The sequence below is a fragment of the Quercus suber genome, unplaced genomic scaffold (assembly GCF_002906115.3).
Source record: "Quercus suber isolate HL8 unplaced genomic scaffold, Cork oak 2.0 scaffold_298, whole genome shotgun sequence".
NCBI lineage: Eukaryota > Viridiplantae > Streptophyta > Magnoliopsida > Fagales > Fagaceae > Quercus > Quercus suber.
Window position 1 is genome coordinate 355675 of NW_027069754.1, and position 72089 is coordinate 427763.

At 33.2% G+C, this 72089-nt stretch overlaps 5 protein-coding genes across 6 annotated transcripts; 2 read left to right on the plus strand and 3 right to left on the minus strand.

Annotated features, from left to right (window-relative positions):
- The first annotated feature begins 9755 nt into the window (after positions 1–9755).
- Positions 9756–15045, plus strand: LOC112004541 (probable fructokinase-7). The gene is made up of 7 exons (XM_065782332.1): positions 9756–9973; positions 11398–11614; positions 12454–12666; positions 12779–12976; positions 13130–13270; positions 13440–13556; positions 14765–15045. The coding sequence occupies exons 2-7, from the start codon at positions 11474–11476 to the stop codon at positions 14897–14899; spliced, it is 945 nt and encodes a 314-aa protein (XP_065638404.1). The 5' UTR covers positions 9756–9973; positions 11398–11473; the 3' UTR covers positions 14900–15045.
- A 2827-nt stretch (positions 15046–17872) lies between these two features.
- On the plus strand, positions 17873–24156 carry LOC112004690 (uncharacterized). 2 transcript variants are annotated; one of them, XR_010632557.1, is made up of 9 exons: positions 17873–18108; positions 18179–18210; positions 19851–19948; positions 20066–20148; positions 20599–20676; positions 20766–20864; positions 22917–23274; positions 23715–23843; positions 23938–24156. XR_010632557.1 is itself a non-coding variant. In XM_024036925.2 (7 exons), exons 1-7 carry the CDS (start codon positions 18025–18027, stop codon positions 23208–23210), a joined length of 768 nt encoding a protein of 255 aa, XP_023892693.1. In that variant the 5' UTR covers positions 17873–18024; the 3' UTR covers positions 23211–23440. The 2 variants fall into 2 exon arrangements, 1 of the variants encoding a protein (XP_023892693.1); XM_024036925.2 differs by lacking the exons at positions 23715–23843; positions 23938–24156 and having other exon boundaries at positions 22917–23440.
- An 8684-nt stretch (positions 24157–32840) lies between these two features.
- LOC112004681 (uncharacterized) lies at positions 32841–36955 on the minus strand. Its single transcript, XM_024036918.2, has 4 exons — positions 36210–36955; positions 35945–36039; positions 34625–35761; positions 32841–33950 (listed from the first exon to the last, which is right to left on the minus strand). Exons 1-4 carry the CDS (start codon positions 36412–36414, stop codon positions 33264–33266), a joined length of 2124 nt encoding a protein of 707 aa, XP_023892686.1. The 5' UTR covers positions 36415–36955; the 3' UTR covers positions 32841–33263.
- An 8388-nt stretch (positions 36956–45343) lies between these two features.
- LOC112004651 (MADS-box protein AGL42) lies at positions 45344–52761 on the minus strand. Its single transcript, XM_024036886.2, has 6 exons — positions 52629–52761; positions 47206–47267; positions 47012–47111; positions 46868–46909; positions 46728–46769; positions 45344–45872 (listed from the first exon to the last, which is right to left on the minus strand). The coding sequence occupies exons 1-6, from the start codon at positions 52716–52718 to the stop codon at positions 45756–45758; spliced, it is 453 nt and encodes a 150-aa protein (XP_023892654.2). The 5' UTR covers positions 52719–52761; the 3' UTR covers positions 45344–45755.
- Positions 52762–70178: 17417 nt separating this feature from the next.
- Positions 70179–70916, minus strand: LOC112004622 (uncharacterized). The gene has a single exon (XM_024036866.1). It carries the CDS (start codon positions 70914–70916, stop codon positions 70179–70181), a length of 738 nt encoding a protein of 245 aa, XP_023892634.1.
- Positions 70917–72089: the final 1173 nt, after the last annotated feature.

Below are 72089 nucleotides of genomic sequence, written 5' to 3' on the forward strand. Positions count from 1 at the left end.
GCATGGCTGCCACGCGTGGTACATCTCCCAATTCCCAATTGCCAAGCACTAATCGATGGTTGGATGCCACATGCAAGTTTTTAATTAGATTTTTTGGAAGAATAAGTTCTTCCCAAAGAACATTCATATGTTCTCTCTCTCTCTCTCTCTCTCTCTCTCTCTCTCTCTCTCTCTCAGAAGCCGATTTTCATTTATGGTATTTTAGTTTTCTGGGTTTGTTTTTTGGTGGTTGGTTCGGGTTTATGGATTTATGGGTCTTTGATCTTTCTATTTTCCTTAACTGATTGAGTGCTTGAGAATGGGACTTCGTCTAGATCGAATCTCAAACTTGGGCTCTCTTCAACGATGGAGCTTTATGGACCAGTGAAGGTGGCCAACCACACTGAAATCGAAGACTTCGACACCTCCACTTGAAGACTCGGCTTCTAGGTTCAAAATCTCAGATCTTCGATGGACCAGTGAAGGCGGCCAACCACGCTGAAATCGAAGACTTCGACACCTCCACTTGAAGACTCGGCTTCTTAGGTTCAAAATCTCAGATCTTCGATCATGGTTTTAGTTTTACATGGGTTTGGGTTCTCAGTTTCATATGGGTTTGTTTGTATTGGGAAGTTGCAAGGATCGGTTGGGTTTGAAGGGATTTTGCTCTAATGGTCTTTGTTTGTTTCAAATTTTTCTAGTTTCTGAAATTTATGGGTTAATTTGTTTTCTAGGTGATATTTGTGGGTTTGCTCTAGATCTATTGTTGGGTTTATGTTGTGTTCTTGCTGGAGATCAGTTTGTGTTTGGTTTAAGTTGATTTTGTGTTGGTTTCTCGGAAAAATGAGAAAATCTGGGTTTGAGTTGTGATTTTGTATATCTGGTTTTGTGGTTTGAGAAAATCTGAGTTTTTTGGTTTGAGAAAATCTAAGAAGATCTGTTGTTGGTTTTGTGTTTGTGTTCTTGCTGGAGATCGATTTGTGTTTGTGTTTGTGTTTCTTACGTTTGGTTGACAAGAAAGGGCAAGAAAATGTGAGAAAATCTGGGCACGTGTTCTTATGTCTAAAATCTGGGTTTGTGTCCTTAGTGTTCTTGTTGAAGATGAATACAGATCTAAATTGATATATTTTTGGATTTTAATTTTTTTTTTATTACTTTTAATTTTTAATTCTGCTTTTTATTTTGGTAAATTGAGAAATTATTATTTTTTAATTTATATGCTGACGTGGCATTTTTTAATGTCAACAAATATTTTATTATTAATTAGGCCACGTGGACATTAAACAAATATTTATATTATTGCCGTTTGTCACGTCAGCAATATCCGTTTCTGATGTAACGGCAAGGACCAAAACGGAACCGTTTTTCAAGATAGGGACTAAAAGCGGTAAAAATAAAATTTAGGGACTAAAATAGAAATCGCCTAAAAATGTAGGGACTAAAATATGCTTTTCGCCTATATTATATTACTTTGCCGTGTCACTTTAGTGAATAGTGATGTTTTCAACCTTTGTCACTTGTCAGATACGACGTTGTTCACGCTTATTTGGTGATGTTCAGCTGCGATTTCAGTGAAAATTAACTATGACCAATCTTTTTTTTTTCCTTTTTTTTTTTTTAACCATGACCAATATTGTCTTAAAATCCTAATATATAAGAAATTATAGGATAAGTTTTAAGTTTTAAATTCATAAAAGATTAAATATGGAAGGGGAAAAAAAATTCAAATAAACAAAACCAACATTTTAAAGAAACAATAAAAGTCAAATGATAACGTATCAAAGACTTTCTAATGTAAAATTAGAAGGCAAGCAATCTAAAGAGAAATAAAAAAAAAAAATTTACTAACATTTTTTTCTTAAATTACTAAATCGGTGCTTGTTACAATTACAAAATCACATTATCTTAATCCATTGTTAACATTATTTTTATTAATTATTTATGAATCACAATAAATGAAGTCAACTGTTATGAAAATTTGGTATTTTTAGACTTATTTCAAAAAACTATTATTAATTTTATTAAAACAAATTTACAAACTAATGTGACATTGAATATGAATTGGTCACCTTCATATATAGTTATATGTATAACCTATACATTTTATTCTCTTGCTTTCGTTTTATGTTGCTTGCACAAAAGAAAAACATACAAGAAAAAAAAAGTTTATTCTCTAGCCTAGAAGCAAATTGCTTTTCTAGTTTCTAAAAAAATATATTGCCTTTTTATTTTCATCTTTCTCTTAATTTATTTCATTGTCTTATGATTTTTTTTTTTGAGAAAAAATCAGACCTTATTATGAGAAATTTTTTAAATCAGTAGATTCAACGATTAGGTAGAACATCCTCCATTCAAACTAAAGTTAGTAATTAGTACATATTCAACGCGTAGTGAATTGTTTGGTGTCTCACTTTTAAGTTAGTATTTTATTATATTTTCTTGTTGGTTGTGAACTAGTAATATAAAATATAATAATTCCCTCCAAATAATAATAATCACTAATTTCCATAACTTTAGTTGGCTCAAAAAAATCAACGATCCACTTTTTGAAGATTACTACTGTGGGGACAATTTTCGCTTCAAGGCTAAGGGCTAGACCATGTTGTAACCTAGGCAATTTTGTTGTCCCACATGGGAAAGCATTACCATACTAGTGGTACTCTTTATCCACTTGCTCATCCTTATAAGGTGTGAAGAGAAAGCATTTCTTTCTCATGTGGGGCAACAAAATAGACTAGGTTACACATGGTCTAGCCCTTGGCCTTGAACAAAAATTGTCCCCACAACTACAAATTTACAACCATCTCCTTCCTTTCTCAACAATCTTATAACAATCTCACACCAAGCCTTCTCTCTTCTCCTGCAATTATCGTTGCAGTAAAGCTTTGTTCAATCTCAGACTACTTTAGGTTCTCAGAATTTGAATATTGATTATAATCTTTTGGATAATTCTTCTTGATTGAATTTTACTTTCCATCAGAATTTGATCCCTCTCTTTATATATGTTCTGAGATTTCATATTTTGGTCATTTTGAGCTGGTTTTCAGTGAAAGATTGTTTCTTTATTTATAGGTATCTTTTATTTTACAAAAGAGCCTCTATCTCCTAATTTTTAAACTTACCAAAATTTTATCAAGTCTACAACCAGTGCACCAGTGTTATTTTTGGAGGGGAAAAAAGATTCTTTTGGCTAAATATTGCAAAAAATGAAATTTATTTGTGATATAGGTACTGTTCAAACTTATTTGGTAAAATGAGGAGAGAAGTTAATTTCAGCAACACAAATGCCGAAATTCTAAGAAAAAGTAGGAGAGAAGAGAGAGAAATGATGTGACGAATGGGGAGAGAGAAAAAGAAATTTCGGCAATGATATTGCCAAAATTGGAAGATTAAAAAAAAGAAAAAAAAAAACAGAATTGTGGCCAGAGTAATGTTACGGCCACACGCTATTTTATCATATTGTTTACAAACTGTTGTTTTGACCAATTTTTTACTTGTTCTTATTAGTGCCTACTAACAACATCACTTTTTATTTACTAATAATCACTCATCATATCAACAGTTTATGAAAGTTTTTGTAAAAAAGTTTGTAACTCTAGCATTTTGCCAAAGTGAGTGATTAAAAAAAAAAAAAACTCAATTGTGGCAATTGAATTGCCAAAATTGGAGTAAAAATAAAAATAAAAACCATGATTGTGGTAAGCTACAGCCACACTTTTGGAGGACTAAAGTTATCTCTATCATTTTACTCCAAAAATTGTGGCTGCATTAATCTTACCACAATCAAGGTTTTTTTATTTACTCCTTCAATTTTGGCAATTCAATTGCCACAATTTAGTTTTTTTTTTTAATCATTCACTTTTGGCAAAATGCTAGAGTTACAATTTTTTTACAACTTTCATAAACTGGTGATGTGATGAGTGATTATTGGTAAATAAAAAAGTGATTTGTTGGTAGGCACTAATGAGAAACCAATAAAAAATTGGTCATGACAACAGTTTGTAAAAAAATAATAAAATAACGTGTGGCATTAGCATTACTCTTGCCACAATTCTTTTTTTTTTTTTTTTAATCTTCTAATTTCGGCAATATCATTGCGAAATTTCTTTTCTCTCTCTCCATCCGTCACATTATTTCTCTCTCCTCTCTCTACTTTTTCTTAGAATTTTGGCATTGGTGTTGCCGAAATTCACTTTTCTCCTCATTTTCCCAAATAAGTTTGAACAGTAACCATATCACAAATAAACTTCATTTTTTGCAATATTTAGCCAAAAGACTCTTGCAAATGTCGTAGGTGAGAACTCTCTCAAATATATACATACATACATATATACACACACACACATATATATATATATATATATTGTACTAGATTTGTAAAACACCTGTAGCAGTGGAGCTAAATAGCTATATAGCTATTTTAGCTAACTATTTAGCTCCACCAAAACACAAAAAACCACCATCCAGCAGTGGAGCTAAATCTATATTTTTTAGCTTCATTGCTACAGTGCACATCTATCTATAGATGTGCACTGTAGCTAAGAGTTAAAAACAATAATAATATTTTATTAAATTTCTTTCTCTTCTTTTATTAATTTTTTTTTCTCTTTCTTTCTTTTCTCTCTCTCAGGCTTCTCTTTTTCTTCCTTTTCCTTCTTATTTTTTTTCTCTCCCTCATCTACTCTGTGCTCCTCCGATCTGTTCTGGATCTTCATCTTCATCGTCAATCTATTATGAGTTTGTCTTCATCGCCGATATGTTATGGGTTTGTTTCATCGCCGATCTTCATTTTCATCGCCCACGTTGCCGTCCCACGCCACCGACCCACCTCGCAGAATCCTCCATCTCCTTGCTCACCCAACGCCGACAAGCCTAATCCTCCATCTCACCGCCGATCCAAGCTCCATTGCCGACCTAAGCTTCATCATTGATTTAAGCTCCAACTGGCACTGCCTTCATTGAACTCAAGAGCGTCGTGGATTTCATGGCTATGACTAGATTTCATGGGTTTCTCTGGGTTTCATAATGGTGGTTTGGCTAGGTTTCATGGTGGTTGAATTATGTGGATCAGTGGTGGTGTGGTTGTGTTGGTGGTGATTTGTGTGGTGGTTTTGGCTAATTTGGATTTTTGGTAGTGGTAGTGGTGGTTGTTCTTAGATTGCTAGTCACTGTTGGGTGGTTGTGGGCAGTTGTTCTTGTTGGCAGTGGCTGTTAATTTGTTGTGGTGTTTTTTTTTAATTGTAGTGAGATGTATTATTTTATTGTAGTAGATATATTATTTTATTGTGATGTTTATATTATTTTAGTATGTTGAAAGCTAAAATAGATTCACGGCTGCAGCATGTGTGTAGGTAAAATAAATAAAGTAACTTTTTGTGGTGTCAAATAGCTAAATTTTTAGTTCCATTGCTGTAGATGCTCTTACGAATAAACAACAAAAAGAAATGTTTCCAATCAAAAAAAAAAAATCCAAAACAAAAAGAAATGTTAACACTATTCTAAGGTGTCCGTTAAATATGATTTATTGTAAAGTTCACATTGTATAAATTGATGAAAGAACTAAAAATAGTATTGAAATGCCAAATACAATTCAAAAAATTGGCTTATTGGCTCTACCCCTTATAAAATTGGTCAAAATTCTATAAAAAGTTGACTTTATTAATATGAAGTTGTTTGAGTACGCGTAAACACTACCCACAAAAAGAAAAAAACCAGTGTAACATTGATGGAATATTGAGTCCGGCTTGTGCAAGTTTTTTTGTTTGTTTGTTTGTTTTTTTTTTTTTTTTTTTTTTTTTTTTTTTCTGTATACATGCCCTGCAATTTTTTTTTTTTTACTGTATGCATGCCCTGCAAATTCTAAATTCCAGACATTAATCATTGACATTGACATTGTTTGAAATATTCCAGTAAAAATTCCTCTTACAGTTTGGGCCAATTCTATTGAGTCTTTTCAAGCGTACAAAAAAGCTTATCAAACTCAGATAGTGCACGGATCTATAATAGAAGCCAATATTGACAACTTAAAAGTAGATACTTGTGATTCGACATATAAGTTGCATATTTAGGTTTTGCTTTTCTTCTCCATGTCCATATCAACTTTTGTTACTTGGCCCTAATTCGTATACGTGTAGCGAAGATGCAAACATTTTAGTAGGTTCCGATAAGGTGATATAAAAAATAAAAAGATCGAAGAGATTCTTTTCTGATTTCATATGATATGATATTATTCATAAAAAATGTTTCATGATTATTGATAGTGGCGATAAGGCCCATAACTAAGAATACTGATTTTTTTTTGGGAAGGGCCTTGTAACTTTAATTAATACCTCCTCATGCACGAAGTATTTGAGGATTTAAGGGGGAGTGGGGGGAAGAGTTCAAGTTATGTAATTAGTAATATACCGTAAGTCCGTAACTATCTCAAATTAATAAAATAACCAAAAAAAAAAAAAAAAAAAAAAAAGAACAAGGAGGGAGGAATGGTGACGTCAATGAGGCTCAACCTATTACTCGACGGACCACATTAAGTAGGAGAGGAAGGAATAGTGACGTGAATGAGAAAATTTCAAGATTTCTACCAAGTATGGGCGAAGATATAGAACAACTCTCGAAAATGGGCGATTCTTTAAAATATGGGTCAAATGCGTTGTGATTGTACAGATTCCCATATGGAAACGCAACACTTGATTCATTAGAGTTGGGTTTCAATGCATTTTACATATCGCCAACCACCTCACAATCGTTGAAATTTGGCCAAAGCTTGAAAAGTCAGTTGGGTTATAGTGTGTGGGCTGGTTTTTGCATATATAAGGATAGTCCTAACTAAAAAGGGATCGCATCTTAAATTATGTAATAAGTCTTGAGACACTATTTTTTTCACAATCACTAACAAAAATTGTTGTGATTGATACAAAATAAAAATTGTGTTAGTAGTAGGTCCAAGTGACAGTGATGTTACTGAAATTATAAATTGCCAACTTAACAAGTTATAGATAGGCTAGATTGTGAAAACTATTCGTATATCACTATATCCTTAACATTAGTCTTAATAACGGCCGAGAAAATTACACCCATTTTACTTTATATTAAACCCTACCAAAAAAGAAAAAAAAAATCCTAATTCATGTATACGTGGTTTTGTTGGACTAGGTTTAGGCCTGTGCTAATAATTAAAGTAGAACTATACAATTTTATAGTTTTTTTTTTTTTTTGGATAAATAATATAGCTTAGTTATTCATGTATAGTTTTATAAAGTCTAATGTTTTTTTTTTCCTCCAAAAAAAAAAAAGTCTAATGTTTTTCTGTGCAACTGTACTTTTATCAATTTTAAGCAAGTAAATAAATAAGTTTTCAACCCAAAAAATAAATAAAAAGACAAAGAAAAATGATCCAATCGCAAAATAACTTATTACAATAATATTAATGCGTCATATACAGTTAATCCTCAACACAAACATGATTTGGACAGCTACATCCTAGGTGGCTAACCACTAACCTACATATACCTCATAACATAAACTACTCTTATAAATGCACAACGTTTTATTTTTTTTTAATAGTTTAAATATATGGTATTTACTCTTAATAATTGCTATTTATTATCAAATCAAAATATTAATTGAATTTTTGGTATAAATGATAATTTTAAATTTGAGATATTTTATTTCACGACAAATTTTCTTTCTCAATTGAGCTTAACTAAAACCGTATAAGTAATTTGGGTTCCAATTAACTCAATTAGTAAAATTATTGATAGTTGTATAAAAAATCTAAGATTCAATTTCCGTCTACACTAAAAATTAATTGATATTTTGATTTGAATATAAAAAACTACCATTAGAAGCAAACGTCATAGATTAAAACCCTCTTCCCAAAATAACATATAAGTCATCCAAAGAGTGTGCAATAATCACATGAGTTATTATATTACTGGTAGATGTGCTTGCAATTGTGGTCCAAAAGAAAATATATATATATTATATTACTTTGCCATGTCACTTTTGGAAAAAGCGATGTTTTCAACCTTTGTCACTTGTCAAATACGACGTTGTTCACGCTTATTTGGTGATGTATTTGGTGATGTTCAGGTGTGATTTCAGTGAAAATTAGCTATGACCAATCTTTTTTTCTTTTTCATTTTTAAAAAAAAAAACGATGACCAATATTGTCCTATACAAAATAAAATCAATAAAATCTTAACACATACATAAGTCTCTAGGCATGCACTTTATGCATGTTCAGAAATTATTCTATTTTTTTAGGTACAGGTTAATAATTTATATTTATTATAATTTGAAAAAATATATTTTTTATTTTTCAAACAAATAAAAATGATAAACTTTAAAAATAAGCAATATCAGTGATTTCTTTTTTGAGCGTTAAAGGAAAATAATTTTAAATTTTAGGAGTTTTCTTTTTGAATTCAAGATGAAATTTATTATTTAACATTTACAACATTTTTTCTAAATGAAGTTATTCTTCATTAATGAGAGTATTTTTGAACCACATAAAAGTCCAGTTGAAAGAAATGAATTCTTTTATATATAGTATAGATATAAATTAAGAAATTATAGGATAAGTTTTAAGTTTTAAATTCATAAAAGAGTAAAGATGGAAGGGAAAAAAGTTCAAATAAGCAAAACCAAAATTTTAAAGGAACAATAAAAGTCAAATGATAACGTATTAAAGACTTTCTAATATAAAATTGCAAAGCAAGCACTCTAAAGAGAAATAAAAAATTTTGCTAATTTTTTTTTTTCATAATTTACTAAATCGGTTCTTATTACAAGTTACAACATCACATTATCTTCTTTTTTTTTTTTTTTTTTTTAATACAAGATATAAATTTTAAAGTGTATATGTATGTGAATCTCTCTCCTGGAGACTTGAACCCTGACTCTTATCCCCCATACTCTACAAACACTTATACTTGTGGAGTGATCATTTCACCAAGGGTGTGCGGTGGTAACATAACATTATTATTATTATTATTTTTATACAAAATATAATTCTATTCTAACACTTATACTTGTAGAGTGACTATCACACCAAGGGTGTTTGGTGGTCACATCACATTATCTTAAACCAATGTTAACATTATTTTTTATTAATTATGTATAAATCACAATAAATGAAGTCAACTATTATGAAACTTTTGGTATTTTTAGACTTATTTCAGAAAAATATTATTAATTTCATTATAACAAATTTACAAACTAATGTGACATTGGATATAATTAGTCGCCTTTGTATATAATTATATAGTATAACCTATACTTTTTATTCTCTTGCTTTCGGTTTTATTTTGCTTGCACAAAAGGAAAACATACAAGAAAAAAATAAATAAACAAGTTTATTCTCTTGCCTTGAAGCAACGTTGCTTTTCTAGTTTCTAAAAAATATATTGCGTTTTTATTTTCCATCTTTTCTCTTAATCTACTTCACGGCCTTATGATTTTTGTTTTTTTTTTTTTATAGAAAATGTCCAGACCTTTTTATGAGAAATTTTTTAAATCAGTACAAATTCAACGATGAAGTGTAACATCCTCCATCTAAACTAAAGTTAGTAATTAGTATAGATTCAAAGTCTAGTGGAACGTTTGGGATATCACCTTTTTTTTTTAGTTAGTATTTTATTCTATTTTCTTGCTTGGTTGTGAACTAGTAATAAAAATATAATAATTCCCTCCAAAATAATAATAATAATAATAATAATAATCACATAATTTCCATAACTTTCATTTCATATATATTGTCAATTTGTCATAGGTGCTCAATGATTTCTCTTTGCTTTAGTTGGCTCAAAAAATTCAACGATCCACTTTTTGAAGATTAATACAAATTTACAACCATCTCCTTCCTTTCTCAAACGATCTTATAACACTCTCACACCAAGCTTTGTCTCTCTTTCTCCGCAATTATCGTTGCAGTAAAGCTCTGTTCAATCTCATACTTCCATCAGAACTCAAATGGCCAAGAAACCCACTTCAGGTTCTCAGAATTTGAATATTGATTATGATCTTTTGGATAATTCTTGATTGAATCTTTACTTTCCATCAGAATTTGATCTCTCTCTCTCTTGTTTATTATACTGTTCTGAGATTTCATATCTTGGTCATTTTGAGCTGGTTTTTCAGTGAAAGATTGTTTCTTTATTTCTGGGTATCTTTTATTTTATGTGATTTTTCTTTATGGGATTTGGTTATGCTGTGATCTTTTTGTTTTTGTTGTTCGGTGCTAGCTTTTGTATATTTCTAGAGCTGTTTTTATGGGACATCTTAACGTGAAATTTCAGTTCTTTACTTATTTATAGACATGTATTTGGTATTCGTTATCTAATTCGTGTTAAAGATTTAATCTTGTATGATTGTTTCTATTGGCATTCGGTTTGTAAAATTTGTTTCTTCTATCTTAAGTTTTGTGGGGGGCACATACGTTTGGTAATTGGTAATTGATTTGGGAAAAGTTGAAGGGGCTATTTGCAAAAACCATGAAATCTGATCGAAAAAAGTTTACTTCAGAATAGAATTATAATGATCATATTTGGCAGATAATTTAAAAAAAGGAAAAAAAAAAACTCCAAATATGTTGTTTTGGGATTATTGGATCACAAAATCTGAATTTTTGTTTTAACAAATATGGGCTCTTGAAAAAAAAAAAAAAAACTTGGACTATTGCAGGACATGGTTCCCAATTGGAGTGAATTTTGATTTTGATTTAAGCCAACTTAAATCAAAATCAAAATTCACTCCAATTGGGAACCATGTCCTGCAATAGTCCAAGTTTTTTTTTTTTATGGGACATCTTAACGTGAAATTTCAGTTCTTTACTTATTTATAGACATGTATTTGGTATTCGTTATCTAATTCGTGTTAAAGATTTAATCTTGTATGACTGTTTCTATTGGCATTCGGTTTGTAAAATTTGTTTCTTCTATCTTAAGTTTTGTGGGGGGCGCATACGTTTGGTAATTGGTAATTGATTTGGGAAAAGTTGAAGGGGCTATTTGCAAAAACCATGAAATGTGATCGAAAAAAGTTTACTTCAGAATAGAATTATAATGATCATATTTGGCAGATAATTTAAAAAAAGGAAAAAAAAAAAAAAAACTCCAAATATGTTGTTTTGGGATTATTGGATCACAAAATCTGAATTTTTGTTTTAACAAATATGGGCTCTTGAAAAAAAAAAAAAAAACTTGGACTATTGCAGGACATGGTTCCCAATTGGAGTGAATTTTGATTTTGATTTAAGCCAACTGTTTATGCAGGCAGGAAATACTAATTTATGCAACATATTTGTGTAGGAAATGTTTGTTTCAAGGCATAATGTTTCAATTTCCTGCTTTCTGATGAAAATTCTTGAAATCATTTAATCTTGATTCTTACTAATTTGAAGTGATTTGGTTTGTATAGTTGGTTCTGAAGACCTTTCCTCAGATGCGCAAGGATGGTCTCAGGATAAAAATCACTGGTTGTTTGCTTTGGGGAGATGTTGATCGACTTTGTGCCAACAGTTGGTGGCGTTTCACTTGCTGAAGCACCTGCTTTCAAGAAAGCTCCTGGTGGTGCTCCTGCTAATGTGGCTGTTGGTATTTCTAGACTAGGTGGTTCAGCAGCTTTTATAGGAAAGGTATTTTAGCTTTCATCTGATTGCATGTTAGTTTCTAGATAATTTCATTTCATTGTTCATTTCTTTCTATTTGGTATCTGTATAACAGAGAAGAATTAATATAAATATTTACATGCAAACAGGGACGCCAGATATGTGACTAAAATATCAAAGACCTGCTTCACTTGTTAGGATCCCCCCTTCCCCCCCCCCCCCCCCCCCTAAAAAGAATAATAATTAACATGACATGAAGAGAGCGCTAAATATTTAAAATTTTTGTTTTGGCTATGAAATTTGTTTAAATTGCTGATCATATAAATGTGCTTTTATTCTTCTATGATGCTTTGTTAAATTGCTTTTTCAGTAATACTTTGTAGCCTGAGATGTATACTTTTTTGGGCTAGCTGTTTGTGTCTAGACCCCATTGTGTGGAATTCTCTGTGGTTCCAAAATGTGACTCAGAGAATATCTTCTCTAAGATTCTGCAGTACCTCCTTCAGACTTGATTGCATTAAAAAACTATTTGACCTTATGTGTAATGGGATATGGATTTTAGCTGCTTATGTTATCAATGGCCTTTTTTTATTTTTATCTTTTATAATTCAATAGTTACAATGGAGGAGGGGGGGACTTTAACGTTGGATGTCTTGGAAACACCAGGAGGTGCCAAACAATTAAGTTTCAAGGCTCTTGGCTTACCAATGGCTTTTAGCAGCTCCAGAATTGTGCTTTTTTCAATCCTAAAGATTTTTTGGTGGTGGGTTTGTGTATGTGGTGTACAGTTTTTATGTATGACAGTGGCTCCTCGATTAAACTTAAGCTCAAGTATAGCACTGATTCTAAGCTATTATCTATGACAGGTAGGTGCTGATGATTTTGGGTATATGTTGGCCGACATTTTGAAACAAAACAATGTTGACAATTCAGGCATGCGGTTTGAACCCACTGCAAGAACTGCACTAGCTTTCATTACGCTCAGAGCTGATGGTGAGCGTGAATTCTTATTTTTCCGTCATCCAAGTGCTGATATGCTTCTTCATGAATCTGAACTTGATATAAACCTTATTAAGAAGGTATTTCCTTTTAAATTCTATGATTAAGAACATATCACAAGAGTTATAAATTCTACCACTGATGCTTTTATTGATTTAAAAAATCTCATATCCAAATAATATTTCAATACAGGCAAGGATCTTCCATTATGGTTCAATTAGTTTGATTGACGAACCATGCAGGTCTGCCCATCTTGCTGCGATGGGCATTGCCAAAAAGTCTGGTTGCTTCCTCTCCTATGATCCAAACTTGAGATTGCCATTGTGGCCATCAGAAGAGGCTGCTCAGAAGGGCATAATGAGCATATGGGATCAGGCAGATTTTATTAAGGTGTAATATCTAATGATATAAGATTTATATATGAGTGTTGTTTGATGCTGCATTGCTGCAAATTTTAATAGCGTTATTTATGGTATGTTACCATGACAACAGAATTCAATCATATGTAACATATAACTCATCTGGGGTTAAATAAATTTGCAGATAAGTGAGGACGAAATAAGATTCCTTACTGGTGGAGATGATCCAGATGATGATAATGTCGTGTTAAATAAGCTCTTTCATCCCAATCTTAAGCTTTTGGTTGTCACTGAAGGTTCAGAGGGTTGCAGATATTTCACTAAGGTAAGTGTTAGTGGACAATGTAAGAATCATCTGGCAGTGGAGATGCATGATCTTAGTTACTTCTTGGAAAAAACGACTGCAGTTGCAGTAATCAATAATTTCAGATAATTGGGTTTCCTTTTATTTCTGTCTTATTGGTCATTTATAAGAAAACTGAAATTCTGTTCAGGAATTTAAGGGCAGGGTTGCTGGTGTTAAAGTTAAGCCTGTTGACACAACTGGTGCTGGAGATGCATTTGTCAGTGGCATTGTGAACAGCTTGGCTTCTGACCTAAATATTATCCAGGTAACTTTAGTCCTTACATGAATTGAAGAAATCATTTTTATTTTTGTGCTAGAATTAAATAGATCATTGGATTAAGTGCTTTCCATTGCTTATTTTAATTTTTTTGCATTATATTACTTCTAGTTGGATCTAATCAGATGCTCATACTTAACGTGTTCTTAAGAAATTAATTTATGTGTTCTTAAGTTCTTTGCTCTGGAGAAAACTTAGTACTAGCATTGCAGGTCTGGGAAACTACTAGAATGCAATAGTCTCTAAAAAGCAACAGTTCTCTTCTTATTGGGTCATTTGGAATATATTCATTGCTCGTGATATATAGTTGAGTCGTATAATGTGAGAAATTGGGGGGGGGGAGGGGAGGGAGGGGAGGGGGGAGAGAGAGAGAGAGTAAATGCATGGGTGCACTATTTGAGACTAGTAGTCTGGGTATATTTCGATGATCTTAGATTCTTAGGAACACCATTGTTTCAGTTGTTCGAGCCTGAATCATTTGGCTTGGCATGGATGGTCAGTCTTTAATGTGCATTGGAAGTTCTTTTCCTCTATATCTACTTAAAGTGTTCCTAAAACTGCTTTTTTTTTTTGTCAAGAAGAGTTTATTTATAATAAGAGATGATGTGCAATTTCATCCAGTGAAAAAAGAGGAAAGTGATAATGCAACTGCTTCTCAGATCCTTTCTATAAACAGGAAATTTACCAAGCTCATGGCTTGCTATTTCCAATTTTCCTTCATCAAAGTAACCCCATAGACACCAATTTTCCAGGAAAGCTTTCCTGTGCCATCTCTTTTACATTGCTTAGAATTTGTGGGGTTCTGGATGTGCAAATAATTTTGGCTTCCCTCATTGTACTTGGTAGTATTTTTGGTCTGAGGTAGCATTATATACTCATGAAAGATTTCTGGATTTGTGGTGTTAATGGCTACATGACTAACCCTTTGCCTGGACAGTGAGATTCTTAAGTAAATACAACATTGTGGAAATGAAACTGCCATCCCATCCGGGTTTTCAGATTGTTTCTGCTTCATCTCCTTACTTGATCCAATGGAAAAGTGTTTCACAGTATTTTTCAAATTATTCATATGCATATCTCAAAGATAACATATAGGAGCAGAAGAAACATATCAAAAAAAGCATTTCACAGCTAAATACATAAATATTTCATTTCTGTTTGTTTCAGAAATTAATATTAAATTCACTTTTTTCCAGGATGAAAAGCGGTTACGGGAAGCTCTACTTTTTGCCAATGCCACTGGTGCCCTCACGGTGACAGAGAGGGGAGCCATTCCTGCCCTACCCACAAAAGAAGCTGTCCTCCAATTTTTGCAAAAGCTCAATGCATGATAGAACTTGAAACAAAAATCCTAGTTCATGTACTTAAAAGGAATTAAGCTAATGTAATGAGTTTCCTTGCTTAGGTAACAATGAGCTTCTTGCTCCTTTTTTTTTTTGCATAATAACTTCTATGAAACTTTCCATGTATCCCACAATCCCTGGCTTGGCTTGTCCCTATTTTTATTTATTTATTTTGAATGAGGAAAATGGGTGAGGACTGAGGAGATTCCTTACTTAGGCGTAACCATAATAGCTCCTCTACTCGCTGAGGAACCAATGCCTGAAGTAGTTACAATTGAAAGCACTTAAAATTCCTGAAAAGATAGCAGTTTAATTAAGAACATCATCCCCTAAGACAGGCTCCAATAGTCCATTGTGGTCTCCTAAATTTACATGACCTCCTTCAATGTACTGTATTTTTTTTCACTATTCCCCCTTTTAAAGGATTTTGCCTCCGTATCCAATGAAAATTTACTATCAACTTATCCAATAGGTCTTCAAGACGATGGTGGGTAGCCAATGCGTAACCATGGAAGCCCACGGTATCAGGCTTGCCTTTTGTGTGCCTAGACCTTGCCACAACATTTAAATTTTTTTGCTGAATGATTAATTTCCACAACATTTAATTTTAGGTCTTTGTTACTTCGCCTAAAATATTTTTAGGCAAAAAGAACTAGTAATTAATATCCTAGTGGAAACAACGTTAAACCACATTTATAATTATTTAGTAAATTGAGAGAGCATGAGAGAGAGAGAGGAGGGTATCGTGCCTGAGAGAGTACAGCAAGTGTAAAATGTTTTACCAATATTTCAAGTGTAAAATGTTTTACACAAATTTTCCTTTGTTGGTTTGGTTGACTGAAAATATTTTACATTTGGCTAAATATTTTACTACAAAACAAACCCGATAAAATGTGAAAATATTTTCCTAAAAATATTTTACATCAAAACAAATGGAGCATTTGTATAAGAAAATAGGTCAAATTAAAACTATCTCTTAATTTTCCTTATTTAGCTTGGTAGCAAAAAAATTTTGGAATACAATTTTATCTTATGCGAAGTTAAATAAGGAAAACAACTCTATATTCACATGAAGCTAAGTAAGGGGAGTTAAGAAATGATTTTCCAACTCATTTTAATGCTGCTGTCAAATATAGGAAAATGAGATAATTTTCTAGAAAATGATTCATTTTAAAAAAAAATATTAATGTCAAAACAAATAGATTACTAACTAGTAACTACGACTTACAAGCATCTGTCTGCGTCACTAATACAATTAATTGATTAACCCAAGTAGCAAGCATAGGCTTACAAATACATTTAACAAATTTGAACTTGTTTCCATACATATCGGTGGATTTATGTATGGAAACATAAAATGGTCCGTGAATTCCAAATATATTAGCCGTTAGCTAGGGTTATTTGTTGAGACACATGACCCTTTTCATTTATTCGCTTTCATTCTCTCTCTGCATCTTTTATTCCTGCCCTCCCCCCCTAATTTTAACCATAACATCTCTCATGAACAATATGCATTTAGATAATTTTTTGAAAAATTTTCCTAAGAGCCTCAGTAAGATTGCATTAAATATACTAAAATATCCTTAACTTTTTATGGGATCCAAAGATAAAGAGTTGGCAAGGCAAGTGCATGAGTGTGTTAGGAAACTTTTTTTGTTGAAAAATGAGTGTAGCATAGCATGTGGCATTAATGCTTTCAAATACTAATTGTGGGGGAGTTCTTTGCTCTAAGGAAACTCATGTATACTCCTAGGCAATTTTTGCTCTTTATCCCACATTGGAAGGGTTTCCTTCCTCCTAGCACTTTATAAGGCATAAACCAATGGCATTAGAGTACCATTAGTTTGGTTCCTTTTATTGTGAGGGAGTTTTTTGCTCTAAGGAAACTCATGTGTACTTCTAGGCAATTTTTGCTCTTTATCCCACATTGGAAGGGTTTCTTTCCTCCTAGTACTTTATAAGACATGAACCAATGGCATTAGAGTACCACTAGTGCTAGGAGGAAGGAAACCCTTCCAATGTGGGGTAAAGAGCAAAAATTGCCTAGGAGTACACATGAGTTTTCTTAGAGCAAAAAACTCCCCCACACTAATAAATACTAATATTTACTTTCTTTTTTTCTTTTAGAACCAATAAGTATCTTTTTGGATACTGTTGAAACTGTATGCGTCTGTGTTTTTTTTTCTTTCTTTTCTTTTGAAAAGCTCGTTTCTGTCGCAACAATGCTTTTCCAATGGTGCATTGTTCACAAGACCCATAAATCTCTTTTTTTAGCAAAACTTTTATTAAAAATGGGTCTCACAATATTATTCACGTATTTAAAAATTATTTTGTTACATGGTTTTCAATTTTCATCAAAATAAGCGGCATCTAAAGTCCAAACACATCAATATCAGTATTTATTTACTTAACTAAATAATACACTTCCATTATATGAGAAAAAAATCTACATGACAGAATCTTAAAAGGGGAACTTAAGGATCAGCATCTAAGTACTGTACCTAAGTCTTGCCCTATCTAAATGACAAAACTTAGGTACAGTACCTTATGTATTGTTCTTTAGATTCGCTCTTAAGATTCAGCTATGTGGCTACTTAATTAAAAAATATATTTTCATCTCATGAGAAATATTCACATGGCAGTATCTTAAAAGGAGAATTTAAGAAATAACATTCAAGTACTGTACCTAAGTCTTGTCCTTATCTAGATTCTTAATTCTAATTTTTTTTGGTAAACATCTTAATTCTAATTTTTTTATTTATTAACGCCTAAATTGCTGCGTCATTTTCTGATTGTCGCACATGCTAGGCATGTGCAGCGAGAGTCAAGTGTGATTGATCGGAACATTGAACCGGATTGACCCGAAAAATCGCACCGACGCACATCGGCATCAGTTTGGCGCAAAATAAATAATAAAACACATAAAAGCGAAGCCCACGTTTTCTATATATATATATATAAATTGTTAAAACACAATTGAGTTAAAGAATAAACAGTAGATCGGAGATACATACATTGAATGATACATAGATAGAGAGAGAGAGAGAAAGAGATCGAATCCAACGCCATTTTTTTTTTTTTTTTTTTTTTTTTTTAACACAGAAAACAGAGGAATGGCTTCGAATCCTTCGCTCCGACCCGAGATTGGACCCGATGGCCTCGCTCGTGAAGCTCCCGTCTTTGCCTACACCGAAAAGGTCTCTCTCTCTCTCTCGCTTTTTGTTTGTTTGAATTTTCTTTAATTTTGTTTTCGTTTTTGTTTGGCAGATAATTGAGGAAGAGCAGATTCAGTTAAAGAAGTACGTACATTTCCCCAATTCATTAACTATTTTTTGCTGTTCAATTTATACTAAATAATCTTTATTTTCTCATACTGCTTTGTTTGGATGCTGAGAAAATCAACAAGAATCATTGATAAGTTTTGATTTAATAACCTATTTTGAAGAATCTGATGAAATTTTTGAATAATGTGGAGGTTTTGTATTAAGCACAGAGTATTTGGTTAAAACTATAGACAATTTGCTAAAAATACTTGGTTTAGTTACTTAACCTCTGTGATAGAATTTGGTGTGTTGTTAAATGTTAGTTATAAGTTTTAATGTTGAGGAGTGAAGCAATTTAATGATAAGTTGATTGAGTACACACATGTTGTTAGGACAACATAAGTGTCCGTTTGGCATGAGCTTATAAGTTCAACTTTTAGCTTTTTACTTTTTATGTACAGTTTTTTAAAATTTCAGCAAAAAGTATGTTTTAGCACATTTTCAGCAAAAAACGAAATAAGCTGTTCCTAAATGGATACTATAGTTGGTTGGAAACATGTTAGAGGAAGTGGTGCTACTATCGAAGGTAGTCTAATGGGAGTGACAAGATAGTTAGACAAAAGGTTTTGGAGGTGCGGTGGTCGCGGGTCATTTTTTATGTTGCTAGTGGCTATGTTATTTTAAAGTTAGCAGTGAAATAGTTTCTAGTGATGGTTGTGAGTTCATACTGTAACTAGTAGTGCTTGTTTGATGATCCATAGCTGAACCCAAAAATTTAGTAGTAGTAGTTGTGTTGCTTGCATTCTAGATGAGGTTGTGGTATCTGTAGAGTAAGTATTAATGCAAAGGTAATTGTGGTGGTAGAAATATGTTGATAGTGATGTTACGGTGGTGGCAAGATATATAGGTGGCATGCAAGTTTTTTTTTTTTTTTTTTTTTTTAAATTTTTTTTTAATTGTTTGAAGTTTTGTGCTCGAACTGGTTGAATTATCAAGGTTTGAGAATGAATAAATTAAAAAAATATGAATACACAACAACTTCTCAATATATTTGAATTGTTTTGCACTAATGATTTTGAGTGCTTTGACAATGGCTTTGTATTGCTGTTTCTTTTAGCATGTACTTTTTCTTAAAAAAAAAAAGCGAAATTATTTAGTGTTGTTGGGATTGGTTTCCTTCATTACTTTTAGTTGTTAGGAACCTGGTGGTTCCTAAAGGGGATGGTTGGGAAGTGTATGGAAATTGATAGGATTGTATGGAAATTGATTTGATTTGAGGCAATCACCTTCCAAAGAATTAAGAGAGAGACATGGAAGATTATGACAGAAGGAATGCACTAAGCAAGAAGTAGTTTATTCTTTATTCAATGCATAATTGAGAATTACAATCATATATATATATAGAGGAGACTAGCTCTAATTTCATTGGCCCTCATGGCTTAAGATAATTGGCTAGTTAATTCAACATGTGCTCTATGAAATAAACCATGTGTTAAATGAACTACATGTGATCAAATCCTACCTAACTCATCCTAGTCTCAATTAACTAACTAAATGGATTACAACAATTATTTCAAGACTCATATCTTTACCCACATGTGGGCTTCTAACATTAGCTGTGCGATTAATGATTTAATTAACTGAAGACCTTAATGTTCTCTGCTTTATCTTCCCAGATACATTGAAGAAAATTATACCAAAATTCGTGATGTTGAAAGAGAATTTGCAAATCTCTCGATGGAGCTGAAACTCACTGCGGGGCCAAAAAAAGCAGGTTGGTGGGTTGTCATCTTTAGTTATTCTTGTATTGTATAGTAATGAAAATTTTCTTCATTAATGTGCATAGTTGATTGATTTTGTTGTTGCTATCACGTATGATGCATGCCTTAAGCACTTGAACATTTGAGAAAGAAAATAGAAATGTCAACGGAGAAAATTCGTCTTGCGAAGCTGAAGGAAGAACAAGCACGAAAGGTTTGTCTATTTAATAATAGATCGAGCTTATTTATTTACCCTTCAGATGATATAATTACTCTCTGGCATCATATAAATAGTTTATCAACTCTCTTTTTCTGCTTCCTAAGTGCCCATGAAAGTCAAGAGTTGTTAACACTCTTAAGTCAATCAAGCTTATTGAGATGGGTAAAAATAATGAGTATAATTTTTCAAGTTTTGATGAATTATTACAAAATGCACTTAGTAAATGTGACCAAGTTTCAAGTTAAATTATCAAGTTAAATTTGATAATTTAAACAGTGAATACATTTCTATACACAATTGGGAAGGATGAAGTACATGCATTATTCTCAACAAAAGTTTCTTTAGCCGTTCTGAACTGATAGAATTACATGGATTACTCCATAAGAGTCATATGTTGCATTTCCTGTTCAATTTTCTAAAAGATTGTTCTTTTATGTACTTCAGGTGTGGGAAGCGGCTTCACAGGCTGTGAAGGATGAGGAAGCAATCAAGCAGAAGCTATGTGATGACTTGAGCCAATTGGTACATATCTCTGTTAAATTTGTATATGAATGGTTTCTGTTAGACTCCCCCCAACCCCTTCCTCTTTTTGACACTATCGTGTCTGATAGGTTGAAGAAAGCAGTAACACACAGTTTTCTAGACTGGAGGAATTAAAAAGACGACTAGAAGCCTTGAACCCGAGTAGATCATCCACCTCTGTCCCTTTTGTAAGTTCTCTTGTTATTTCTGTTTGTTATATTTATATATAGTGAATGGCTTGGATGGGACCCTGTGGTTATAGATTGCCTGGAGTTTCTGTGATTTGATGGTCAGTTAGTATAGCATAACATAGATTCCATGTCATGGCCTTCTGAGGTGATGGGCATGTCATTTCATTATGACAGTGCTTTTGTAAAGTGATTCTTTAGCACTTTTGGTGTTTTTTGCTTCATTTGATCTGCAGAGTATTCTACTGTACAAAGTGCAAAAATGTTTAATGAACTTATAAATTCTTATAAAAAAGAAGAAAGGTTTTTTACAAATATATCTTTAAATTTCTCATTGAAAGTTCAAACCCATGTTAAAATGGGTTTGCGCTGCTTCTGTCTCGGTTGACTTGTAAGGATGTCTGAAAAGTAGAGCAGTGCATTTAAGGTAAAGGAAATAGAAGTAGAAGAGAATAAAGAAAGAAGAGTCCGAATTTGGTAAGGATGGGGTGTAAAACTCATGTTTTACACTATCTAATAAGAGATTGTCACATCAGCATTTTACTTAAAATTCAATACATCCTACCACACCTAATAACATCTCAATAAACTCCCAATTTGATTGGATTTATATATGGGCATTAGAATTGATTGTGTGTGGTTATACTTATTCTCAAATATGTGATAAGATGATATAGTACGTTGGGATTGAAGGGGTAAAATATGGATTTTATACCACATCCTTACAGAATTGTATCTCAAGAAAGAAAGCCTTAGTAATTACTTGATCTGGCATTCATTGTTAGGACTTTTCCATTCATCCACCGAGAAACTAATGTAATCTGTCAGTAGTTGAAAAATGGATTAGAGCTTACTCATTGTAATAGTGCTCTCTCATCCATCTGCTTTTACTATATCTTTTCCTTGTTGTCCTGAACCTAAAATGGGTGGGTGCAGGTTTAGGCTCTTGTACATCTCAACCCAGTGAATTTTGCTAAACGTTTGTTGTTTCATAGTTTCTACTGTTTCACATTATAATAACAATTTACAAGTGTTGAATGTTAAATATTGGGAGGCATTTTATTTTTCATATTTTCACTCAATAATGAACTAGTCAGTTTCAAGTCATGTAGTTATTGTTCTTACTGCCCATTAGTCCAACCCAAACCTGCTTGTTGCTTGTTTTAAACTATAAGTATTGTTCTTGCCATCCATTAGTCCAACCCAAAAAAAGATTTTTTATTTTTATTTTCTTGGTACATCTTGATTTTGTGATGCCTAAGGATAGGAGGACGACTGTTTTAATTCTGTCATATGTTGAAGTATTGATGTTCAATATATTCTACCAGGGGTGATAGGTTGCATCATATTCGTTAATTTACATAGGAAATTTATGCTCAATGCTGAATCAATGTGATATTTTCTGGGTTAGAAATATCTGGTTTTACCAAAGTTTTTGTCCTAGGATGTACACTGTCCAGACCGGATGCACTAGATATATATCTTTTATTAGGTTAAAAAGCAGAGCCCAAGTACAGGTTACAAGACCATTTTCTGAGTACGATACTTTCCTTGGGTTGACCCCCAATAGGTATACCTCTTGCAGATGGGTGTAAATTCTTGCAATTTCAAATGAACACTTTTATATTTTATCTGTTCTATAATAGATATGTCACTTATGCATACACACATATATGCATTTTAATTCAGATTCACCTATATAGATGGAAAATTGATTTTCTTATTTTTTATTTATTTATTTATTTTGGTAAATGATCATTTAAGCTACAGTGGTAAAACACTGACGATAGCACCAACCATGCCTCTCCCCAATGTCTTTGTACTGCATATTTGCGTTTATCACAGGGGGGGGGGGGGGGGGGGGGGGGTTGTTGTTGAGCTTGCTGCTATTACCTTTGTCATTATCATAATCTTAACAAGGTTCATGCATTTTATTGAATGCGTTACACAACATCCATCATAGGTCTTGTGCTGATATCATAAGCACTGATGTATACATATCAGTGGTATTAAAACAATGTTAAAAGTTAGCTTTTGGAATAAATGTTTTAGGATGGGAAATCAGTGGGACCACCCCAAAATACCACAGTTACAAATGATTCAGTTCCTCAGTCAACAGAACCAGTTGCTGGAGTTACTGCAAATGTCCCTAATCAAGGAAATGGTGGAAATGTTACAGTGATGAATGGGCAAAATCAACAACCTTCTACTGAGGGAGAAGGACGAGGGAGGAAGAAAAGTCAGTTCCAAGGAAGAGGAAAGGGAATCGGGGCTGTGCCTAAGGGTAGAGGATCTCCCGCACCTGGCTGGACTGGGGCTGGGTTTGATGTGGATGGTAGAACATAGGAGCACCTCTCCAGATTCTTTATTAGAGCCATAGTACAAGACTCATTGCTTCTGATCCTACTGGGTACATTCTTTAATTGATGTCTTCCCTTTTGTCTATTCTTCTAAATGCTCATAGCTTGTTGATAAAAAATGCAATATGAGCTTTCTGAATTTTCTTTGGCACTTGAAGCTTATGCACACCAATATAATATTTCAAGCAAGAATTAAAAAAACGCCATTTTTCAATATTTCTGATCATTATGATTAAATTCGGTTTTCCTTCTTAATTTGGTGAATAAAATTAATATACCAATATGCTTGTTCAGTGGTTAGCCTTTGAAAGGCCAACTCCTGCTCATGGTAATCTTCATGATCACACAAGTCTTATCAATGTGATTGCTTGGAACTTTATTTCCCAGTCAACTTATTGGAAAGGCTACGAATCCGATCATTCTTGTGTTTTTGTGCAAGTTTTATCTATTACTTTGCAGTGTCATTGCTGAGGTGATTTAATAAATGCAGTTACTCCTTGTTTTTGAGGACTAAGCTGGGCCTATCAAGGTCATGTTGTTATCTCTTCCAAGTGTTGAAAAGACGGAGAAAAATGGGGAAAGAATTTTGTAGAAGTAGGAATCTTGATGCGGCTTTGGGGTAATTGTCCTAATTTCCCAAATTATAATTAGCTTCCTTTGCTAATTTGCTAATTTCACGCGGTTTGGATGATTTATTTATTATTTTTTCACAGTTCAATTTCAGCCGCTGCCTCAAATGCAACTAAATATTTACATTTTTAAGAACATTTTTGAGATTAGAGCATTTCGAGAAATACTTGCAGAGTGAAAGCCCTTCTTAGGCGTTGTACTCTTGTGGATTTGAATCCAAGAATCATTCTTTCCCAAAATTGAAAATTGATTGTAAGATTGTTTACCAAACATCTTAACCAAACCTCTTAGAATTTGAAGTATTGTGTACTGTATACAAACTTTAATGCTTCCGCAAAACCACATTTTGCGCCCAAAAATAGTTTTAGAACTTAACCAAAAAACTTGATTCTTTCTCCCCCACCCCCCACCCCCCCAAAAAAAAAAAAAAAAAAAAGGCAAAAAACTTGATTGTCTCGTAGAATTTATTCTTTGAAGTCTTCTTATATGATTGGTATATTAAATCATTGGAAAATAAATGAGTTGGGGGAGAGGGGGATCACTAATAGCATTTGGATTGTTGTTGTATGGTAACTAGTTTTAGCTTTATCGGGAAAACGAGGAATGTGTTCCTCTCATGGTGAAATTTATTAATGAGGGATTCTATTGAACTTGGTAAGATGAACTTGAATCCATTAACCCAATTTGACTTGGAAGAATATAAATGAATATGATTAGAAGATTTTATTACACCACAGGTTAACCCAAACTTTGACTCCTAATAATAGCGGATTGTGTCAATCAACTAGATGAGGCAAATAAGTTAGGTAAAAAACTTTTAGAATTTTCTATATTTTTGGTAAAAGTATATAAGTCTTAAGAACAATTTTGTAGCTTCCACTTCTATCTCTCCCAATTCTCTTGGTTCCCATCCCCTCTCACTCTCTCTCTCTCTCCGGTGAACTGAAAATTTCATTCAACTAAGAAATAGAAGAAACAACAAGATTAGGACGAAGTCTGTTAAAGTACAATCCATACAGATTTGAAAGATATGCATCTAAAAGATCAGATGAGGGAAAAAAAAAAAAATTAACAAATTGCCTAGTTCCCGTTTTAGCAAGGGCATCAACATAGCTTTTAGTCTCCTTATAGCAATGATTCACCTTAACTTGAGGAACTTGGGAAATCAGGAGCCTACAATCAGCTATAAGAGAAGAATTAGAGGTGTTAATAGTTCCAAAATTGTTCATTAACTCAGCAATTACTTTAGCGTCTAAATCTACTTCTAGGGCATTTATCAAAAGGTTTTTTGTACATGATCAACCCATCCGTAAGAGCCCATAATTCGACTAAGAAACTAGTGGTATTTCCAATATTCTTAGAAAATCCCTTGATTTCGTTGCCCAGCTCATCTCGGAGAATACTATTCCTCCTGCAAGGCCTGGGTTACCTAAGGAAGATCCATCAGTGTTAGGTTTAAACAAGTCCAAATAAGGTCTCTCTTCCAATCCTTTTAATGGCAATCTCTCTTCATTAGCTCATTTTTCATGCAGCAGAAATAATACATTCTCTTTGCTAGTTATTACGGGTGTTTTTACTTGTTTAGGTTGTGTACGTATATTTTTTTGGCAGATGTGGGGCCAAAATGGGCATTTGCTTCTTTCACCAAAACTTTTCAGCAAAATGCTCAATGTCTGAAACTACTTAGGGAAATGCCCCTGTTTTGAAACTTGATTTTCTAAAAATCGAGTTTCAATTTAAAACTCGATTTTTGCACAATCGAGTTATATAGAACTGAAAATTAATTTTTTTTTTTTTTGGGAACTCGAGTTCCATTCAAGAAACTCGAGTACACTCGAGTTCTAGAAAAACTTTTTTTTTCCTAAGTCCACGTTAACTATAACTCGATTGTCCAAAAATTGAGTTTTACATTTAGAACTTGATTTTTAGAAAATTTAGTTTCAAAACAAGGACATTTCTCTAAATAGTTTCAGAAAAAAGATGTTTTACTGAAAAATTCGTAAGAAATTGGTAAAAGCTTATTTTGGCCACAGATGTGGTACAAAAGTACTTAATTATTGTTTTGATATTAAATTTCCAACATTTTCTTATATTAAATTATTAATCAATTAATGTAATTTAAAAAGACAGGTCATACTCATAATGGCTTGACCAGAACCTATGAATACACAGGGTACTTGTCATTTAAAACAAACATTTAAAGAATTCCAGATCTAGATTTCATTTTACCCAATTTTGTAAAAAGCATCAATCTTCAATTCTATGTACCATATGCGAGTGTAAATGCCTGTTATCTATTTATATAATCATATATGACTGGAAGACTATTTATTTCCTCAACTGTGAAATCTTGTGCTCATAGTCATAGTCATATCACAGTATCACAAATAATGCAATAGAAATAAAAATAGTTAATGCTCAACCAAAAAAAAACACACACACAAACACAAACACAAACAATTATCATTAAATAGAGATGTTGGGTAAAGTTACGTTAGCAGAAAGGTGCACAGTACTACACGCCCGACTGACCTGGTCGCGGCCTAACTGGGCTCTGATCATTAACAGTTATAATTGATGAAAATCATAATAGTGATAATACATACATTGACTATATATATTCAGCCAAAAAAAAATCATAATCATAGTCATATCACAGTATCACAAATAATACAATAAAAATAAAAATAGTTAATGCTCAACCAAAAAAAACACACACAAACACAAACAATTATCATTAAATAGAGATGTTGGGTAAAGCTATGTTAGCCGAAAGGTGCACAGTACTACACGCCCGACTGACCTGGTCGCGGTCTAACTGGGCTCTGACCATTAAAAGTTATAATTGATGAAAATCATAATAGTGATAATACATACATTGACTATATATATTCAGCCAAAAAAAAAAATATATATATACATTGAATAGATATTTAATTAGTCTGAAACAGTCACCTATAAATTCAGCAATAATTGTCCAACCTACTCTACTAGTCATGACGCAGTCACGCAGGTCTGTTTGATTTATTCTTATAATGAACTCTACCTTTAGAGTATAGGCTATGCAGCCCTGTGTAGTTACCATCATTACAGTGAAGACTTGGAGAAAGTTGAAAATGGCGTGGTTGAGGAGAAATTATAGCGTACTATAAGTAATGTAACGTAGTCTATTATTTTATTAAAAGTTTTTAATTTGTTTAAAATTATTAAGTTAGTAATTAATTTTTATTTTAAAATTTTTTTGTAATTAACAATTTTAAATACGTGAAATTTTTTTAGTAAAATAATAGACCACATTACTTATCTATAGATAAGTGAATGTTATAATTTCTCATGGTTTTCAAACTGGAATTGTGTAGAACAAGAATGAGCGGTGGGTCAAGCCAGGTTGATCAACATTACCATCACCATCATCTAATTACCTGGATTTTCTAACATAGACTTCAATGATAAAATAGGAGTATAGGACTACTATCTTATTCATGGGATTTCTTACATAAAAGATAGCTAGCTAACCCTTCTTTTTTTTTTTTGAGTGTAAAATGTGTTGGCACCTGGCACTTGGCAAATGCAGTTAATTCTTTTTGTGATTTCTATTGACTATTGAGCTCCATCATTTATGTTAGCCGTGTTATTATTATATAAAATAAAAGAAAAAGAGTCACGTATCTTCTCTTATTGCTGCTTTAATTATACATCATCTTAAGGGCATGAAAAAAAAACATCATCTTACTTTATAATTATACATCACATTAAGAGCATTAAAGACATACCACAGATTTTATGATAGAAAAAAAAAATTGTGGGTGCACACATATCCTTTAATAACAACAGTAAGGTTAATATTTCAAAAAAGAAAAAAAAAACTAATTAAAAAGTAAAAATAAAGAATAAAGCTCAAGGGATGAGTTCTTGGGTTTAAGTCTCCTAACTAACAATCTATGATTGCTTCAATCATTTTTTCCTGATAATTACCCAATGTGCATAGGATACACACTTGCGGGTTAATTAAGTGTTCAAATTTCTAAGAGTCATAAGCTCCAATATTATTAAAAATTAATAACAAATGCTTTCATTATTTTAAGCGAGTCTTTGACATGTCATGGAAAAAGAGGGAAGATTGCAAATTACATAAAGACACCATTTATAAGGATGGTAGGATGGTGTTTATATGCATAATCTCAAACTAATGTCATTTGAGTACTCTTTAACTCCCAAGATAAATAGACAGTTTTAAATCAAATAATACTTCTTCTTTTTTTCTTTATGAGAGTAAGATGAATAATGATATTGTGAATTCATCACTCACAAGTTACAAGTGAAACTCACATAAAAAAGAAAAAAAAGAAAAAGAAAAAAAGTAACAATATGAACTATGGACTAGCGATACTTATAAATTCACTTTTTAACACGTGAGAGTGTGAAACTTAGGTCATGGGACTTAGAAGTTTTTTTTAAAAATTATTTATTATTTTTCTATTTTATACCTAAGGAGTACTTAATTATCATTGATATAATGGAATGATATGTCATTACATATTCCACAGCGAAGAAAATTGTTCACTCCCTCTCAAAAAAAGAAAAAAGAAAAGAAAAGAAAATTGTTCACAATCAATTGCATGTGATGTAACCATTTCTTGCTTCTTTCAAGCTTTCAATAAGTTTCTGATTTATGGTATGTTAGTTAAGGATTTGGACACTAGTTCTGGCTCACACATCACCTCACAAGGAAAACGCATGCAATGTCATCTGGCTTTCACAATTAATGTTAACCCCGTTACCCACAAAAAAATAAATTAGTACTTCATGAATAATGACGGAAGCTATATCGATCTTTCATGTTATGTAACATCATTTCCTTTCGTACAACAGAGATGGCATCTTCTTCCTTTGTCTCCACCAAACCCTAAACCATCGTTAATTCACTTCTGTGTCTAAATAAGTGAATGGTACAGAACTTTCATAAAGTTAGATCACATATGTGATATATAACACAAACTTTACCCCAAATAAATAGCCTGCATCATTAGTTGGACAAAGTAAAATGTTCAACCCCTCAGCTCAGATCCATTATATCCCATAAGGCCATAATTATTAAGTCACATTTGACCAATCCATCATTATCATCACATGCATGTCAAGTCCATTTGCATTTTAAAAATTCCCGCCCAATTTTCATATTTGATTATTGGTAGCTAGCAGAAGGTTTCTCACTGCAATACCAAATTTTCTTTTTCTATCCAACTTAATCGTTTGATTATTTTTTTGGGTATATTTAATTTCTTTGTTTCATACTCAGTATCTATAGATAATTAAAGGTAAGAATTATTTAAGCATAATGTTAAGATACCACAATATTTTGAAACCAAGATCTCATGAGAACTTACGAATCATTAGACCAACTCTCTGAATTTCACTACTACACCAAGTTGCTCTATAGGATCTATATATATATATATATATATGCAAGATTATTGTTGAAAATATTAATCGAAATTATAATTTTATAACACCCCAGCCAGTGGTATCAATCACCTGTCCTCATCCTGGGACAAAACAAAATGATCAGATAATTCAAGGTATGGTAGAAATTTGAAAATACTCATCCGAATAAAAATGTTCCTGAAGGAGTAATGGACATAATTTTTTTTCTTCTTCTGTCTCATCTATCTTAAATTTTTCTCAGAATTTTTTCTTCTCTTTCTCTACCAAGAGGTACAGGAACTTTTAAGTCCCACGCTTATCTAGGAGGTATACATTCAATGTTTCACTAGTTACTACAATTTTTCCCTGACCAAACCCCTCTGACCAATGTAGTAATGTATTGAATCCTTAAGAAAACCCTCCAGTTTGAATTCTGGACTTGGTCGTACAATAATATGCTGAGACTTGACTCTTGAGACAAGTTGGAGAATGAAATCAAGTACATGAAAAAGATTTTTTTTTTTCTCCTACTTTTACATCTAATCTTTAAGAGGAAGATTGCTGTAATTAGTTTATAACAGCTAGTATAAAAAATTAATTACTTTCTTATGAAGGGAAATAAGATAAAATAATTAAAATGATAGAAAAGAATATTATTTTGTCAAGAATTTATGACCAAATATAAAATTTTAGAACTAAATCCTTTGTTATTGTTATTATTTTTACTATATAAATATCGTACACGCAACGTTAGTCATTAAGCAATGTTAGCATTTAGTAATAATGTAGTAGGTTTCTCAAAAAAGAAGAATTAATAATGTAGTAGGAGACTTCTTGCATGATAATTTAGAATATTTCTTTCTTTTTTTACTGGCTTATTTTAAATGAGAGATTTCAGCGATTGTAACTCATCTGGTTTCAAAATAAAGGAATCTTTGCACTTAACCATGTCCCTAGATTCTTTTATTCTCATCATTTTAACCTCTTGACGATCACAGCCTTCTTTAATAATCTAATAGGAATCTAATAATTATATATATAAATAGTAGACATAATTTTTTTTTTTAATTTTATATAGTAAAATAAATTTTATCAGTAAAGTTAATTAGATCAAAGATTGAACACAATTCAAAGATTGGACGTGAAAAAAAAAAAAACACAGTAAAAGAAAAAAGAAATGCATGTTTCAGTCAAATTTGAGCATTGAAGTTGATTGAACATCAATAAATTTTATTTACAATGAGCTATAAGTCACTGATTTATTGAAAATTGTCAAAATTTTCGGATCAAATGCCAACTTTAAATTATTATCTCTTATTAGTTATTAGGGTAAATTTCACTAATATACTCTAAGGTTTGGGTAAATACCAATTAGGTCTAAAACATTTTAAAATTGACCAATTTGGTCCTTAAAAGACAATTTAATCGCTAACCCATTACCCTCTCTCTCTCTCTCTCTCTCTCTCTCTCTCTCTCTCTCTCTCTCTCTCTCTCTCTCTCTCTCTCTCTCCCAGTGCTCTCAGGTAACGGCATTGGTGGGTTTGTTGTGGGTTTTTGAGTTTTTTTTTTTTTTTTTATTTGTGTTTTGTGGCTAGTGGTGGTGGTGGGTTCCAATATGAGGTAGATTTACAATAGTGTGGTTGTGGGTTATGATGTGGTGGGTTGGTTTGCTATGGGGTTTTTGGAATTTTTGGATTTGGGTTTTGTTGCTATGAGTTTGGCTAAGGTTTATGGCTAGTGGTGGTGGTGGGCAATCTAGGGTGGATTTGCAGTGGGGGTGGTGGTTGGTTTTAATGTGACAGTGGGTTTGTTATGGATTTTTGGGATTTGAGTTTTGTTGGATGATTTTGGTTTTGTTGCTGTGGGTTTGGCTGGGTTTTGTGGCCGGTGGTGGTTTTTGGTGGTGGTGGTAGTGGGTTTTGATATGGAGTGGATTTGCAATAGGGGTGGTGGTGGGTTGTGATGTGATGGTGGGTTTGCTATGGGATTTTTGGATTTGGGTTTTTGTTTGAGGATTTAGGTGGGTAAAATTGGGTTGTTAGTTTGCTGTGGCAATGGTTATGGCTAGTCTGAGGTTAGAGAGATTGGGATGATTGAAAAGAGGAGAGAAGGGAAACACAGGAGCAGAGAGTCACGGTGCAAGAGATACATTAACAGAGGGTAACGGGGTTAGAGATTAAATTGTCTTTTAAGGACCAAATTAGTCAATTTTGAAATGACTTAGACTTAGTTGGTATTTGCCCAAATCTCAGAGTATGTTAATGGAATTTACCCTTTGTTATTATATTTATATTCCTCCCATAAAATACCTATAAAAAAATTTATAAAAAGGAACGGTATCTAAAAATACAATCTTTTCTCTGCTCATGGATGCAATCATGCAAATTTTTTTTTTTGGCCTTTTGGACTAACATGTTGCAACTTTAGGGAGTCTCAAGAATAACATCCACGTTCATGCATAAAAACACCATGCAATCCATCTTTTTAACCGTTGTCTTATTGCTACTTTACAAACGCAAACTCCCATGCACTAAGAACGAAATTCTATATGATTCTCTTTACCATATATATGTCCTTTTAATCCTAAAGTGACGTGATTTCTAGTTTAATTTAATGCTTTTAGCAAAGCAGATATACTCTTTTGATAGTTGTGCTGAAAATTGAAAGTATCCAATTTATCATTGATTAATCATTACTTTGTTCTTCTTCTTCATCATCATCATCATCATCATCATTCATCACGAACCATGTAGAATTTAAATAATATTCCCGAATGTGAATGGGTCTAGATCTATGTCTAAGTGTTATATCATTTCTAAGTTCTAACATACCCTTAAGTTTTCTCACTAATAAAAAAGATTTAAAATTTAATTTTGGGCCATGTTAACAGATATCTTTAGAGCAATTGTTAATAAACTATAGTAGGAAAGTTTTGACACTATTTTCATGTAAAATATAAAAAATTGTCAATAGCATTTATTATTTTATTATTTTCCCAATAAATTATTTCTAAAAGTAGCTCTTAAAGGAATGCCCATTTGCCTTTAATTTATTGTTGTTATACACATATATAAGGGCATAAAAGTAAAAACATCTATTTTCTTTTCCATTATTTTTGAAAACCAAACTAAGGGAAAGAAGTAATTACTTCTTCTTCTTCTTCTTTTTTTCCTTTTTTTTTTTTTCCTTACAACATCCAAACATATTTCGATAAAGATATTTCCTTTTTCCAGTCCTTATACTTTCCATTTCTTTGCTACTTTCTTTCCTTTGCTTTTAGCCATGTACAAACAAACATTCTACGTAAAAGAGACTGTTGACTATGTTATATATTGAATCGATGTCAGTTCGATCACAATATGCTAGTCCACTTTTCCGAATTCCATGCTGCTTACTTACAGTTTTAATGGCTATACCAAAAGATACTGGGGCCTTTTGTTTTTTCCTTCATTTTTTCCCCAATAATTTCATTGATCCATTCCACTAATGCCAAAATTGTGTCACATATTGATGACACCAAGGACAACACCATAATTGATAAAAATCCTTTCCAGCTTTGAAGTTATTTAAAGTTTAAACTATAAACTATTGTATATTTTTTTAAAAAAGAATAGAAAACAAAAGAAATGGATAGAGTCATAGTGATAGAGTGTGTATTACTAAACAACTAATTAATTAATTAAAAAGAAAATTAAAAAGTGAGAGAGAATACAAAAATATACAAATTGGTAGAAGATAGAGAGAGAAGAGAGAGAAGAGATGGAATGGGATTCCTCTGCCAGAGTATGGTATTCTTTTGAGAACCAATCAGAAATCTAATGCTGTCGGGGAGTCTAATCCCACATAGACAATCCTCAAACAATCTCTCTTTACAAGTCCCAACCCAACCAATCGCATCTCATCACGTGAATAACCCATGTGACCCATCTGCATCCTTGTCTCTCAAAGTCCCCCCACCTTTTTTTTTTGGGTTGTATTTTGCTAACTACGTACGGATCGAACACCAAAATTCCATAGCCATTTCATGCATGAGTGTGTCCAATATGTCCTTCTCTATCTCCATTACTATTCCTTCCCCTTCTTCCTCAAATGCCATTTCACTTTGGACCTTCAAACCACCCTTCAAATCTTTGTCAACCAAACAATCTATGTCTTCAAGAACACAACATTTGGCTCGTGGGAAGCTTCCAATTTTCTCACACAATGTGTCAATTAGATGTGAACCTATGCGACAACAATCGTGACCAAAAATTGAGCTAGCTGCCCATGGCTTCATGTTGATGGATGGCTTCAAAATCTCAACCAAAATTTCATCAACAAGATTGAATAGTAGTTTTCGATTGCACTCGTACCCCAATTCATGACTCGTAGTTGTAGTGTGTTGAGAGTGTTCGAGTTGGTGGAAGATAGATGGGTCTAAAGGGTGTGATGGAGAGAACCAAATGGTAAAGGACACAGTGGTATCTTTGTCTATGCCAGTACAGCTTAGTATCTTGGTAACGTACTCATGATATTCGGCTCCACTAGCTCCGGTGGTGAAGACACCGTTAGATCTGTCGTCGTTGATGCTGCTTTCTTGGGTTTTGGGCGTGTGCGTCTCTTCTTGTTTGTACTCTTGGCTCGAACAACTAGATAACTGTGAACCACATTTTGATTCTTGAGCATCAAATACCTGAGACAATGTTACCACAACACAGTAACAATAATAAGTTAACAGATCAATGCAACAGAAAAGAGAAAAAGAAAAAAAGAATTGACAGATAAAACTTCGTTTTGGTAGAGTTAATTTTTTTACTTAAAAATAAGAATATATAATCTTTTAAATCATATTTTTTAAAGTTATTACTTTATTTTTATACAATAAATAAAAAAAATTAAATTTATTATCAATTTTACTACAAAATATTTATAAAATATTCTGTAGAAAAATGTAATCGATCTCACTTCAAAAGCATAACAAAAATATAAGTAAATATTTGAATTATTTTACCATTGTTGATGACATATCAATATATAAAGTTTAAATAATAAAATTTATAGTATTTTTAGCAACACTCATAAATTAAATATGTTGATAAAAATAAGTTCATCCAAATTCACATTAATAAATTAGTAACCAAAATAACAGGAAAAATACATTTAGTAATAGTTCGTGAGGAAACAAAGTAATGAAAAAAGAAAAAGAAAAAGAAAAAGGAGTACCTACCATCACTCATAAATTAAATTGATAAAAATAAGTTCATCCAATTAAACCATAAATTACTAACCAAGATAACAGGAATAATACATGCAGTACTTACTAGTTCGTTAAAAAAACAAAGTAATAGAAAAATGAGAAGTGAGTACCTGTTTTTGAGGAATTTTGGTGGCTTGTGGTGAAGGGTCTTTTTTGACTGGGACACGAGTTGGGACATTGATGTTGAGCAGCTCACTTGACAATGGTGTCTTCTTGCATTTCTTGTCTGGAATGTTGGCTCTGGTGGCTGTTTTTGATGGACGAACAAATGGTTCTTCTTGCTTGTTTCGGATTATATCCGATGTCTGTGGAGGCTTCTTTAGCCTCTGATTGAACCTTTCAGTGCCACTCTTTTTACATTTCTGGATTGATTTCTGGTCCTGATGATGCTCCTGCAATGTCTGAGGTTTAGGCTTCCCCGAGACTTTAATGGGTTGTGGCTGAACATTGAATGGTTGAGGTTGTAAGGACAAGAACTTTGAAGAATGAGAGGCTCTCTCTTTGGTGGGTGGTGGTGTTGTGCTTGGTTTACTCTTGGGCTCAAAGAATCTGACTCTAGGAGAGCAAGAAGGTGTACTTGAGTAGTACTGCTTGCCTGGACTTGATTCTTCTACGACTTTGTTGAACCCCTTTGAAGCTTTCTTGGATTTGAATTGGCTAACAAGCTCATTTCTTCCTTGAAGATCTCTGTTGGCGATAGTGTTTGTGATGTCAAGCCCAACTTTCCTGCTAACTTTTTCTTTCATTTGCTTCACAATTTGCCTGGCGTATTGGCTTGGACTACTGTTGTTCTCATCTTCATATACTCTGAGCTCTCTCCTTCTCAAATATGAAAACCGAGAGAACTCCAAGTCGTCACTAGCACTTATGTTCTCCTTGTTAATTTGAAGTGAGAGTCTGTGATGATGATCCACGTCTGATCTTCTAGCTGAGGATATTCTAGGAGTCTCTGGCAAAGAGCAAGTACCAGTAATGTCATTGAACTCTAAGCTATTTCTTGGTCTACATTGGAGGGGTTGCCTTGGATGAAGAGGGTGTGAATGTGACTTTGAAAGAGGTTTTGGTGTACCATGAGTTGAAGAAAAAGAAGAGGGTGACTGAGTTTCAGGAAGAAGGTCAAGACCCATTAGTCTTGCTACTAAATTTGGGGTCTTGGTCCCAGGAGAGTTGCTGATTTCTGAGGAAAAATCATTTGGAGCTCCAGCTTTTGGTTCTGTGTGCCCACTTGTTTTAATTTGGATACCCATCTGGATTTTCAAATTTATTACGATATTAGAGGTTCAACACCATCATTATCACATCATAACTCACTTTACAAAATAATAATAATAAGAATCTTAAGGAAAAGAAAAAAAATAAAATAGACAAAGGTGGCTACCTCTCTAGCTAGAGCAATTTTTTCAAAAGAAGTTTTGAATACAGTAACTTACTTTGATATCTAAATTTTTTTCTTCTTCTCTTTCTCTTGTAATATATGACAATGAAACCTCATGTGATTCCAAGCTATTTCTCGGTGCTTCAATTCCTGTAATACAAAAAAACACATAAATATATCAACAATGACAATTAAACCTCAGCCATAAAATTTTAAGATGAATAATCAAACAAACTAGTCAAGTCATTTTCAAACAGACTAGTCAAAATCAATCACATAAATCATAAAGTTGAAAACTGAGCGTTCTAACTTCTATCTACCTTTGGGAATAGTGGGTACAAAGGTAGAGTTGAAAGATGGTTGTTGATGATGTAAACCAAACTGAAACTGATGGAAATCAAAGAACTGAAAGACAGCACTCATGCAACCAGAAAAAGAGGAGGTGTCTTTCTGATCTCCTCCAGCAACACCAGTATTACTCTTGGAGTTGGAGGATCTTCCACCCCAATGCTTTTCCCTGCCCATTACTGTAGACCAAACTTCTCTCTTGCTTTTCTGTGAGATGGTCTAGAAAAAGCTTCTCTCTAAAAATGGTAAAATCAGAATGAAAATGACACAATAAATATGCAATCTTTGCTCACAGAGTGAAACTTGGACCACTTGATATATGTGTTGTATATGAATGAATGAGAGAGAGGGAGAGAGTGTTTGAGAAGCTAAAACACTTGTGGGTTATGATGTTGAAGAAGCGAGAAAAACGGATCCATAAAGCACAAAACAGTCAGATTTGATTTTGAGGAATTAAAGTACGGTTTAGTTATGAGGGGTGGGAAAAATAAAAAGGAATTGAGTACAGTAAAAAGTGAGTGTACTATGAACTAGTATCTCTCTCTCTCTCTGTGACTGAACCATCTCAAAGTTCTTTTTATCTTAGGTTTTTTTTTTTCACTCACTCCCACGTTTAACCAGACCAAAACCGGTCTATGTCTCTCATTGTCATTGGGAATTGAGGTGAATAAAGAAATGAAGAAGATGACAGATATCAAAACGAACCTCTCTTTGCTCCTAAGAGAGACACGTCTCTCATTCAGCAAAAAAAATAGAGAGACGCGTCTCTCTCTCTCTCTCTCTCAGCTTGTATTGCAAAATACAAAGCTATCCCATTCCCACACACCCTGGTTTTAAATATAGATCGTTTTATTGGGGATCTGCAATATATGTAATGTAACATAACACCCTTCTACTTTAAAATTGTGACGTATTTATATCCTGAATATTCTTATATTCTTAGTACTAAGAATTTATTTATTTTAATAATGGCCAGAAATTTTTGCTACCCAAAATCACAACCCCCTTATTCCATGCACTTACTACATGGAGAGACATTTAGTACATGGGGAGGTATCACTTGGATTTGGGAGTTTGATCTTAGTATTAAGAATATTGGAGTTTAATTGGTTTTTTATTTATTTGTCTAATTGAAGATATTGAGGGCTCAATATATTTTATCTCCAATTATCAAATTATTTAAAAATAAAATAAAATAAATCCTCTTGGTAGGATTTTTTTTTTTTTTTTTTTACTTGTATGCTTTGCAGTGTGCCCTCTCCACCATCTACTCAATTAAGATATAAATTATAATTCAACACGTTTTTTTTATATATATTAGTTGCTAACTCGTGCAATGCACGAGATAATTAAATAAAATTTAAAATAATTATTATTTTTTTGGAGCAAAAATTAAAAATATTTATTTTGCTTAAAGGTCTATAACTTGGCTTAAAAAATGTTTGACTTGAAAATGATTGAAATTGAATGAAAACAAGTAATTTTATTCAAAATAAAGGTTTAGAAAATTCTTTTTCTTTCATATCATTTTTTCCAAATAACACATACCGGTGTGGCTCACAACACCTTTGCTATTTTATGGTGATGACTTCACACAATACTCAACAAATATCAATGATCAATATAATCAGCATTCTCATATTCTCTATTATCTGGAAGGTAATTGAAGTAATGATTGTATGTAATGTATAAATTTTATTATATTACAATATAAAATTATTTTGATAGATGATCAAAATAATTAAAATAAAATCTAAAATTCTTGAAATTTTTTGAAATAGAATTTTAGTTGGAATAGAATTTAAATTTCTTAAAACTTAGCTAATAAGATAGTTTTAACTAAACTAAACTATAGAATTTTTTATATATTTTTTGAAACATAATTAGAATTTAACCATTTGTTGTAAAGAGAAGATAATTATAGTCCCAATTTTTTATATAGCATAGGTTGTTACAATTAGCTATATACCATGTGTAATACCTTCACACCTATTTGTAGTTTAATGTCCTAATATCTATCTATAAGGGTTTTCTTTTGACGAAGCCATAAATGATGGAGTTTAATAGAAATCATTTAAGACCCAATGTTTCCAATAATTAAAAAAAAAAAATAATAAATTCAAAATTCTTTTGATTGTAATTTTTTTTAATCGTCAATTAGACTATATCTAAACTCTAAAAGAAAGCATTTAGAGTGATCACATCATTGATACCATATAATGATGATTGCAAATAACAACATTATTATTCATGATTAATAGATGAACAATGAAACTGTGAATTAACACTTCAAATACCAAGTTTAAACTATGACAAAACATATACAAAAGACTCCAAATATTGGAACATACTTCTTTTGCCATTATCATGATTCAATCAAAACCTAAGCTTGAAAGATAATTCCAATTCAATTAAACCCAATACTATACATACATACACATGAACGTAAGGAAAAAAAAGAGAGAGAAAGAAACTCAACTGAAACTGTTGTCAATTCCTATGTTCCACGCTAATGGATGGAGCTACTCTTGGGAAATGGCAGCCACGGGTGCAACCAATATTTGCCTTCGCAAATTCGATGGACCAATAATCTTTGATCTAATCAAAAAACATGGTGTGACTCACATGTGTGGTGCACCTGTGGTGCTAAACATGTTAACAAATTCACCCAACAATGAAAAGCTTCAAAACCTTTTTGACAAAATAAATCCAAACCCAAGTTTTGAAGGTACTCCAAGAACCAAATCAATGCAGTACGTTACCAATGTGAGCAAAGAGGAAGAGGGCATGCGGCATATGAAGAGACTAAGAAAAGAGGTAGAGTAGTTCTTAAATAGGAGAGAGTAGCAATGGTGGGAGTGTGTTATTGTATTTGGCTAGAAGTCTAACTTGCATTCGTTTTTTTTTTTTTTTTTTTTTTTTTCATTAAAATAAAAAAGAAAGTTTTTGAAATCAACCCTTAAGAAATTATTTTTGAAAAAAAAAAAAAAAAAAACCTTATACCCACGAGGAGCTACCGAGCTAGCATCACCAAACCAGCTCTACCCTATCTAATCTAGTTTAATTATCTAATTATAAATAATGAAAATAGAAGTTCTAAATTGGGATGGTATGAGATCCCAACATATGTCAAGAAATGCATATTTTTTTAAACAAAACAAAACGTAGTATGCAAAATTTTATTTATTTTTAAACAATTTTAATTAAACTATTATTTATTTATGTTTTAATATGTTAAATTATACTCTTTTTTAGGTTTTTTTTTTTTTTTTGGCTTACTAATATGTGAGAAACACATTAGTTTAGATCCAATTACGGCTAATTATTACCAATTTTAGTAAATTACTCAATTAAGCCCGGTAATTAGTCAATCACATAGTTGCATGGATATATACAAATAATTCAGTAATTACCAATACTCATACACCCAAACACAATTATGTGTTTATAGAGAGAAAACCCCACAAATGGGCAAAAAACTATTAGGGACCTAACTCACTGAATCAATCCACTGGAAAAGATAGTTGTGATACAATACACTAACAAACCCTCCAAGTTCTAAGTAGGTGTAGATGTATCGTTCCGAGCTCTCCCTTTCTGTTAGCAACTGGTGCACCGACCATTTCTCTTCTTTAAATTATGATTCCACAGGTTGAGTAGTCAACCATAAGTCTAAGCACTTAGACACTTGGAGATCTCTTGAAGATTTCTTGAGTTGCTTCAATCCATGATCACTCAAGGCAGAGGGGGTTGGAGGAGTTAAGGAGGCCCTGACCCATCTTGATCCTCTGAGACAAGGACTCAAGAGAGAAAAGAGGAGATGATAAAGGGCCCATCCCACTTACAAAAAATAGCTCAATGGGTGATGTTATGAGAAAGAAAGTTTATATGCTTAGGAACAAAAACAAAGTCCCAACACAAAAATGAATTAAGAAAATATTTGAATTCATGAAGAATAATAGCTAAATCTAGAGGTGGGGGTAGGGAGATGAGAAAGACAGTGCATCTACAATACACTTGGAGTCACCTTGAAAAAGTATATAATTGAACTTGTGATGAGTAGGCATAGTGACAAGGAGAGGATCAAGGGAAGGAAAAAATTTTGAATAAGCAAAAGATAACTTCACCATTGTAAAAACTTGAGTTTAGTTAAGAGCCAATGAATTGATGAAATATACAAATTAAGACATTAAAATTTGATTTTTTTTGTTTTTTAAAATTTAAAATTTTGGATGCTTGTCTTTAAAGTAAGTATATCATATGTTAAAAACTACTCAATTTTCAAAATGTTGCACTGAATTGGTGGACCCCTAATCTTTAGGGCTATATATGTGCATCATGTGATAGAGTGGCTAACCACTATATATTTGCAGGAGAACTGGGACATGTTCTTATTAGGGGTGGCAAAATCAACCCAAACCCATTTGCCCACCCAAACCCACCCACTTAAAATAAACCCAAACCCACCCAATTATTAGTTGGGTTAAATGGGTATTAACCCAATTAAACCCAATTAACACTAATGTTTATTGGGTTTTAATTGGNTTAAAAAAAAATGATATTTTAAAAGTTTAGTACAATCTTAACCAAACATGTTCCAATACAGCAATACCTACTTCTCAAAAAAAAAAAAAAAAAGGTTCTAATACCTAACACTAACAGACTTATCCACTGGAGTAATTGAAGCCATAAACCCTATGCAAGTAAAAAGTTTTAAATTACACAAAACTCAATGTCGAACCTTGACCAAATCCATATTGAATATTAATTAAGGCATTGCCTGGATATGGTTAATTAAATAATAATAACACAATCTAATGCTGTGAATAAATATTTCTGTATTCTTTTTTCTATTTCTGTAATCAATTATCTTCGTTTTATGTTTTTTTATTACTAAGGTGAGGTCATCATCTTCTCATTCAGTTTTTGCGCAAAACTGGGCAGATTCCTCCTACACATTATTCCTGAAGACTTTCAGTGTGCTCTAAATTCTAAGTTGAATCTATCAGAGAGGGAGAGAGCTATTTCAAATTCAAGGTGGTCCTGTTCGTTGTGACCTTTTAAAATACAAAATAAATGAGTGTCCCATGATAATGATTAATTATTTAAGATGAAAAGAACTTGGGTTTCTTCATTCATTATAGTGTAATGACATCTATTTAATTGAAGATTTACATTTAATTATCTCATTTGAATACATTAACTTTTATTTTTTTTGTTAAATTATTGATTTTTTTTTAGAAGAATTTAAATTATTGATTTGAACATTCAATTATTAGCTAAATATCAATTTGTAGCACCTTAATTATTGATGGTGTCAATTTTTGTCACTTATTTTTTAAAATTAATTTAGCTTCGTTAAAATCTTAACGAGGTTATTATCTAACGTGGTAAACGAAGCACATATTAAATGCATTAAACAATGACGCATCAAAACCCAGACAAATTATCTTGCTCATTGTCACCAATGAATGAAAAGATGTTTCTTTTAAAAAACCAAAACAACACAAACGAACGAACAATGATGTGACCAAACCCATAACACCAACCCAAACTGCTATGAGCTGCCAATTTGACTGCTCCATATCCATACCACAAACTGGTAAAGCCACACCTAAACCTAACCCAACCCAACTTGATATATGCAAACCCTTGGATGTAGCAGGTTCTTTTGCCATTTGAATCTAATGATCTTGATTTGGGTTAAATAGTATAATAATCAATCAAACCTATTAATAAACTAGATATGATTGCCACAAAGTTTACCTCTATACTTACTTGAAGGAAAATGTCTCCAATCTATTACATGACGACTCAAATGACCATTTATATGTATTTATAGTCATGTAATCTTTTTAATAAGTCATATGACTTATTTAGGAACTATTTTTAAAAACATTAATTTTATTGAGAAAATGATAAAATAATAAATATTATTGACAGCTTCTTATATTTTCTATGAAAGTTTTCAAAACTTTCTTATTATAGTTTATTAATAATTGTCCTAAGGGCATCTGTTAACATGACTCATTTAAATAATATACACGAATGGTTTAATTATTAAAATTTTATGTATCGCCACATAGTTTATATGGTTTTATGAATCCGTCACTTAGATTCTTCTATACTACTTTTCTTGTGTGTATATATGTGTGTGTGATAAAAGAAGAGTAGAATTCTTCTATACTACTAATTAAGAGGAAAACAGTTTATAGAAAAATTCCTTTTAACTTCTATTTAAATTCTTTCAAAAAAAAAAAAAGTCTATTTAAATTAAAACATTCCAAAAGTTTGTGATAGCCCAAACTCCTGTTAATGAAATAATGAAAGTGAAATTGTTTCCCTTGTATTTTTATTTTTTGTAGTTGTTTGATTAAAATATATTTGTCATTTTGCAGATCCGTTGATCCTAATGATCCAACGAGAATCTTTATTTATTTATTTATTTATTTTTGCAGAAGCCCACATTTGAGTCTCGACTGATGAGGAGGCGCACATACCAGTCCCGGTCTGCTGAGCACTCTATATAATTTTATATTATGTATGTGTAGCACATCACTATATGTTGGAAGAAACCCGTTAAATTAATACTTTACTATTATATTATATGTGACAAAACAACAACCCACTTATTTTGTGTTTCAGAAAAATAGTATGTTTTTGCTTAGACTGAAAATTTGCTGTATTGAATTGCGTGAAAATTGTATAAAGAACCGTCTATATAGACATATTAATCCTATACGTACAAATAATACAAATAATAATAACAATTTCTAATTTTTAATATTTAGGCAGTGGTCCTTTAATTTCCTTTTTTATTTTATTCTTTTAAAGAAATAATCACACATACACATAAGGAAGAGAGAATGAGATTTTAATACAAAGGGACATCACAAATTCCACTAAAAGTTGTGATAACTTTTAAGAAATGATGATGCAAGTTATAATTAGTTGTTATGTTTTAACTTAAAAATAATTTTTATTAAAATGGTATTATGCGCAGTGCACATGATAACATTTTCGGTCCACTTAACTAATCAAGATCTAAGAGAAGAACAAGTTCAAACATTTTTTCTAATTTGAGATATTAGAAATTTCAAATTAGAACAATTGAAAGTTAATTTGATTTTAACTTAAAGTTTGAGGGGTTGTTTTTGCATTTTTTGTCATTTTATTTTTGTGTGTCCTCATTTTGAATTTTGATATGGATTGAGATCCGGTGATGTAGTTACCCACTTTTCTCTAACAAATTTTTTTACCTTCTTAACTTTTTAACTTTAACCTTTTTACTTTTGAGATTAAAAGTTGTTTTTTATCAACTCTCAATCTTAGCCATTAATTGCAATTGCATTAGCTTAAGGATGTGTTTGGATACTGCTTATTTTGCTGAAAACTAAAATACTGTAGTAAAATAATTTTTAAATGTGTGAATAATGTCATGGGACCTATTGTTAATAAAAGTTTGGCTGAAAAAGAAGTTTGTAAGTTATGTGAATAGTGCACATGAAACGCTCTTCTCAAAAAAAAAAAAAGAAAAGTGAAACACAGACGCGTGCTTTTCATCAGTCTCCAAACGGTTACTAAGAATCTCAATCCTTTACAAATGTACGTGTGTGGGGTATGAGCTTATTTGTTGGATCTTATATGAAAACAAGATGACAAAATGAGAGGAAAATGGAATAGGAGCGTATGGTAGGGCAAGACACAGGCTGGGTTGTAGGGTATACAATTAAGTACATAGGGTTTGTCCTGGTCCTCAGCATACAAACCATTGCTACTATTCATTATTGAAAGATGGGAAATAGAAAGAGAATTAACGAATATAAAGGTCCCCCCACCTTCTCTACATTCCAAAATCATGCAATGAACCATTATTGAGAAAAACAGGTGTCTATCCACTTTCCTGACCTCTATGATTGTGTAGCACATTTTTGTCCTGGCACTTCTCTCTCTCTCAATTGAAAGTGTATAATATATACACTACAACATATTTTAGTGAAATAATGAAAGGGTGTAACATAGAGTTTCTTTGTCATACCAAAAATGACACATTATCTGAGTCTGAATCTCCCTCTATGTTTACTGTTATAGTCATAATCCGGAAGGGTTTGAGAATTGAGATTTTCATTGATATTTTCCATGCTTAGCCCCATGAGTACTAGCAGCCTTTTCAATGGAACATATATATATATAAAGGTAAAAGTAAAACACCAAAAAAAGGAAAAATGAATGTGAAAAAGAGCCAAACCTTTTCATGTGTGTTTGGCTCCAAATTAAAAAGCCAATTTATTTTACTATTCAGCTTATTATTATTACTATTCATAGACCTCACTACACTTTTTAGTACTATTTCTAGGTTTTACTATACTATTTCAACTAATTTTTACTTTTATTTACCGTACTTTTAGTAAAAAGTTTTCAATTTCAAAAAAATAAGTGAATCACAAACAAACCTTTCGTGAGTGTGTTCCACTTCAACAAGATTGAGGATCATCTTCTGTTTTTTGGGACTGAAAGATTAGTCAACACTCAAAAGAGCTACACACGCGTCATAGCATGCAATTTTGGGCCTACCAATCGACCAGGATCAGCCCAGCTGGATGCTGGTGCTCAAGCCCAGCTCTGATAGCAAATCACAAGTTCAAGCCCAGATCAAGTTATTTTAAGCAACAAGCTTCATGGCCTATTTAGGCTTGGCCCATTTTCACCAATGAAGTCATTTAATTTTTCTCTTTTATTCCTTTTTATTTTTTTTTTTGGTTGTTCTTTCTTGCCTATTTGTATGGCTAAAAATCATAAATTGGACTGGATTCAGATCAAAATGGTTTTTGCTTCTATATTAAAATGTAAAATCATTACAATGTCAAGTGAACATTGCAACCAATAATTTCAAAATCTTAGATGAACTCAAGAGAAGTTGGTTGAACAAATGTCCTGTGAAGTGTGGACAATATCAATTAAAAAGTGAAAAATGAACAAGCTGAACTCAGCGTTGAAGAACATGTACACAATATACAACAGTCACAACACTCAAACCTTACCTTCAAAATTTTAGGGTCGATTATGGATTCTCAACAAACAATTTTCACTATTCTTTTCCACCACATGTACACAATATATACCTTTATAGAACAATACACGCTTATTCTCAAGCAATTACAATATTATTGGCATGACTGAGTTAAGGTTGGTGATAAACCCGAATTACACTTCAATGTTTGCTTACATTATGATACATTATTTTATTTTTTTGAACTAGAAAGATATTTATAAAGGTATGTATCATAATGTATATTATGATACATACAACTAGCTGGCAATATATAAATAATCATAGAAGGAAACTATTGTTTGACCTTAATTAATCTGCAGGGAACATATATAATACAATCATTCTGTATTATTTCTTCTTATTTTGCCTGGCTATGCCTATAAAATAATCCAGGAGCCGGAATTATTAAAGGTTGAGAAGTTACCTTTGGGTTTCTCATATGAACATGAAAAGCCAACAAACACTGTTATGAGCAGCGCATTTCTGGCAATCCAATGAACAATTCAGTTTCCACATCTATTACTGAACTGACCTGGCTATTTTGGCTGCCACGGGTTACAACCTCTTTCTCTGGTGCTGACATCTGCCATGAATTTGTACCAAACTAATGTTATAGTTTAGGCAATATATATATATATATATATATCAAAAGGATGCAATAGGACTAGCTAATAAGAGCATTTCACAATAAGTATGCCTGTCTTAAATAATTAGAGGAACTCCTATAATATCCAACTTTTTTATAATATTATCAAGAGTGTTGCAGTTTAGTAACATTGAAAGAACTGGGTTTGAACCCCACCCCCCCCCCCCCCCCCCTCTTCTTGTAAGAAAAACAAATTTATTTTAATATTGATCAACTTATCAAGTCTTTCATGTTTAATCCCTCCAGTCACTTTTTAACAAGTAATGAGGAACCTTATTAGAATTAAGCCCTCCAATTACTATCAATAGTACAGAAACCAAATTATCACAGCTCAACCCAAAAATTTCCATTTGATATAAGTTAAAAAAGGTGAAGTGCATGGGTAATTTTCCTTTCAACTTTTACCAACTTCTCCAACCACATCATGATTTTACTATAGCAGCAGGTCAATCTGAGGTACAATTAAACTAGCACTCCAAATCAAATCGGAACCAATAACAAGTTGGACAAAAATTTGGAAAAGGTAACACTGAAAAAGTACAAACAAGTGACCATTTTTTACTAGCTATTAATGAAATTTAAGAACTTTTAATTATGGTCAGGGCAAGCATTAAGTTTTTTTTTTTTTTTTTTTTTTCCCCTTAAATAATAATAATTGTAGTATTCCCAGATTGGAAGCTAACTAAATCATGCAATCCTCATAAAATTAAGTCACAAGTCAACTAACATCATATATCTCAAACTAGGTGCTGGTAAGAGTAGAAGACAACAAGAGATATTAAAAGGATTCACCTGATGGCATAACCTTTCATTCTCTTCTTTCAAAAGTCTCTCCTGAATTTGAAGAGAAGGTATTAAAAATTAATTAAGCATATATATTAGGTACAAAAGTACATAAAGAGCATACATCTTTAGTCTCCAACGAAACATACCTTTGCTTTCAGATGCTCTATTTGCTCCATAAATAACTCAGCCTGTAATTTAAGCCATTCCCATATGTTAGCTTTAAAATCATTGTCATACTGAGAGTGGAGAGAAATGGAAGAAAGCCATGTTCAGTTCAGGTTTTAATGTACCTTTCTTGCCCGGATGCTGCGTAAGCTTCTCTCCAGCTGGCTATCGATCTCTTGGAGTTCGTCAAGAGTACATGAACTTAAGCCATATCCCAAAAGCTTCCTGTGATAAGCAAATTTTAAAGTCTAAAGATACAAGTTTATAGTGAGGTTAACAGTAAATAAACAAATGCAGAGCGTCAAAGCAAGTGACTAACCGTTGAGAAATTTGAATAAGCTCAATCTTCTCTGACATGATTTCACTTTCACCCTTCAATTGCTGCATTTAGAATTAATTATCATTACAAATGGAGCAAGCAAGGAATTTTATTCATCTTTGTATACACTACAAGCTTTGAGTTAAAATTACACATCATAACTCGAGTCTCCAATTTGTAAGATGATAGCATAAAAGCGTGCTGAATCAGTATCACAATACTATACACCAAGAAATAACTAATGACCAGTACTACGCCATTCATTTTTATGAGAAAATCTATAAATATTGATGGTAATAGGCTTCATAGCTCAAGTTTCGAGAGATACCTAAAAATGACAACATCAAGTACTAAACAGTAATCACCATCTACCATGGCCTATCCTAAAAATTGATGACCTATTACATACATATTACATAAAATGACAGCATTATTATTAACATTTTGATAGGTATACAGTGGCAGCATTATTGTTATTCGATATCCTTCCATTCTATTTTTTAGTAGCTAATAATAATAATAATCAAGTCTTTGCATGCTTCCTCTAAATGTTCAATGGCAGAGAAAGACTAATAAATTGAAGATTAAGAAGCTTAGAAATCATTTTGTCCGAACTTCAACCCACCCTTCCATATGACAAGGTATGTGGTTATGCCAAAAAATACAAAAATGATAATAAACCAATAAACATATAAATTTCAACAGCAACAACTCATTTTAAGCAAAGCAGCAATGCTAGCATGCTTCCTCTGAATGTTCAATGGCAGAGAAAAATTAATTGAAGGTGAAGAAGCTTAGAAATCATTTTGTCCAAACTTCAAGCCTAAAGATTAACTAACTCACCATTCCATATGACAACTTATATGGTTATGCAAGAAAAAGAAAAGAGATAATAAATGAATAAATATATAAAGTTCAACAGCAACAAGTCTGATTATCATTTTAAGTAAATCGGCAGAATTTTCTTAATTTTGGGTATGACATTATAGAGCGTCTGAACTTCACCAATCAATGCAATAAAATCACTCTGAATATAAATTTGATGAAAATTGTAAGTATAATTACGCATATGAAACATATATTATAAATTACAGACTAACATGGATGCAAGATATATATACAATATAATATGGACACAAAAATACATCAATTCTTGAAAATTTAGGATATGATATGATAGATAAATTTTGATTAAATGTAATATAAAAAGTGTTAAAAAGCTTTAAATTTGTTCAAATAATAAAACTAACTAAGAAAGCTATAAACTTTGATTAAATGTTATATAAAAAAGTGCTAAAAAGCTTAAAATTTGTTCAAATAATAAAACTAACTAAGAAAGCTATTAGTTTCGTCAAGAGAAAGTGAGGGAGGGAGGAGAAAAAAAATGAGGTATCAGGTCATCTGCATTGGATATGTGATTGACATGGATTTGAACCTGCAACCTGCAATTTCTGGGCAGACATGCATGTCTTGTGTGGCAACCATTGGGCCACAAGCTTTGTCTTGGTTAGATATGGAAAATTATTATATATAAACACAATTTATGAATTAGGTTTATTAAAAAATTAAATGACATATTATGGTTCGATCTCGGTTGAACTCCAGTCTGACCTCAAAAATCTTAAATCTTTCTTTTTTTTTTTTTTGATTCTTTGAACAGTTCGAGTTTCAAAATCATGGTTTCAACCTTCAAGTAGTTGGACTTCTTAGATATATTCCATTTCACTTAATTTTTTCTTAATATGTTTTATGTTCCTTGTAAAGCATTTGGTTATAAACTTTAGAGTTTGGAAATGAAACCTGCATTTGATGCCTACTTTAATTTCATCCATTCTCCTCCTTTCTCCCTATTCCACACTGCTACTGTTCACCACTCCCATGAACTAGCCTTCTATTGCCACTTCGAAACCTTAAAACAAACTCCTTTTCCACCTTTTCAAACCTAAAATTTGCTAAATTTTGCTAACTTTTAGACAGCAATTACCAATAAGGTGCCAACCTTAAATCCTATTTTTAGTGCTGTTTTTAATTTCCACCTGCTTGTTCTTTTAAGGTTCAGTGGATCAGTTTGCTATAGAACTTTTAAGTCTATTAGATCATAGGAATACACATGTGAGTAAAATCCCACATTGTATAATAATAAAAAGAATGAGCAGTTAATATATCATAGTTGAACTCATACCTATTGGGACTTAGGCCTTTTGTATTAAGTATGTCTCTATATTAACTTCTCAAAGAGTCTCCTGAATTTGCTTATCTACAACAAATGGTATCAAAGCATAGGTGGTGTGCAGCAAAGGTGACAAGGTGTTTAGGGTCCAACCCCATCAGGGACAAAGCAAGCCTAAAGGGCCCACACAAAAAGATCTTGAATAAAAGCCCAACAAAGGAGTGTCGACAATATTGCTAGATCATGATGAAGCGCGCGGTTCCAATGGACAAGAATGTATGGGCCGATTCTCATGGATGATGGAAAAAGCTCATAAGCAAGGAAGGAGGTAGTAGGACTTGCTCAAAGCTCACAACGAGGTAGAGACTCACACTTGAGGCGGAGATTGTTGGGTTCAAATTTGTGAGTGGAGTCCTACATTGAATAATGATGAGAAGAATGAGTGATTAATATAATATAATTGAGCTCATACCCATTGAGTTTAGGCCTTTCAAGTTAAGTGTATCTCTATATGTTATATTTACTACTTAAGGTGTACTCCCTAAGGTATTTTATCTCCCTAACATCATTGATTGGTGTACAATCCTAATGCATTTCCTTAACAATCCCAAATCACAAAAGGCAAAAGTTTGTAAAACAAGCAACTCAACTTTACTGCAACTTTAGGTTAACTACTATACATACTTTAGATTGGATTAATTGTAATAAAACAATTCCTAATAGCAAAAGATATGAAAGTAAAGATGTGTAACATCTTAGGGATTTCTATTAGTGACTTAAGTCATCTGGATCACATTACTTTTGCATCTACTTTGTCTCTATTAAACCTAATAACAATTCTTATATAGTGTCAAAGTTAAATTTTGAGATTCGTTTTTCAGTTGTCTTCCTCTAGAAATGCCACTCCATTGCCTTTTCATTGTTAATCTAGACCTTTAGAACATCTATTTGAGTCACCAACCATACCACTCGATAAATCTAAAATTGATCTACAAAACGTCGAAGAAATCACCCAAAAACACTCTTGCACTCGTCTTCATGCATCCCCCCAACTTAAGTTATCTGTACCATTATCGGCTTATCACCGACATCTCCCCCATGTATGCCATCCTTGAGCTACCGTTCCTTTGTCAATGTTCACTAGGCTGCCAATGCAACCACAATCTAAACTTAATAGCCATATTTTGGTATCCATCCATCACCAATAGCCTTTGTTCAATACTGCTAACAGCTATCCCACGCGTTCTACTTAACATCAAGCCCAATACATTTTAGATTAAAATTGGTTCTGCATGGTCACACTTTCCTCCTTGTTTCAAACTAGAGTTATCTTCAAACTTCCACCTTGAGTTTGAGGGAGTGTTAGAGATATTAAAGCCCAAGAGACCCAAACGTATTGTAGGTACATGTACTTATAGAGTAAAGCAACTTAACTCTACTACAACCTTAGGGTTAGCTACTTATACTCTGTATTAGGTCTATTGTAATATAATAGTTTCAATATTAAAGATGTAGCTTCTTAGAACTTCTTGTTTTGAATGTAAGCCATCATGTTATTTATACTCTCTCTCTCTCAATAACAATTTTAACAATTATTATTAAACACAATCACCCATTAAGTGAATATCAGTAGATCTCCAAAATTTGGCTACCTCCCCAACCCACATATATCACATAAACAAGAATGTGATCATATAAAATGAAAGTAAAATTTTTCTTCAATCGTGTAAACTTTTCCTAGAATATATAACAAATACATATTTCTTGTCCTCCTTAATTACTCAGTCATGAAAAACACATAAAAGAATAAAACACAAGAACCATAAGATATGCAAAATTTAATGTTGTGGAAATTACCAACCAATTAAAACCATCAATGTCATCCCAACAAATAATAAGAAAACATTAGTCCCAAAACATAGGATCGGCAACAGATCATCAATAGATAGTCAACATACTAATTGCCTGAAATTAAACAAACAATTGTTTCAACTCATTTGCCAGTAATAGACTTTTTAAGGGATAGAAAAAATAAATAATTGTTATATAATGGACGTTGTTAGATGCTTAACATCTTTTCAATACATAACCGAACTCTAGAATCTAAATTTGTAATTCAAAGCATGACTTCATATTCTTAAAGTAGAGCACCCTAGCACCCTCATGACTTTGGTTTATAGATTAAATAAATTACTTAAGTGACTAATAATACCTTACAATCCTAATGATTGGTGGTTACGCACAATTAATTACCGCAACCCACTGTTGTCTTACATTCAAATCCAAAACTGCATGTGAGATACATTGCCATTTTTGGAGTTGATTAAATTCTCACCACATTAAATCTACTATTACCGATATTTATTATAACCACACTAACAAATGCTTACAAACCTCGTAAGCCTGAACTAATATAAAATCCACAACATACTCATAGGTGCCCTCACACCAACACATGCACAGGACAAAGTTACCTCTCAACTCTCACACACACAAAAAGCTAACCATTTATTTATAGGGGTTATCACACATCTTTATTTATTTTCTTATTAATATGGGATTAGTACTCTTATTAAGAATTATTGCACTTTTTTATTGACCTGTCTAGATAGAGGTATTAAAATGAGAAGGATTTAGATTTAAATTTTTTGCTTAAATGACTTAAATTAAAATAGAGTATGAAATGACAAAAAAATTTCTGTTGACAAAATTTATAAATGGATGAGTTTTAATAATATGTATATTAAAAATGATTACATATAAGATATAAATTCAAATTCATAATATCATAGATATTTTTGTTTAAGTGAAACTACAAATCTAAATCATCATGTGTTATTAAATTTATACAAAATAATTTATGCTAACAGTCAGATTTCAAAATCCCTTAATTTAAATTGTCAAATCCAAACGCAGTTTATTATTCTTCCAATCAATATTGGATTCCAAAACCAACTGAAAAACTCAAAATTTTCCCCTCATGAGCTAGACTTAACATTCCTCATGTGGGATATAATATAACCCTCTCAACAAAAATATGATTAACAAGTTTAAGAAGCTATTTAAACATTTTACACAAACTACAAAAAATAAACCTTGTGAACACAAATTTCAGTTCCTCGTTATGTTGCTTGTTTATCGATACCAAAAATTAAGCATTTATCAAATCATTATTTAGTAAACATTAATTCCCACTTGTTTCCTTAATAATCTTAAAATGAATATTTTTTAAAATTTCAAGATAAAGGTCTACCTGCAAATTTTTTTCCCCTTCAGTGTTGCTGGTTTGCCCACCTTTTGCATATTTATGGTATCGCTCAATGGTCTTTTGCATGCTGAACATCCAAAAAATGTTACCATTACAAGTAACCTATTTGTTAAAAGTCAGAAAGAAAAAATATATCTGTAACACGAAGCATAGAAACTGTACTTGTGTGTCAATAGCGGATTAATACATGAATTTTCTGCTTTCAAGTTTTGGAACAATTTCATTTCAGAAAATTTCCTTGTACTGTATCACTGCAACAGCAGCTATTATTCCAAGTTAATTTACATTTTGGTACAATTGACGGTTAGAGGTACTTAAGCACCCCATGGAAATGAGAAGTGTCCGTCTAGTCATTTTCGAATGTGATTTGAATAATAGTACATATAGTGTAAGTAATGCCTCTAAAACTTCATAAAAGATTCTATTTTTTTTATTCAGCACATAATGACTTACTAATCAAATGGTAATAAAAGTAAAAACAAAATGGTGTAAATAAAATGGTTGTGTTAACATAAAATATGTTGGTATTCATTTTGGTACATTACAGTCATATATATATATATATGGGCACCCAAGGAGAATTCAAATTGATCTGTATTGAGTTCTATTAGTTATCTTATAATAATGTAGGAAACCCTCCTTAGTTTAAATGCCTTAAAGGAAATATGAATACACCACTTGTACACAAACCATTTGAGACAAATTCTCCATGATCATGGAAGATTTCAAATTAATTGATATTATTCTTTTGGCAGGGGGCTGGTGAGTATGGCCTTAATACATATACGCTACCTAGGAATGGTTAGCTTGTAATAACCAAAAATATTTGAGAGAGAACGAAAAGAAAAGCTGATCAACATGATACAACTAATACGACTCTAGCCATTTGATGTGGAAGGTACATCAAGCACTCCAATCACAATGTCTGTAATCATTGAAACTCACAATTGGCAGTGTCTATTGACGGTAACAGACAAGCAGATAATTGTATACATGAAATATACTAGCTGAACTAATATACCCCTCTAACAGGATTATGACTTCAATATACAAATCAACAGCATAGATTGCTTTGGAGGTTTGTTGAGGAGTCTTTCTTTTTCTTTTTCTTTTTTAAATGAATAGAAGTTGAAGTTAGAAGATGAGAAAGATATAATCCTTAGGCAACAAGTCTCATTTCACTTACATGGACGAATTCAGGGTCCAATTATCCTATTCAACCACAGATGACATAAGCCAAATTATATGCAATCTATAAACAAGGGCAACAAGCCCCCTAAAATCACATTTGGTTGACATGTCAACCATGCCCTTAGTTAGCATGTCAACTTGAAACACATAAACCAAGAGGTTGGCTCCATTCAACCAGGCATGGATATATAGTCCCTTAATTCTCCCAATTGGATTCTATAGCAATAAATACCCCCAACTATTGCCCTTCTTTCCAAGGCTATTAGAATTAATTATTGACTTAGTCTAAACACTGGTCAGTTCCACAAGAATTAGGAATTCTTTTCTTCGTGGCTAAAACCAAACAATGTTTTCACCTTACTAATTATCCAATTTAGAAATAAAGCTCGATGAATCACACGGCTCAATGTAAGCCCTTTACTCTAAGAAAAGGTTCCCTGAGCAATCAGGTACCTAAGGAAGCATTATTTCAGTAAAATCCAAGTTGTGAACCACTATAAAAAGAGAAGACTTGTGCAAAAAATCATCACCGGAACAAAAGCAAGTGAGCAAAGAGCATCAATCTGCCTTGTCTCACTTGAAAACACACTGTTCCTTCTTTTCTTCCCTCACTTAGCTCTCAAAGACACCCCATCCAAACCTAAACACACGTGTCTAGCATGCATAGATCAGATTTCACTCTCCTTTTCCAATCAGTTCTTCTCATGCTTCATCTAATTGCGCATAAGATTCTGCTCAGTATAGGTTCACGTCCAAAGTTCCCGCAATATCAAGTTTTTACTACATTGATGACTTAGATGCACTCCTGCAACTCAAATTCTCACGCTTTGATGACTTGAACGTGCCTCCGCAAGCCAAGTTTTTTGTAATTTGATGACTTTCTCAACCATCCCGCAAATCAAGTTTTAAACTTTTAATGGCTTTGATGAGTTTTTTTCATAGCACACTGACAATGTCATTGAATGCCCTTTGCTATTGTTGCTGAATGCCTCATGGTGTGCTGCTGAATGCTTCATGATGTCACCACCAAATGCTTCATATTGTTTTTTTTAAATACCTCAAGGTGTCATTGCTAAATGCTTTCCACTACTACTAAATGCCTCAACATGTTATTGTTGAATGCTTTCCACCAATGTTAGGCATCTCACATTTGCAATTTAACTGCCACCAAAAGCTGCAGGGCTCTCTCAAATACTATTGCAACATGTCACAATAAACATCAATATCGTTAAATGTCTTGTGGTGTTGGATATCTCATATTCACAACCCTTTTCACGGTTAGGATATGTATGGCTAATTCTTTCCCCATCGAATTGTTCTACACTCAACATCAACGTTGTTGAATGCCACGCAACCTCTTTATCTTCGTGAGAGAAAACCCTTTGTCACCTTACAATATAATCCTTACAATATAATTTTCTTTCTTACATTATTCACATCCTACTTCTCTTACTTTGCAGATTATTTTACTATTTAGGGGGAAATACAACGTTAGCATCCAATGGTTGACCTATTTGCTTGAGTTCTGAACTCAACTACCCCAACAAACCTAGTTTTACCTGCCAACATATCACAACATTACACGTGTACTAGCCACAAAAAGACCCCAAAAAGGTTGAATTGAAGGGTATTATTGAGTAGCAACTATGCCAACTAGCAACAACATGACCCTTTCATTGCCTTATCGCGAGGCAAATGCTAATAAATTGATATACATAACTGAGTATAAACCCGTTGGAGTAAGCTTTTGAGCTAGAGTGGTGTTCCAATATATATCAATAGGCTGTTGATGGAACCCTATGTGCTTCTCCCTCTAACAAATTGATATCAGATCTAAGATTCAACTTTTGATTGAACTAGTATCTTGTTCTTAATGCATTTGGTGTATGCTCTATTAAGAGTGTGGGTGGCTCTTGGAGCAAGTTGCATTTAGTGATTGCTACATTTGGTGCAAACTTTAGCATGAACGAAACCCTAGGATTTGCAAATGAATCACATGCTAGTGGGAGTTAGGTCGATCTGATAAATGCACACACATGAGAGGGGGATTTAGTGTGGGTGCACGTGTGAGAGTGAAATCTTATAATGAGAAAAAAAAAAAAAAAAAGAATAATATCCACAGTTGGACTTAAAATCCATTGACTTTAAATTTTGGGTTAGAGGATTAAAATGGTGTTATATCAATGGACTCTTGATGGATCCCTAGGCCCTTCTCCTCATTACAGAAGGGGTGTGATGTAGAACAGACATCATAAGCCTTCCTGGAGTAGCAAGGGTGCCGGAAGTCATAGCGCAAGATCAAGGGGGTTACCAATAGAGGCCATCGAGGTGATAATATCGAAATTACATGAAATTTGGAAGGTTGAAAGGAAACGACATTATGATCCAAACTGGAGGCCTCAAGTGTTGTCTAATTTAGGCAAATTTCTTCGTTATGGCTCCGAAAACAGTGTTTTTGCTATTTATCGTAATATTTGTTTTTCCTTAACTTTTAGTTTAAAAGTTAGAACAAGGTGCTGTCTATTTTGGGACGTCTATTAGAGATAGTATTTTTAATTTCCACAATTATTTCAATTTTGCTATTTTTGGCAAAAATCACTATTTGCCACATAATTACGTGATTAGCATGAATTAGGATTTTTAGGCGTTGCCCTAGCCACCTTAGGGTTTCTCTTACTATTTAAACATATTGTAGCCTCCAGGAAAATTCAGTTTTACAGATTTATAAAAATACAGACTTTATATATTTCTCTCTGGTGGATTCCAGAACCCTATCACTTTGTGAATTCAAGGAACCCCTCATGGATTTGAGGTTTTCATTTAGAATTTAATGTGTTTAGCTTCTTTTTCCATTAGGAAAGCAACGTGTTTGTTTTCTTATAACTTCCAAAATATCAGGGTGTCATATAAAACCTCAATGATGGGAATGAAAACTTAACTAGGCAGATGCTAATCAATGGAGGGCCTCTAGGTACGGAAGGTGAATTTTTTTTTTTTTTTTTTTTTCGTTTATAATGTCACTAAGAGAACCTTTTACAATTTTGTTACTTGTATGATACTTGTGTTATAATTTTGAAACATTGATATCTTTGTTGTGATAATAGTTTCACATTGACCGCGACTAGGTCATCTTTACAATTTATATAGATTGGTTTAATGATAGTGCTTTATTTTCTTTATTGATCTCATTTACCATCATTATTATTTGCTGAAAGCCTTTTTTTTTAATTAAAAAAAAAAAACCAATACTCAGCATTCTAGAGACAATAATATACATAAGCATCCACAAAGAATGCAATTAGTACATATTAACTGAGTGATTATTGGAGATGGCCCGTATGAGTACTTGGAAAAGAGATAATGGTAATTTTAGATGTAGGTTTAGAGTTCAACTAGAGAAATAGATAGAGCAAAAACTTTTGGATGTGGTTTAAAGCATCTTCCAAAATAGAATCCAAATTCAAATAGTCGAAAAGATAGTATATTGCCACTGCTGAGACGCATAGTTCAATGGCGAGTGAAAGATTGTAAGAAAGTAGATGTTTGATGTTAGGGGCAAGAAAAGAAGAAAAATCAACTCAGAGTTGAAGTGCTAACCAGGAGACAGAAGATCCTGATTGGCATGCAGTTCAACTCTGGCTTTGGATATTCCATTTGTTCTCAAATTTTGTGTGAAGCTACTCCTAACCGCCATGTACATGAGAAGCCTCTATTGATGACTCTTAAGCTTAATTGAAAGAGTCACGCGAGCTTGTATATATTAAGCACATGCCTTGAGTTAGTTCAAGAAATTAGTTAGGGTTAATGCACGTGTAATACAATAAACACATGTATATTATTTAAAGCACAAGTCCAATTAGTGAGCCAATAAGAAAGAACCATGTGTAGCTAATAAGAATGAGGCATTAGTTTTATAAATAGATGGTGCAATTATAAATTGGAGGAAAAAAATTTTGAGAAGTAAATTGGAGGGAAAATTAATCAAGTTGTTGCTTAATTTCTTATTTCTCTTTAGTCTTTCTCTTTCTTTAGAGATGAAGACTTCCTTGAAGTAGACTCATTCTTGGAGGTGGTGACTCTCAAAGTACTCACACTTTATGCAAACCAATACAAATTTCCATGCAACCCATTGAACACCTGAAACCCTAAAACAATTCTAAACACCAACACAATCATGCATGAAAGGCCTTAAAACACCAAACCCTAAACATACACACCCTAAGAACTCAATTGACACATCAAAAAACCCTAACTTACCCTAACTCAAGTTCCTTACATTTGATGAATGCATGAAAGTAAATTACATATTTTTTGGAATTTATTTTTAATTCCACATGTTGTTATTAAAGTACTAAACTGGTGCACGTGTTTATATATCAGAGCCATCGTAAAGCTTAAGGACTGAGGAACAAGCGATTGGCACATTATGAGACTTAGCACATTTGGAAGGTATAGGATTATTGGGAAGCTATTGAGACAGCAAAAGACGCTGCAGTAGAGTTAGATGCATGAGAGAAAAATGGTTGGAAGTGGTAAACCAAAAGGTGCCTCTTGATATTTCATAACAGTTTATGTCTTTTGTTTTTCCATAATTGCTTGTGTCTACTGTTATTTCATAACGTTTGTGTCTTTGAGTCTTCCACATTTTAGAATTTTCTGTTATGAAATAAAGAGTCATAACAATAATGATAGCTTGTGTAACTTCACCCTATAAAAGGGGATAGATGAATGATGTGAAAGTGTGTAAGAGAAAAAGCTGTAGTTAGCTCTCAAGGTAGTAGCCTAATCTCTTTGTTTATGAGTTGGAAGTACCCTAATAAAATTTTCATTCCTCTCTTTCTTGTGAGTACCTTGTTGAATTTTAAGTCAAGGCTTTATAAAGCCAACAAAGTGGTATCAGAGCCAAGTTCTTAGAGCCTAGAGTCTTTGTCTACACCATTAGTGAAGATGTCTTCTAATATGGTGCAACCACAAATTCTTAAATTGACGAAAGAAAATTATGAGAGTTGGCAGATTAAAATGAAAGCGTTGTTTGGATCACAAGAGCTATGGGAGCTCGTCACTAATGGGCTTGTAGAACCCACAGGTGAGCAAAAAGCCACCTACAACGCAGAGCAAAAAAATTGCTCAAGGATCAAAGGAAGAAAGACAAGAAGGCATTGTTTCTACTCTATCAAGGGATGGATGAGTCAACTTTTGAGAAAATTGCCAAAGCAGAGTCGAGTAAAGAAGCATGGGAGATTCTTGGCATTTTTTTCAAGGGTGTCGATCATGTGAAAAGAGTTCGTTCGCAAACTCTTCATGCTGAGTTTGAAGTTGCTCACATGAAAGATGGTGAAACTATTTCTGATTATTTTTCACAATTACTTGTAATTACTAATTGTTTAAAAAGTAATGGAGAGAGTATTGAAGATGTTCATGTGGTGGAGAAAATATTAAGATCTCTTGCAAATAAATTTGAGCATATCGTGGTGGCTATTGAAGAGTCCAAAGATTTGGAGACTCTCTCAATTGATGAATTAATGGGATCTCTTCAAGTGCATGAGCAGCATATGGAAAAGATTTCCAGCTTTGTTGTCATTGAGCAAGCATTAGAGTCAAAATTGACTCTAAGAGAGGAGAAGCTTAATGGTTTCCATGGAGGATATACCAATAGCAACCGTGGCAAGGGTTGTGGAAGAGGAATATTTAGAGGCAGATTTGCTCGCAGACGTAAAGGTAATGAAATGTCCAATGTTTCAATTGCAAGAAATTTGGACATTACGCATCAAATTGTTGGTACAATAAATCTGAGGAGCACAATGAACAATCTAATCTTGTTGAGGCATCAAATGTTGAAAAAGAAGAATGTACACTTCTTTTTGAACAAGAAGAGGCAAATAATTCGCAAGAGGTGTGGTATCTTGATTTTGGAGCTAGCAATCACATGAGTGCAAAAAAGGAGCTCTTTGTTGAGCTTGTTGAAGGTGTTCAAGGCAATGTCCATTTGGAAGACTCATCCAAATTGCCCATAAAAGGTAAAGGAAAAATTAGAATATGTCAAAGGAATGTTGTTTTGCAATGTATCTCCAATGTGTACTATGTGCCCAACATGAAAATCAATATTCTTAGTCTTGGCCAACTCCTAGAGAAGGGGTATATTATACACATGGAGAAACTCTCTCTTGTTTTGAAGGATGTTGAAGGAAGGCTTGTTGCAAAAGTTCAAATGGGTCACAATTGTATGTTTCCACTCCATCTTAACTCAACAATGGAGAAATGTTTCCATGGGCTTGTAAAAAATGAGTCATGGAAGTGGCATCTTTGCCTTGGGCATCTCAATTTCAGTGGGCTTAAACTATAATCTACATCAAGCATGGTGCATGGATTGCCTAGTATTGAAAAACTAGATTATGTATGTGGTGCTCTCTTGGCAAGCAACAAAGAAGTCCTTTTCCAAGTTGGAGATCATGGAGAGCACCTAACCCATTAGAGCTAGTGCACACGGATATTTGCGGTCCATTTGATCCAATTTCTGTCGGAGGTAACAAATATTTCATCTCCTTTATTGATGATTTCAGATGAAAATTATGAGTTTATCTTATCAAAGGAAAATCTGCAGCTTTCACCATATTCAAAAGTTTCAAGGCACATGTTGAAGTGAAAACTGGTTGTAAAATCAAAATACTTAGATCTAACAGAGGTGGTGAGTACACCTCAAATGGATTTCGAGATTATTACAAGAAAAATAGCATCAAGCAACAATTTACAATTGCATGCACACCACAGCAAAATGGCATTGTAGAGAGAAAAAATCAAATGATCCTTGATATGACAAGGACCATACTTAAAGAAAAATGTTTGCCAAAGAATTTATGGGTAGAAGCAGTGGCATGTACAACCTATTTACTCAATTGATGCCCTTCAAAAGGTGTCGAGAATGACACCCCAAGAGGTGTGGAGTGGCTACAAACCAAGTGTGTCACACTTAAGAATTTTTGGGTGTATTGTATATGCTCAAGTGCTTGAGACTAAGAGAAAGAAGTTGGATGATTGTGGGGAGAAGTGCATCTTCATTGGCTATGGTGAGGAGTCAAAAGCTTACAAACTCTACAATCCACTTACCAACAAAGTAGTGGTGAGTAGAGATGTCATTTTCAGTGAAGAGTAGTCATGGGGATGGAATGATGACATCACAAGTAAAGAGAAGCCACTTGAGTTAGAAGGGCAAGAAGAAGATGTGAATTATGAAGGTTTAGAGAAACCTTCCACAACACCCACCACTATGCATCATCAACAGGCACTTCATCAATCCGAAGCCCAGGTAGCATTTCTCCATCTCCAACACCAATCAAAATGAGAGGCCTAGAAGATATCTATGCACAAACTAAAGAGACAAATCTCTTTTGTTTGTATGTGGACATAAGCCTTTTACTTTCAAAGAAGCTGTGAAAGAGAATTGTTGGAGGAATGACATGCAAGAAGAAATTTATGCCATTGAGAAAAACAACACATGGGAATTGACTACACTTCCTCCAGGTCAAAGAACCATTGGTGTGAAATGAGTGTATAAGATTAAGCACACAGCTGATGAGAGAATTGAGTGCTATAAGGCAAGACTTGTGGCTAAAGGTTACAAGCAAAAGTATGGGGTAGACTATGAAGAAGTCTTTGCTCCAGTAGCAAAACTTGACACAATGAGGATGTTGATTTCTCTTGCAGCACATCATAGTTGGAAAATATACCAACTAGATGTCAAATTGGCATTCTTAAATGGCATACTTGAAGAAGAGGTGTATGTAGAGCAGCCTGAAGGTTTTGTGGTTGAAAAAGAAGAAGACAAGGTTTATCGTTTGAAGAAAGCTTTATGTGGACTAAAGCAAACTCCTTGAGCTTGGAATTCTCGTATTGATAGCTATTTTCAAGGAAGTGGTTTTGTCAAATGTCCTTATGAGCATTCAGTCTACATCAAAAAGAATGCCCATGGTGAAATTCTTATAGCTTGCCTTTATGTTGATGATTTGTTATTCACAGGAAACAGTTAGCAAATGTTCCATGAGTTTAAACAAGCTATATTTAAGGAGTTCGAGATGACCAACTCTGGACTTATTTCATTTGGGATTAAGGTACAGCAACAACCAGATGGCATTTTCATATGTTAGAAAAAATATGCAAAGGAATTGCTTGACAAATTTAATATGAAAAATTGCAATGCTATTAATACACCTGTTGTAGTGGATCTAAAATTGACAAGAGAAGGAGAAGGGAAAATTATAGATCCAACTCTGTTTAGGAGTTTGATTGGAAGTTTAAGGTATCTCTTAATCACAAGGCCATACATTGTTTATAATGTTGGTCTTTTGAGTAGATATATGGAGAAACCAAAGGAATCTCACTGGCTTGTAGCAAAGAAGATCCTAAGATATATAAAAGGTACCATGGATTTTGGTCTTTTATATTCATATAATAATGATGCCGCATTATATGGATATTTAGATAGTGATTGGGGAGGTGATCAAGATGAAAGGAAAAGCACTACTAGATATGTTTTCTATCTTGGATCAACAAATTTCACTTGGATGTCCAAAAAGCAGAGTATTGTAGTTTTGTCAACATGTGTAGCTGAATATGTGACAGCATCCTCTTCTGTTTGTGAAGCAATATGGTTGAAGAATTTATTAAAAGAATTTGATCATCCATAAGAAGAATCCATAATTATTTATGTGGATAACAAGTCTGCCATAGAACTTTCTAAAAATCCAGTTCAACATGGAAGGAGCAAACATATTGACATGAAGTATCATTTCTTGAGAGATTATGTGAAACAGAAAGTTGTGAAGCTCCAATATTGCAATACAAAAGAGCAAGTAGCAGACATTTTTACCAAGGCCTTACTAGTTGATAGATTCAGAAGATTGACGACAATGCTTGGTTTGAAGATGCTTTTGGTTTAAGGGGGAGTGTTGGAAGTGGTAAACCAAAAGGTGCCTCTTGATATTTCATAATAGTTTGTGTCATTTGTTTTTACATAACTTTTTGTGTCTTTTGTTTTTCCATAATTGCTTGTGTTTATTGTCATTCCATAACGTTTGTGTCTTTGAGTTTTCCACATTCAAGAATTTTATGTTATGAAACAAAGAGTCATGATAATAATGTTTGCTCTTGTAACTTCACCCTATAAAATGGGATAGATGTATGATGTGAAAGTGTGTGAGAGAAAAGGATGAAGTGAGCTCTCAAGGCAGTAGCATAATCTCTTTGTTTGTGAGTTTGATATATTCTAATAAAATTTTCATTCCTCTCTTTTTTGTGAGTACTTTGTTGAATTTTAAGTCAGGCTTTATAAAGCCAACAAAAACTAGGCTCTCAAAAATAATATTGAGATGGAAGCAAGTGATATGGTATAAAGGAGCAAGACAAGAATGCTTATATCTCACAAAGCCATACACCCACTCAAGGTAAAACTCAAAGAAGTTAACTAAAAAGCGATCAACATCCAATTATGGACTGTGCTAGTCCTTGCTCGACATAATTCAAGACTTTGGAAAGATGCATGAGGAGACTAGCGGGCATATGGTTACCATTGCCTCTTGCTTCAAGATTGTAAAGGAGGGCTAAGAGGATTGTTAGTATCTTTAGTGTGTTGGCAAATTCCATGACAAATTTGGATGTATTTAAATTTAAATAATTAATTGTAAATGTGTGGATTTAAATTTGTAATAGGCTGGTGAGGTTAAGTAAAAAATTGAAGATACCGCTTTTCTGTTATATAAAAAAAAAAATAAAAAAATAAAAAAAAAAAAGTAAAAAATTGAAGTTGGAATCTGCAAAATTTCAATCGTACGAATTTGCATGTCAGGCAAAAAGAGACGAAATCAGAAGTTTAAAAATCAGTTACAGAAACCTTGCCCCTCACTCACATCTCTCTTGGTTATGCAAATTTGACAGAACTTAAAAGAGAATTCTATTATGAGTTTCTCTGTTGTTCCAGACTTTTTGCCTCACTATATATTTCTCATTTCTCATGAATTTCAGGATTCAATTCCCATATTGAAGAGCTAGAAAGAACCCTAAATCCCTAAAGCTAAAACCCTCTCATTCTCTCTACCTTCTTCCCCTCCAATTGTCCAATCACTTTGAGAGGAGACTAAAACCACTACACACATCAAAACCTTCAGAGTTATTGAGAGTTTGTTTGCTGGTACTGAGAGTCATTGGAGAACAACAATGCCATATCTCCAAGAGGTCTTGGAGTGATCAAGGAGACTTGATCATGCAGTTGGTGGCTCAACTTGTGGATCTAATGATAATCAATGAGAAATGATTCAAGGAATCGATTGCTAGTAAGAGCTGGAGACTCAAGAACATAGTCATTCCTCATCTTGAAGGGATTTTGTAAGTGATATGTATTGCAAATATTCTTAATTAGTGGATCGTTTAGAGCTATAGGCCCCCAAGAGTTCGTTTCACTCAGTTCTCGGGAATTTTTCTTTGTATATACTTTGGTGTTCCTGTGGGAGCTTGATTTTTTTTTTTTTTTGGGGGGGGGGGGGGGGGGGGGGGGTTTCTCTCATATTGGACCTATTCCAAAGGTTTTTGGAGGAATTTTTTTTTATTATCCCAAAAGCCTCTACAATATAAACTTGAAACATCCCATATATTTCAATTTTACTAGAAACACCATTAATGGTTTCTAAAAAATATTTTAAAAATGGGGTGGGGGAATGAACTCAAATAAAACAAGCTAATACACAGAATACACCTCTATAGTGAATTCACCACAGTTTCCGTGAGCACCTAAATCATTGACATATTTGCAGTCCTTTGGATGCTCATGCTATAAGTTGCGCTTGTTGAGTGAATCAATCTATTTTCCAAAACTTATTATATACTTCATCCTCCTTGAGAGTTACATGTTTAGACCCTAATTTTCCGACTTATGTGAATGTTATTAACTAATTGACATATTCGTGGATAGATAAGCAACAACAACAATTCCTCACCCCCCANCCCCCCAAAAAAAAAAAAAATCAAGCTCCCACAGGAACACCAAAGTATATACAAAGAAAAATTCCCGAGAACTGAGTGAAACGAACTCTTGGGGGCCTATAGCTCTAAACGATCCACTAATTAAGAATATTTGCAATACATATCACTTACAAAATCCCTTCAAGCTGAGGAATGACTATGTTCTTGAGTCTCCAGCTCTTACTAGCAATCGATTCCTTGAATCATTTCTCATTGATTATCATTAGATCCACAAGTTGAGCCACCAACTGCATGATCAAGCCTCCTTGATCACTCCAAGACCTCTTGGAGATTTGGCATTGTTGTTCTCCAATGATTCCCAGTACCAGCAAACAATCTCTCAATAACTCTGAAGGTTTTGATATGTGTAGTGGTTTTAGTCTCCTCTCAAAGTGATTGGACAATTGGAGAGGAAGAAGGTAGAGAGAATGAGAGGGTTTTAGCTTTAGGGATTTAGGGTTCTTTCTAGCTCTTCAATATGGGAATTGAATCCTGAAATTCATGAGAAATGAGAAATATATAGTGAGGCAAAAAGTCTGGAATAACAGAGAAACTCATAATAGAATTCTCTTAAGTTCTGTCAAATTTGCATAACCAAGAGAGATGTGAGTGAGGGGCCAAGGTTTCTGTAACTGATTTTTAAACTTCTGATTTCGTCTCTTTTTGCATGACATGCAAATTCGTACGATTGTAATTTTGCAGATTCCAACTTCAATTTTTTACTTTTTTTTTAAATTTTTTTTTTTTTTTTTTAAATTTTAACAGAAAAGCGGTATCTTCAATTTTTTACTTAACCTCACCAGCCTATTACAAATTTAAATCCACACATTTACAATTAAAAATTGAAATTTAGATACTAACAATCCTCTTAGCCCTCCTTCACAATCTTGAAGCAAGAGGCAATGGTAGCCATATGCCCACTAGTGTTCTCATGCATCTTCCCAAAATCTTGAATTCTGTCGAGCAAGGACTAGCGCAATCCATAATTGGATGTTGATCTCTTTTTAGTTAACTTCTTTGAGTTTTACCTTGAGTGGGTGTATGGCTTTGTGAGATATAAGCATTCCTGTCTTGCTCCTTTATAATCACTTGCTTCCATCTCAATATTATTTTTGAGAGCCTAGTTTTTGTTGGCTTTATAAAGCCTGACTTAAAATTCAACAAAGTACTCACAGGAAAGAGAGGAATGAAAATTTTATTAGAGTATATCAAACTCACAAACTAAGAGGTTAGGCTATTGCCTTGAGAGCTCACCACAACTTTTTCTCTCATACTTTCATATCATACATCTATCCCATTTTATAGGGTGAAGTTACAATAGCTGTCATTATTGTCATGACTCTTTGTTTCATAACAGAAAATTCTAGAATGTGGAAGACTCAAAGACAGAAACGTTATGGAATGACAATAGACACAAGCAGTTATGGAAAAACAAAAGACACAAAAAGTTATGGGAAAACAAATCACATAAACTGTTATGAAATATCAAGAGGCACCTTTTGGTTTACCACTTCCAACACTCCCCCTTAAACCAAAAGCATCTTCAAACCAAGCATTGTCCTCAATCTTCTGAATCTATCAACTGTTAAGGTTTTGGTAAAAATGTCAGCTACTTTCTCTTTTGTATTGCAATATTGGAGCTTCACAACTTTCTGTTTCACATAATCTCTCAAGAAATGATACTTCATGTCAATGTGTTTGCTCCTTCCATGTTGATTTGGATTTTTAGAAAGTTCTATGGTAGACTTGTTATCCACATAAATAATTATGGATTCTTCTTGTGGATGATCAAATTCTTTTAATAAATTCTTCAACCATATTGCTTCACAAACAGAAAAGGATGTTGCCACATATTCAGCTACACATGTTGACAAAACTACAATACTCTGCTTTTTGGACATTCAAGTGAAATTTGTTGATCCAAGATAGAAAACATATCCAGTAGTGCTTTTCCTTTCATCTTGATCACCTCCCCAATCACTATTTGAATATCCATATAATGCGGCATCATTATTATATGAATATAGAAGACCAAAATCCATGGTACCTTTTATATATCTTAGGATCTTCTTTGCTACAAGCCAGTGAGATTCATTTGGTTTCTCCATATATCTACTCAAAAGACCAACACTATAAACAATGTCTAGCCTTGTGATTGAGAGGTACCTTAAACTTCCAATCAAACTCCTAAATAGAGTTGGATCTATAATTTTCCCTTCTCCTTCTCTTGTTAATTTTAGATCCACTGCAACAGGTGTATTGATAGCATTGCAATTTTTCATATTAAATTTGTCAAGCAATTCCTTTGCATATTTTTTTCTAACATATGAAAATGCCATCTGGTTGCTGTTGTACCTCAATCCCAAGGAAAAATGACATAAGTCTAGAGTCGGTCATCTTGAACTCCTTAAACATAGCTTGTTTAAACTCATGGCACATTTGCTAACTATTTCCTGTGAATAACAAATCATTAACATAAAAGCAAGCTATAAGAATTTCACCATGGGCATTCTTCTTGATGTAGACTACATGTTCATAAGGACATTTGACAAAACCACTTCCTTGAAAATAGCTGTCAATACGAGAATTCCAAGCTCGAGGAGCTTGCTTTAGCCCATATAAAGCTTTCTTCAAACGATAAACCTTGTCTTCTTCTCCTTCAACCACAAAACCTTCAGGCTGCTCTACATACACCTCTTCTTCAAGTATGCCATTTAAGAATGTCAAATTTGACATCTAGTTGGTATATTTTCCAACTATGATGTGCTACAAAAGAAATCAACATCCTCACTGTGTCAAGTCCTGCTATTGGAGCAAAGACTTCTTCATAGTCTATCCCATACTTTTGCTTGTAACCTTTAGCTACAGGTCTTGCCTTATAGCGCTCAATTTTCCCATCAACTATGTGCTTAATCTTATACACCCATTTCACACCAATGGTTCTTTGACCTGGAGGAAGTGTAGTCAATTCCCATGTGTTGTTTTTCTCAATGGCATAAATTTCTTCTTGCATGGCATTCCTCCAACAATTCTCTTCCACAGCTTCTTTGAAAGTAAAAGGATCATAGTCCACATACAAACAAAAGAGATTTGTCTCTTCAGTTTGTGCATAGATATCTTCTAGGCCTCTCATTTTGATTAGTGTTGGAGATGGAGAAATGCTACTTGGGCTTTGGATTGATGAAGTGCCTGTTGATGATGCATAGCGGTGGGGTGTTGAGGAAGGTTTCTCTAAACCTTCATAATTCACATCTTCTTCTTGCCCTTCTAACTCAAGTGGCTTCTCTTTACTTGTGATGTCATCATTCCATCCCCATGACTACTCTTCACTGAAAATGACATCTCTACTCACCACTACTTTGTTGGTAAGTGGATTGTAGAGTTTGTAAGCTTTTGACTCCTCACTATACCCAATGAAGATGCACTTCTTCCCACGATTATCCAACTTCTTTTTCTTAGTCTCAAGCACTTGAGCATATGCAATACACCCAAAAATTCTTAAGTGTGACACACTTGGTTTGTAGCCACTCCACACCTCTTGGGGTGTCATATTCTCGAAACTTTTTGAAGGGCATCGATTGAGTAAATAGGTTGTACATGCCACTGCTTCTACCCAGAAATTCTTTGGCAAACATTTTTCTTTAAGTATGGTCCTTGTCATATCAAGGATCGTTCGATTTTTTCTCTCTACAATGCCATTTTGCTGTGGTGTGTATGCAGTTCTAAACTGTTGCTTGATGCTATTTTTCCTGCAATAATCTTGAAATTCATTTGAGGTGTACTCACCACCTCTGTCAGATCTAAGTATTTTGATCTTACAACCACTTTTCACTTCAACATGTGCCTTGAAACTTTTGAATATATTGAAAGCTGCAGATTTTCCCTTGACATAAACCCATAATTTTCAGCTGAACTCATCAATAAAGGAGATGAAATATTTGTTACCTCCAACAGGAATTGGATCAAATGGACCGCAAATATCCGTGTGCACTAGCTCTAATGGGTTAGGTGCTCTCCATGATCTCCAACTTGGAAAAGGACTTCTTTGTTGCTTGCCAAGAGTGCATACCTCTTGTACATATTCTGGTTTTTCAATACTAGGCAATCCATGCACCATGCTTGATGTAGATAATAGTTTAAGCCCACTAAAATTGAGATGCCCAAGGCAAAGATGCCACTTCCATGACTCATTTTTTACAAGCCCATGGAAACATTTATCTATTGTTGAGTTAAGATGGAGTGGAAACATACGATTGTAACCCATTTGAACTTTTGCAACAAGCCTTCCTTCAGCATCCTTCAAAACAAGAGAGAGTTTCTCCATGTTTATAATATACCCCTTTTCTAGGAGTTGCCCAATACTAAGAATATTGATTTTCATGTTGGGCATATAGTACACATTGGAGATACATTGCAAAACAACATTCCTTTGACATATTCTAATTTTTCCTTTACCTTTTATGGGCAATTTGGATGAGTCTCCCAAATGGACATCGCCTTGAACACCTTCAACAAGCTCAAAAAAGAGCTCCTTTTTTCCACTCATGTGGTTGCTAGCTCCAAAATCAAGATCTCCAACTTGGAAAAGGACTTCTTTGTTGCTTGCCAAGAGTGCATACCTCTTGTACATATTCTGATTTTTCAATACTAGGCAATCCATGCACCATGCTTGATGTAGATAATAGTTTAAGCCCACTAAAATTGAGATGCCCAAGGCAAAGATGCCACTTCCATGTCTCATTTTTTACAAGCCCATGGAAACATTTATCCATTGTTGAGTTAAGATGGAGTGGAAACATACGATTGTGACCCATTTGAACTTTTGCAACAAGCCTTCCTTCAGCATCCTTCAAAACAAGAGAGAGTTTCTCCATGTGTATAATATACCCCTTTTCTAAGAGTTGCCCAATACTAAGAATATTGATTTTCATGTTGGGCACATAGTACACATTGGAGATACATTGCAAAACAACATTCCTTTGACATATTCTAATTTTTCCTTTACCTTTTATGGGCAATTTGGATGAGTCTCCCAAATGGACATCGCCTTGAACACCTTCAACAAGCTCAACAAAGAGTTCCTTTTTTCCACTCATGTGGTTGCTAGCTCCAAAATCAAGATACCACATCTCTTGCGAATTATTTGCCTCTTCTTGTTCAAAAAGAAGTGTACATTCTTCTTTTTCAACATTTGATGCCTCAACAAGATTAGATTGTTCATTGTGTCCTCAAATTTATTGTACCAGCAGTCTGATGCATAATGTCCAAATTTGTTGCAATTGAAACATTGGACATTTCATTACCTCTACGTCCGCGAGCAAATCTGCCTCTAAATATTCATCTTCCACGACCCTTGCCACGGTTGCTATTGGTATATCCTCCATGGAAGCCATTAAGCTTCTCCTCTCTTAGAGTCAATTTTAACTTTAATGCTTGTTCAATGACAACAGAGCTAGAATTCTTTTCCATACGCTGCTCATACACTTGAAGAGATCCCATTAATTCATCAATTGAGAGAGTCTCCAAATCTTTGGACTCTTCAATAGCCACCACGATATGCTCAAATTTATTTGCAAGAGATCTTAATATTTTCTCCACCACATGAACATCTTCAATACTCTCTCTATTACTTTTTAAACGATTAACAATTACAAGTAATTGTGAAAAATAATCAGAAATAGTTTCACCATCTTTCATGTGAGCAACTTCAAACTGGGCACAAAGAGTTTGCGAACAAACTCTTTTCACATGATCGACACCCTTGACAAAAATGCCAAGAATCTCCCATGCTTCTTTACTTGACTTTGCTTTGGCAATTTTCTCAAAAGTTGACTCATCCATCCCTTGATAGAGTAGAAACAATGCCTTCTTGTCTTTCTTCCTCTGATCCTTGAGCAAATTTTTTTGCTCTGCGTTGTAGGTGGCTTTTTGCTCACCTGTGGGTTCTACATGCCCATCAATGACGAGCTCCCACAACTCTTGTGATCCAAACAATGCTTTCATTTGAATCTGCCAGCTCTCATAATTTTCTTTCATCAATTTAAGAATTTGTGGTTGCACCATATTAGAAGACATCTTCACTAATGGTGTAGATGAAGACTCTAGGCACTAAGAACTTGGCTCTGATTCCACTTTGTTGGCTTTATAAAGCCTTCACTTAAAATTCAACAAAGTACTCACAAGAAAGAGAGGAATGAAAATTTTATTAGGGTACTTCAAACTCACAAACAAAGAGATTAGGCTACTACCTTGAGAACTCACTACAACTTTTTCTCTCACACACTTTCACATCATTCATCTATCCCCTTTTATAGGGTGAAGTTAAAAAAGCTGTCATTATTGTTATGACTCTTTATTTCATAATAGAAAATTCTAAAATGTAGAAAACTCAAAAGACACAAACGTTATGGAATAACAATAGGCACAAGCAATTATGGAAAAACAAAAGACACAAACTGTTATGAAATATCAAGAGGCAACTTTTGGTTTACCACTTCCAACCATTTTTCTCTCATGCATCTAACTCTACTGCAGCATCTTTTGCTGTCTCAATAGCTTCCCAATAATCCTATACCTTCCAAATGTGCCAAGTCATCATAATGTGCCAATCGCTTGTTCCTCAGTCCTTAAGCTTTACGATGGCTCTGAAACATAAACATGTGCACCAGTTTAGTACTTTAATAATAACATGTGGAATTAAAAATAAATTCCGATAAAATATGTAATTTACTTTCATGCATTAATCAAATGTAAGGAACTTGAGTTAGGGTAAGTTAGGGTTTTTTGACGTGTCAATTGAGTTCTTGGGGTGTGTATGTTTAGGATTTGGTGTTTTAAGGCCTTTCATGCATGATTATGTTGGTGTTTAGAATTGTTTTAGGGTTTCAGGTGTTCAATGGGTTGCATGAAATTTGTATTGGTTTGCATAAAGTGTGAGTACTTTGAGAGTCACCACCTCCAAGAATGAGTCTACTTCAAGGAAGTCTTCATCTCTAAAGAAAGAGAAATAAGAAATTAAGCAACAACTTGATTAATTTTCCCTCCAATTTACTTCTCAAAATTTTTTCCCTCCAATTTATAATTGCACCATCTATTTATAAAACTAATGCCTCATTCTTATTAGCTACACATGGTTCTTTCTTATTGGCTCACTAATTGGACTTGTGCTTTAAATTATATACATGTGTTTATTGTATTACACGTGCATTAACCCTAACTAATTTCTTGAACTAACTCAAGGCATGTGCT

Bases quoted from the DNA above. Each gene is read 5' to 3' on its own strand.
- LOC112004541 (XM_065782332.1), top strand. From the start codon at position 11,474: ATGTTGATCGACTTTGTGCCAACAGTTGGTGGCGTTTCACTTGCTGAA. The intron at 11,615-12,453 runs GTATTTTAGCTT...TATCTATGACAG, and splicing joins CAGCAGCTTTTATAGGAAAG to GTAGGTGCTGATGATTTTGG. The intron at 12,667-12,778 runs GTATTTCCTTTT...ATTTCAATACAG, and splicing joins ATATAAACCTTATTAAGAAG to GCAAGGATCTTCCATTATGG.
- LOC112004622 (XM_024036866.1), bottom strand. From the start codon at position 70,916: ATGTCTTCTAATATGGTGCAACCACAAATTCTTAAATTGATGAAAGAA.
- LOC112004681 (XM_024036918.2), bottom strand. From the start codon at position 36,414: ATGGGCAGGGAAAAGCATTGGGGTGGAAGATCCTCCAACTCCAAGAGT. The intron at 35,762-35,944 runs GTAAGTTACTGT...TTGAAAATCCAG, and splicing joins AAAAAAATTTAGATATCAAA to ATGGGTATCCAAATTAAAAC. The intron at 33,951-34,624 runs GTACTCACTTCT...ACATTGTCTCAG, and splicing joins CCAAAATTCCTCAAAAACAG to GTATTTGATGCTCAAGAATC.
- LOC112004651 (XM_024036886.2), bottom strand. From the start codon at position 52,718: ATGTTCAGCATGCAAAAGACCATTGAGCGATACCATAAATATGCAAAA. The intron at 47,268-52,628 runs GTAGACCTTTAT...TTCTAAATGCAG, and splicing joins AAGGGGAAAAAAATTTGCAG to CAATTGAAGGGTGAAAGTGA. The intron at 47,112-47,205 runs GTTAGTCACTTG...TGCTTATCACAG, and splicing joins CTTATTCAAATTTCTCAACG to GAAGCTTTTGGGATATGGCT.
- LOC112004690 (XM_024036925.2), top strand. From the start codon at position 18,025: ATGGCTTCGAATCCTTCGCTCCGACCCGAGATTGGACCCGATGGCCTC. The intron at 18,109-18,178 runs GTCTCTCTCTCT...TTTGTTTGGCAG, and splicing joins TCTTTGCCTACACCGAAAAG to ATAATTGAGGAAGAGCAGAT. The intron at 20,677-20,765 runs GTACATATCTCT...CGTGTCTGATAG, and splicing joins GTGATGACTTGAGCCAATTG to GTTGAAGAAAGCAGTAACAC.